The sequence below is a fragment of the Zootoca vivipara genome, chromosome 5, assembly GCF_965207765.1.
Source record: "Zootoca vivipara chromosome 5, rZooViv2.hap1.1, whole genome shotgun sequence".
NCBI classification, from domain to species: domain Eukaryota; kingdom Metazoa; phylum Chordata; class Lepidosauria; order Squamata; family Lacertidae; genus Zootoca; species Zootoca vivipara.
In genome coordinates this window covers 35276081-35348169 of record NC_142588.1, presented here as the reverse complement: position 1 = coordinate 35348169, position 72089 = coordinate 35276081, and positions in this window count along the sequence as shown.

The following is a 72089-nucleotide window of genomic DNA, read 5'->3' as shown; positions in this document are numbered from 1 at the left end:
TCCAGGCACTTATGTAGAGAAGGGGTGGGGAGGGGTGGGGATGGGGAGGGGGGATCACTCAGAAGGGTGGTGGAAATGGGTGATTGACTGACTGATAGCTGTTGATGACCGCAAACGACTGCAAATGGTTTTGCATGAAAAAGCAAGGGTTGAGATGGCTGAAGATCGCTTATCATGTATAATGAGATAAGAACCCGATATCTCTGTTCAAACCAGGTCCCTCCATGGTTTTGAGCTTGGTGATAAGTTGCAATTCAGCAACTTCTCTTTCCAGTCTATTTCTGAAATTCTTTTGTAGTAAGACAGCTACTTTGAGATCTTGTATAGAATGTCCTGGGAGATTGAAGTGTTCTCCTACTGGTTTTTCTGTCTTCTGGTTCCTGATGTCAGATTTATGTCCATTTATCCTTTGGCGTAGGGTTTGGCCTGTTTGTCCAATATAGAGAGCTGAAGGGCACTGTTGGCATTTGATGGCATACACAATGTTAGAGGATGAGCAATTAAATAGTCCTGAGATGGTATGTTGGATGTTGTTGGGGCCAGTAATGGTGTTGTCTGGGTGTATGTGGCAGCAAAGTTGGCATCTGGGTTTATTGCAGGCTCTGGTACCAGTGTCCATGTTAAGTCTGGTGGTTGTATTATTGTGGGTGAGGAGTTGTTTAAGATTGGGTGGCTGTCTGTAGGCAATGAAAGGTCTTCCTCCCAGAGCTTGAGAAAGGGAGCGGTCATTGTCCAGGAGAGGCTGTAGATCTCTGATGATGCGTTGTACTGTTTTAGCTTGGGAGCTGTATGTGATGACTAGTGGTGTTCTGTTATTTTCTTTTTTGGGTCTGTCTTGCAGCAGGTTCTCTCTAGGTATCTGTCTGGCCCTGTTGATCTGTTGTTTAACTTCATCAGGTGGATATTTTAGTTCTAAAAAGGTTTGCTGTAGATCTCTTAGGTGAGATTCTCTGTCTGTAGGGTTGGAACAGATACGGTTGTAACGTAGGGCCTGGCTGTATACGATGGATTGTTTGGTATGTTTGGGATGGTAGCTAGAAGCATGTAGATATGTTTGTCGGTCAGTTGGTTTTCTGTATAAGGTGGTGTCTATACGTCCATCCTGTATTTTTATAGTAGTGTCCAAAAAATGTATTTCTTGCATAGATTGGTTCATTGTTAGGTTGATGGTGGGGTGAAAGTCATTGAATGTCTGGTGGAAGGTTTCCAGGGTCTGTTGTCCATGTGTCCAGATAATAAAAATATCGTCAATGTATCGCAGGTACAGGAGAGGTTTGAGTGGGTAGGAGTTAAGGAAACGTTGTTCTAAATCTGCCATGAAGATGTTGGCATACTGTGGGGCCATGCGGGTGCCCATGGCTGTGCCGCTGATCTGGAGGAACAGGTCATCACCAAATTTGAAGTGGTTGTGGGTAAGGACAAAGTGGCAGAGTTTGGTAGCAAAGTCCGCTGTGGTTTTATCTGAAATGGTGTTCCTTATGGCTTGTAAACCATCATTGTGTGGGATGTTGGTATATAGAGATTCCACATCCATAGTGGCTAGTATAGTATTGTTAGGAAGATTGTTCAAATATTGTATTTTCCTCAGAAAATCTGTGGTGTCACGTACGTAGCTGGGAGCACTGATAGCATATGGTTTCAGAACAGAGTCCATATAGCCGGAAACACCCACTGTAATGGTGCCAATACCTGAGATGATGGGGCGTCCTGGGTTTCCTGGTTTGTGTATTTTGGGTAGAAGATAGAAAGTTCCTGGCCGAGGTTCCGCTGGTGTGTTTGTGAGGATCTGTTCTTGGATGTGTAGGGGTAGCTCCTTAATAATCTTGTTCAGTTCTTTTTTGTATGCTTGTGTGGGGTCTGAGTCCAATTTCATGTAAAAGGCAGTATTGGAAAGTTGTCTGTGGGCCTCTTGGATGTAATCAGTTTTGTTCATGATGACGACAGCTCCACCCTTGTCTGCCTCTTTAATTATAATGTCTGGGTTGTTCCTGAGATTTTCTATGGCTCTCCTTTCAGCATGGTTTAGATTTTGTTGTAAGCGATGGTGTTTTCTGGTCACATCCGTTTGGATTCTGTGGCGGAAGCATTCGATGTACAGGTCTAGTGTGGTATTGCGTCCATCAGGAGGGGTCCATGTGGAGTCCCTTTTTGTGTAACTTCTTTTCGGTGGTAGTTGGTGGTCAATGTTCTGTTCATTGATGCGTTTGGAGGGTGATGGTTGTTCCCCAGTAAGTTGAGAGGTGTTGTGTTGTGGGGATGTAGTTTGTTCTACTTTGTCTTGTTCTTGTGTGTGATGAAAATACTCCTTCAGGCGTAAACGGCGGAAAAATGCTTCCAGGTCCCCGCAGAACTGAATCATGTGTTGGGATTTGGCAGGGCAGAATGATAGTCCCCGTGAAAGGACGGATTCCTCAGCTGGGCTGAGTGTTTGCTGTGAAAGATTGACAATGTTGTTGATCTTGTTTTGATTGGTGGCCTGTAGGTTGGAAAGGTTGCAGAGTTTTTTATTTTTCTGGTTCTTCAGTAACTCCAGTTGAGAGTGGTAAATGGTTTGTTTTTCCTTGTGGAACTTCTGCCAGGCCGGGTGATTCCTGATGGAGTTCTCCAGTGCAGAGAGTTCCTCCTTTATTAACTTCTGTTTGGAATACAGAACGCCGATAAGATGTTTCAGCAGTTTCTTAGATAAAGTGTGGCATAGTTTTCTGGCATATCTAAGTTTATCTAAGAAACTGCTGAAACATCTTATCGGCGTTCTGTATTCCAAACAGAAGTTAATAAAGGAGGAACTCTCTGCACTGGAGAACTCCATCAGGAATCACCCGGCCTGGCAGAAGTTCCACAAGGAAAAACAAACCATTTACCACTCTCAACTGGAGTTACTGAAGAACCAGAAAAATAAAAAACTCTGCAACCTTTCCAACCTACAGGCCACCAATCAAAACAAGATCAACAACATTGTCAATCTTTCACAGCAAACACTCAGCCCAGCTGAGGAATCCGTCCTTTCACGGGGACTATCATTCTGCCCTGCCAAATCCCAACACATGATTCAGTTCTGCGGGGACCTGGAAGCATTTTTCCGCCGTTTACGCCTGAAGGAGTATTTTCATCACACACAAGAACAAGACAAAGTAGAACAAACTACATCCCCACAACACAACACCTCTCAACTTACTGGGGAACAACCATCACCCTCCAAACGCATCAATGAACAGAACATTGACCACCAACTACCACCGAAAAGAAGTTACACAAAAAGGGACTCCACATGGACCCCTCCTGATGGACGCAATACCACACTAGACCTGTACATCGAATGCTTCCGCCACAGAATCCAAACGGATGTGACCAGAAAACACCATCGCTTACAACAAAATCTAAACCATGCTGAAAGGAGAGCCATAGAAAATCTCAGGAACAACCCAGACATTATAATTAAAGAGGCAGACAAGGGTGGAGCTGTCGTCATCATGAACAAAACTGATTACATCCAAGAGGCCCACAGACAACTTTCCAATACTGCCTTTTACATGAAATTGGACTCAGACCCCACACAAGCATACAAAAAAGAACTGAACAAGATTATTAAGGAGCTACCCCTACACATCCAAGAACAGATCCTCACAAACACACCAGCGGAACCTCGGCCAGGAACTTTCTATCTTCTACCCAAAATACACAAACCAGGAAACCCAGGACGCCCCATCATCTCAGGTATTGGCACCATTACAGTGGGTGTTTCCGGCTATATGGACTCTGTTCTGAAACCATATGCTATCAGTGCTCCCAGCTACGTACGTGACACCACAGATTTTCTGAGGAAAATACAATATTTGAACAATCTTCCTAACAATACTATACTAGCCACTATGGATGTGGAATCTCTATATACCAACATCCCACACAATGATGGTTTACAAGCCATAAGGAACACCATTTCAGATAAAACCACAGCGGACTTTGCTACCAAACTCTGCCACTTTGTCCTTACCCACAACCACTTCAAATTTGGTGATGACCTGTTCCTCCAGATCAGCGGCACAGCCATGGGCACCCGCATGGCCCCACAGTATGCCAACATCTTCATGGCAGATTTAGAACAACGTTTCCTTAACTCCTACCCACTCAAACCTCTCCTGTACCTGCGATACATTGACGATATTTTTATTATCTGGACACATGGACAACAGACCCTGGAAACCTTCCACCAGACATTCAATGACTTTCACCCCACCATCAACCTAACAATGAACCAATCTATGCAAGAAATACATTTTTTGGACACTACTATAAAAATACAGGATGGACGTATAGACACCACCTTATACAGAAAACCAACTGACCGACAAACATATCTACATGCTTCTAGCTACCATCCCAAACATACCAAACAATCCATCGTATACAGCCAGGCCCTACGTTACAACCGTATCTGTTCCAACCCTACAGACAGAGAATCTCACCTAAGAGATCTACAGCAAACCTTTTTAGAACTAAAATATCCACCTGATGAAGTTAAACAACAGATCAACAGAGCCAGACAGATACCTAGAGAGAACCTGCTGCAAGACAGACCCAAAAAAGAAAATAACAGAACACCACTAGTCATCACATACAGCTCCCAAGCTAAAACAGTACAACGCATCATCAGAGATCTACAGCCTCTCCTGGACAATGACCGCTCCCTTTCTCAAGCTCTGGGAGGAAGACCTTTCATTGCCTACAGACAGCCACCCAATCTTAAACAACTCCTCACCCACAATAATACAACCACCAGACTTAACATGGACACTGGTACCAGAGCCTGCAATAAACCCAGATGCCAACTTTGCTGCCACATACACCCAGACAACACCATTACTGGCCCCAACAACATCCAACATACCATCTCAGGACTATTTAATTGCTCATCCTCTAACATTGTGTATGCCATCAAATGCCAACAGTGCCCTTCAGCTCTCTATATTGGACAAACAGGCCAAACCCTACGCCAAAGGATAAATGGACATAAATCTGACATCAGGAACCAGAAGACAGAAAAACCAGTAGGAGAACACTTCAATCTCCCAGGACATTCTATACAAGATCTCAAAGTAGCTGTCTTACTACAAAAGAATTTCAGAAATAGACTGGAAAGAGAAGTTGCTGAATTGCAACTTATCACCAAGCTCAAAACCATGGAGGGACCTGGTTTGAACAGAGATATCGGGTTCTTATCTCATTATACATGATAAGCGATCTTCAGCCATCTCAACCCTTGCTTTTTCATGCAAAACCATTTGCAGTCGTTTGCGGTCATCAACAGCTATCAGTCAGTCAATCACCCATTTCCACCACCCTTCTGAGTGATCCCCCCTCCCCATCCCCACCCCTCCCCACCCCTTCTCTACATAAGTGCCTGGAAACTTCCATTTCACTGTATCTGAAGAAGTGTGCATGCACACGAAAGCTCATACCAAAATAAAAACTTAGTTGGTCTTTAAGGTGCTACTGAAGGAATTTTTTTATTTTACTTCGATCCAGACCAACACGGCTACCTACCTGTAACCAAATATTTAAGAGTTATTGAGAGATGTAGAGAAGATGCAACACACAAACACTCCCCCCAACCACTAGGTAATACTATAGAAATGTACCTATAGCTGCAGTTTAACCTAGGTCACTTCTCAAATGTATCCCTGCTGATGAGAATTGTCTGTTTCACGTTATCGCCACTCTCTGGCTTGTAAGAGTTCTGTTGATCTAACGTGCAGGGAATATAAAAATGCTTTGCCTTCTAGCTTCTCTGCATTCCCTTGATACTTTGCCTCTGGGAAGATATAATCTGATCCCTCTAGCAATGCCACTGTTTGTAATCTAATTAGTGCTGACCCCCATTCACACCTGCCATGTAAAGTTTTTATTTTATTTTGACATTGAACATTTCCTATCTTACATCACACATAGAGTGTGTTGTGTAGCCTGAAAGGTCACATTTCTAGCCCCCCCCCCAAACATTTGCTGACCCAATAAAAAGACATTGCTTAACTTGTTCTGCAGTAACAGCAGCAGCAACATCCTAAGTGTGGCTACTCAGAAGTAAGTCCCATTGACTCCCAGGGGAGCTTAATCTCTGGTATGAGAAGCACAGCCATGCAGCCCAGTTTTAGTTCTCAGTATAATGGGACTTAATCACCTGTGATTATGACTGTAGCCTCAGGCTGCAATATAAAGTGTTGTCTACTAGGACTTAGAGAAACCAATGGACTTCTTAAGACATAGGCTTGGACAGGAGGGGGGGGAATCAAAGGCTTGAAATCCAAACCGGAGAAGAATTGCTCGCTTAGGCCTTGTGGAATTTCTGCCCCCACCCTTGCCCCATGCAAGCTAAATGGACTTGGTCCATTAATTTGCATAGTGGTGGGTCAGTGAACCATGCAAGGGTGATTTTTGAATTTGCAAAAGGAATCCGACCTCATTAGAGGACCCATCAGATTTCACCCTTGCTGGGTCCCCTTCCCCCGATACAAAACAATAAAGTGATTTCACTCAATTGCTTTTTTATTGATATACAGTACTAAATTATATTCCATCTTTCCATGAGAATGTGCACGAGGCCGCTAACAATAAAATGAATGCAAAATAAACTATCACGATTAAAAAGTCACCATATAAAAATGAGATCAGATAAAAACAAATCAATGAAACAGTGGCCAATTAAAACCACACACAAGGACACACACACACATGCAACACATAAGTTAGCTAGTAAGAGCAAAGGATGGTCTAATTAAGAAGGGTTGTCAGAGGAAAGTGATAAATGAGCATCCTTTGGGAGAGGATTTTCAGAGCCTAGCAATAGCCATCGAAAAGGCCGCCTCCCTAGTTTCTTGGGAGATTAGAATGTGCACTTGGTATATTGGCAGGAAAGAAGTCATTTCTCCCAAAGATCTTAAAAACCATGCAGGTGTGCATGGGTTGGTCTTTTAGGTATCCTTGTCCCTAGTCATTTAGGGCTTTAATAGAGATGGAACCAGCTCTTTGGATTGTGTCTGTTATAATAGCAGGTGTCGTGCTCACTAAAACTGTCTCCAGTCAGCCATTGGCAGTTTCTGAACACTTTTCAGATTCAGCTCCGCAGGGAGCTTACCTTTTGGGGGGGGGGCTAGGAGTTTGGACAGGTGAGATGAGAGGGAATTTTTATGAGTTCTTGGATCATCTTGGTGAGGGATGAGGAATTGTTCAGCAACAACCTCAGCAGTATGGAGGCTAGGGAGGATTTCATCAGTACCCTGGACAGCTCAGTGCAGGCTGGAGGCTGTGAAAGGACAACTAGTCTCTAACACCCAGACAGTAGTTCCCACTGTTCTTTCAGCAAAAGCGGGATGAAAACCTTCAGTTTTACAAAAGATGGGGCTTGGCTTTAGGTTACCTCAGGGCACTTTATCTAAAGCCACCTCCTTACCACCAGTGAGATTTCCCTCTCATGGATCCCTACTGCTCTGGTTAGCCTTTCCCTCGGGCAACTTCGTGGCTTTCTTGGCTTCACTTACCAGCCCTTAGTATGTCAGAAGTACTTTGAACTAGCTTCCTTTCCTGACCCCAGGGAAACTTGGTTCTCTGCTTAGTCACACAACTGGAGGAACTGACACACTGCTGGAATCAATTAGCGTTTTGGCACATTTTTAACTTTATTTATTAACTTGAGAACATGGATTTCACTGGTAACTTATAGCGCATTCCTCTCATTATAGGACACAGACTTAATATAGCATTTCACCCCTCCAAACCTAACCTCCCCACTCCCCACACTCCCTATCCACCTTCCCCAACTGACTCCCCCCCTAACAGTTATCCCCCCCTTTGTTTTTAAACACAGTCTACTTCCACCTCTTGGAGAACTGTCTATGATTAGAGGGATAGTTTAAGCCCCAATGCACCAGAGTCCTCAGCAAGCACTAATCCGCCACAGAGGCTACATAAGAGCAGAGCACAAATGTTAACTGAACAAAGCCTTTGTGTGAACACGCTATGCACACTTGGACTCTCAACAGAACTTAATTTGAATGTGCAGGTTGTGTTTCTTCACCCTCCCCTACAGCTCCTCCCCCCTTGCCCGTACTCAAAATCTGCTCCTGGGGCTTGGTGGTAGGGATGTCAGAGAATTCTCATGGAAACAGAAACGGGAGCTGAAATTGCTGATGTTCACATATTCATTCAATGTCTGGAATGGAAATCAATCTACTGAAACCATTGGTATTCGCCATTGTTGTTGCTGCTCTCAGTCCACAAACAATGCATAGTTGATTACATCCCTCACTTTGCATTACATTCCTTTGCACTGAAATAAATTGGGCGGAATAACATAATGATAATGAAATGTAAATTATGTAAGTTTTGCCATTTTGCCATGGTGGACCATGAGACGAATAACTGTTTTTGGCAGAAGATGAACTGCTACTGAATGGAAACAGCGCTGCACTGCAGAAGGGAAATGGACGTCTCCTTCCATTCGTAGCCCAGGGCACAATCTCAGCCTCCCTCCACACATTCATCATATAATATATTTCACATGAATAGGGTTCTAAATACAACTCTATGTGTTTTTCTTGGCAGAGATTATTCTTTCTCCCAACACAGCGATGCAGGCTCATAATTAACTTTTGTGCTCTCAGATTGACCCAATAACATTAGAGCATTCATCTTAAATTTAGTAGTCACATCCAATTTCACAGAAAATGCCAATAAATCTTTTATTTCGGATACTTTTAAACCATTATTTATTTAGCTGCTTACCCTCGACAGCTTAGTGTACATTTGCAAGCAGTAAGAGATGTCATATAAAGGCACTGAATACCTACATATTAATGCACTCCGTCTGCTAACCAATACCAGAATGATCAGAGCATTAACCATGAAAACACAAAGGTTTGGCCTTCTGAAATATGCAGTTCAGGGACTTAGCAATGCCCTTTTACATCTAGACCTTGATTTAAGAGGCACCGTGGCTAAAAGCTTAGGAGATTGTGTGCCTGCTGCTGCTGCACTTTAGAAGGTTGAATTGAAATGAGTTCAGGGTGAAATGCTTTTCTTCATTTTAGTGCAGAATGGGTTAGGAACACTAGTTAAATCTACATCTCAGGGTTTCGCTCTCTAAAGAACAAATTAGAATTTAGATCACAGCCACTATTTCATTTTCATGCACAAGAGGGATTCTCTTGGCAGAATCTCTGTGCCTTGAACAGCTGCCTGGCTGGAAGAATTTGAAAGAGAGTACTTTTCCCATCATGGAGCTGTCATTCTGGGAGCTGTGCTTTTCAAAAAGGGAGCCCTCCACCGACCCTCAACATGGGAGTAGCCAGGGGCACCAACTGCTGGGGGCCGATTCAAAAAAGCAGGTGTAGAGGAGACCAAGGTGGCAAAGCTTCAGTGGCCAAGTCCTGCTGCTCCTCCTGCCGTGGAGGGGAAGGAGGGTTGAAGCAGGTGGCAGCAGCAGGAAGAGGAAGAGGAGGAGCCCCCAGCTGTTGACGCCATGCTGTCGCCATGTTCAGCTCCACATGCTGGTTCTTTCCGATGTCTTCATGTTGCGTGTGCGACGTTGGGACATCACACACATGCAATGTCATGTGCATCACCCTCTCAAGTTGGCACTTCTGGGAGTAGCTATTTCAATTGCAGCTTTCAATCATTGCCAAAGTTATTCAAGATGGAGCTGCCTATAGAAACTGTTTGTCTGTCTGTCTGTCTGTCTGTCTGTCTGTCTGTCTGTCTGTCTGTCTGTCACTCTTTCACCAAGCACTCAGGGCAACTTACTAACAAGAAGACTAAAATCCCAAGAGGTGGGAAGGAAATCTACCCAACTCAATTTAGAACACAATAAAACAGAATAGTAGCAGTAAGAAAATCACAATTAACTGGGACAAATTTAAAAGGACAAAAACAAAGCCTAGGCTGGAAAAGTGGTAATAAAGGTTTGTTTTTGTTTTTGTTGTGCAACATATTCATGCAGTAATAGTGCATTCGTGATGGATTTATACTGGACCATCCACACAGCATTCAACTTTATTGGGTGCACTGTGATACATCTCTAATATTGTGCCATCTAGAGGTGCATGTTTGTGCTATAGCACAATAAAAAAGGAACACCCCCCCCCAAAAAAAAACCTATGAAAAATTGCAGGATTTCAGCAAGAAGCTGCATAACAATCACAGCAACTTACAATACATATGTTATATGTTCTAAGTGACTTACGAAACATAAATAGCTGACGTGGAAGGGAAGGAAAACAGTGAATTCAAATTATCAGACTAATGGAGGTTCTGATAATGCACATTAAATATTTGCATGCAATTTGACCTACTGTACACATTTGTTTGCAATGGAATTTCCCTTAAAAATGCATTTTAGGTTATTTTCACTAATACATGCCTTCTTACGGACACACCCAGTATATACATCTTTGTACAGATTATTTGGTCAAATAACTGCATTGGAAAACAAATGGGAAAGTATGGATTTCAAAAAAAATAGCTGTGTTTTTGTTTCTGGCATTGTTCTGAAAACTGTGGATCAGGTGGGCTCACCTTTAAATGCAAACTAATTTCCCCCACAGTCCTCAGCAAGCTCTTTCAGCTTTTGGCCTTTCTCCCTAGCCATTGGCGCACTCCAAGGATATATCCACTTTACTATTTATTGTGGCTCCAATGAACTCCCACATTAGCCATTAGCCATCTGCATCCTGTAGCTTTCAGAGAAATACTCCTCTTTCATGTGCTTTTTTTTTTTCTCGAACAGGCTTCCATGTGATTCAAAAGCAGAAGTTGTGGTTCCATTGTGGGGCAAACAGGTAAACATGCAGATGATGGTGTGTGTGTCTAGATGAAAGTTTCTCTGAAATCATTGGGTGAAGACATACACACCCCTGTTCTAGAGTGAACAGCTGGGGGGGGGAGGGACTACTTGGAAATGCCGTGGTGGGAAATGGCCTTGTTGTATTTCAAGCCACTAATGTGAACATAGCCCAGAAGATGATCTGCATTCAACCAGAGAGGAATCTTGAGCACCACCCTTCTTCCTCTCAATCAGCCTTCTGAAGCTGTATACCTCAATGGGAAATCACTTCTTGATATTCATCCCATACTGCATCTATTCTAGGGGATCTCTCTGTCCTTCAACTCAACAATTGTGAGGTTGGTTGAATTTCTTGGTGGGATTATCGTGTTTTAGCTACAGTGCATATGCAAGGTTGTGATTTGGGGCCTGACATTGCGATAAAAGAAGATAAATGGAAGATATGAACTCCCTAGGCAAAGTGGCAATTAATATGGCAGATTGATGCTAATATAGTGGAATCAGGGACATGTAGAGGAGAAAGGCAAGAAGCTGAGAGAGAGAGAGAGAGAGAGAGAGAGAGTCCAGCAAACCTTGAAACAAAAGCATTAATATTGTAGAATCTGCATGATCAGGATCTCCATTAGTCAAAACCTCTGACGATTTCCTTCCGCTCCACAGCAGCTACATATTTTATATAATCCTACAATGATCGTTTGTTTGTTGTTGCTTTAAAAGCTTCCTGTTTATGTTTTGGAAGAACATTTCATTCTTCACATTAGAACTAATGAGGTTGTTCAGTTTTATGAGCAATAACATAATTTCTATTACAGCTCTTTCCTATTATTCACATTATTCCAGCTTGTGTTTCATTGTAGAATTAGGCACACTGGACTCTAGACTATGTTGTTGTAAGGTCAAGCCAGAATCCCACTGAAGTAAATAGGCCTTTCCCGGAATTGGAATTTGTGGATCATTGCGGATGGATCACCACAGACAGCCCTGCCTGGTCTGCATATGGTCCTGCATAAAACAACAACAGTTATGAAAGGCTTTGGGATGATCCTGCCATTGATTTCAACAAGAAGAGGCTGAGGTCCTTTGAGAGGCCTGTGTTTGGGATCGATGTTGCTCTAAACCGTTCTATAATTCACGAACTCATGAGTTGAATTTCAAGATGTAACACTCAAAGTTAACACGGGAATCATCTGTACTGGGAAATATGACCCTTTATATAATTAACTGTTCAATAATACTTAGAATTCTGACAGTATGTTTCATCTTCAAACAGTTTGGCAAGCTTCATCTAATTAATCCCCACAACTACCCAAAGAAACAGGTAATCTTGCATTTATTATCCTCCTTCGCAGGGGATAATAAATCCGCACTAATGTAACCATAAGAGACTGTATAATAACTTGCTTTAGACGTGCAATATACTACGAGCAAGGAAATATTATTATTATTATTATTATTAGTATTATACTTTTATCTATTAATTCCTACTAGGACAAATGTAGTGCCCCCCCTTACCCACACACTTTAATTCCCACAACAGTGCCATTTAAGAATAGCAAGTAGCCCAAGATCACCCCTTTGGCACCCCATATAAAGACACAAATTACATGTGGCCTTACATTTAATTGGTCTGTGTCTCAGAGTGAAAGGGAATAGTGTCCTTTCCTGCTTTATCCATTTTAGCTGGGATTGCTGAGTGCTCTGAAAGATCGGCTCTTTCCTCCATTCTTGGGCTTTTCCTTAAATGTCTGTCAAACAGAGAAATAAGCACAGCCAAAGAGAGCAGCTTCCATTTTGACAATTATGGTCTAATACGTATTAATTGCCTCATCCTGTTCTGAAGATATGCCATGAAAATGAAATCCTGTACTAATGATACTCCTGGCTAAGGGGAGATGCAGGATTCTGTGTGTGCAGGGTGGGAGGATTCTGTCTATGGTGCAACATAGTGCTACGGCATAGCACTAATTTAAGCCAATTCTGCTTCAAGTTGTGTCCAAAACATCCGTTCTCATTTCTTCTTCTTCCTTCTTGCTCAACATGTTCTGTTCTACTTGTTGCTGTGTTTATGTAAGTGCTGTGTTGTCTCTTTTTAGACTACCCATCCTCTTAAAATATTTGTTGCAATGGATTTGTTTTAAGGGCTCACCGGTGTAGGGAGGTTTCCAGGCCTTTGGTCTGGGCCCAGTCTGACCCCCTTTTTTCTATGGGATCCTGTATGTAAGTGGCCTCCTTGGCTCTTTCTATCGGCCCATATGAGACCAACACGAGTGGCCAGGCCTGGTGAACTTTAAATTCCTTACCCCTACAGTTATGATTTGTGCGTTCCCACTTAATTTTATTTTGATTTTAAATGTGATTCAAGTTGTATTTTAAACTACAGTGGTACCTCATCTTGCGAACGGGATCCGTTTTGGCAGCCCGTTCGCAACATGAAAAGGCTGCAACATAAAGCGTCGCATCTGCGCACGCGCATGACGCAATGTGGCACATCTGCGCACGTGCTTGACACAATGAGGCGCTTCTGCGCATGCGCAAAGTGCAATTTAGTGCTTCAGCACATGCGTGCAGGTTACAGACGCACCGAACCCAGAAGTAACCCGTTCCGGGACTTCCGGGTTCGGCATGTCCGTAACCTGAAAAGACGCAACATGAAGCGGACGTATGACTGTAATCGCTTGATTTTGTGTTTTTAATGTATTATATATTTGGTGTTAGCCACCCTGAGACCAGTCTCGGCTGGGGAGGGTGGGGTATAAATAAATTATTATTATTATTATTATTATTATTATTATTATTATTATTATTATAAAAAATAGGTGCCAGTACACACCATGTCCCCACCACTACCCCTGCCACTGGTTGCCTGCCCCGTCTGCTTGATCATTCCTCCCCCCACCTTTGCTGCTTCTTCCTCTTCCATTGCTGTTGCTTCCCATGGAAGCCATTGCTGTTGCTTCCCATGGAAGCCACAGCCATCCAGAGGCACTTTGGTGCGACCCTTACGATTGCCAAAACACCTTCCGGAAAGGTGACTGACAAACAATCATCAAGAATCTTCCTGGAAGGCGCCTTGGCAACCTTGGCAGCTGCGGGAAGCAGTTGCGATGGAGGAGGAAGCGGCAAAGGTGCGGGGGGGGGGGGAGGGAGAAAGTGAGCAAGCAGGGGACAGACAATAGACAGCGGCATGATGGTGGCAGGGGGGAAAGAGGTGGCGGTACGCTCTACCATTGTGTACCGACCAAAAAAAAAAGCACTGGGGTTCACCCACACTTCCTCTTTCCTTGCCACTTTCCCCCAGAGAAAAGTACTCTTTAGCACTCAATTGGAGCAAACAGCAATTTGGGTCTTCTCCGGATTGACATTTGCTCTGATTTAGCACCAAAGAGCGAGTTTTTCCTGGGAAAGGAGTGGGGCAAGGGGGAAGCCACTCAGAACCCATTACTTTCTAGACACAGGACAAGCAGAAGTGTGGATCAGTGCCCGGTATCTAAGCATGTTAAAATTTGTGAAGGTAAAACAGGTACACAAATCTAGCAGAAGCTTCCTATATGGCAAGAGAGCTGATTTCCCATAGGACAGGGTTACAAAATCCTTCCGGAATGTGTCTTTCCAGAAGTGAAGTTTAATAATAATAATAATAATAATAATAATAATAATAATGGATTCCTTCTCTCTCAACAAGTAACTAGGAAGGCATTTGTTAACCAACCTCATAATTATGAGAGGAAGATGGTTTATTACCAAGGAAAGGTGTTTCTATTAATTCAGCACATGGGGATTTAGGAATTTCTGGAAGACAAAAACCTAAGAAAAAGTGTGCGCGTCACAAGAAAGATCACCACGGGTGGAGGGGTGGAGTGAGGTGGTGGTGGAATAGTGAACCTCGGAGAAAATATAATGAGTCAGTCTGGGATTAAGCTACCAGATAGTGCTAAAAATAAGGAAGGCAGTGGTGAAGTTGTGCAGACCTCCAGGGTAAAAAGGAACATGAGAATAAATATTGTACTCAAAGAGTATATGGCAGAGGGAGGGGTCTGTGTGTGTGTGTGTGTGTGTGTGTGTGTGTGTGTGTGAGAGAGAGAGAGAGAGAGAGATTGGGTAATTCCAGCTCCTCTCTAATTGCTAAGAACTTATGAGACACAGAGATGGTGAAAGATACAGAAATGAAGATGCAGCTAATGATTCACCAGAATTAATTAGGAATTCAAAGACTTGTCACTAACAATAGATGCTCTGTTGGTGCTGCATTAGGCAATAACAAAGATCTAAGCGCTTTTAAAATGTTGAAACAATGCTGCAGAAATATATATCTAATTATCCAGCTTTGATGGGACCGGGAGTCACAGGGTTTAAGTGGATTTTAAAAGAGCTGAAAGCAAACCAATGCACAGCAGGACGAGCCAGTGCAAATTGGTACACCAGTAGTTTCTTCACTGCACAGTAGCTGCATCATCGCAACTCATATGCTATGAAAAAATGGACACTTCTCGCTTCCTTCGTCTTAAAACGCAGGGGCAGAGGTGCGTTCCACATTCAAAGAGGTCCAAGAGCCTAGCTATGAGTATGTTCCTTAGTCTCTATGCATGTTGAATAAGCGGCAGTATTTTCCAAGCATGTTCAGCTTGCCAGTCTGTGATAAAGACAGCTCAGCCGCTACTTTGCAGAGACACACCACCGCCAGATGAAGTGGGCAGAAGTGGGGAAAGAAAACCACAGAGGGATTCTTCTGTTGTTACTTATGCACCCAAAAATCATGCAAGGGACACAAGGTGTTTGGTTTTTTATGATCGGGGGGAACTATTTGTATGAATTAACCACATAAGAATGACAGGTATTTTTTTCCAGCTTGTGATAAAAAGCTGTGATAAAAGCCCTGCCGCAGTCTCTCTCTTATAAAAACAAAAAACATTGAATGTGTAAACTGCTCTTTAGTTTGGAGTACTAATTACTTGCCAGTGACTTTTTGAGTCAGTCATTCCTACCTCCATGTAGATGCATCTTTGTGGTTGACCCCTGGGTCATATTCAATTTACTCAGAGGAAACCCATTGAAATTAAAGAATATGACTAAGTTAATAATTCTTAGGCAATCAATTACATTGATTGTCAGTTTCATTGACTGGTTAAAGTTGCATAAAGCTGCATATAAATAAGACATTGAATTGTATCCAGCTAAATTTAACTCAGAGGAGATGCATTGAAATTAATAAGCATGACTAAGTTACGTTAATAAAAATCATTGTGTCTACTCTGAGTAAATCTTAAGGCATGGCAGGTGTTTGAGAATCAGAGAGGGCCTAGCAAAAATATGTTCTGGGTGACATGGATGTGGAAATCTGCTGTCATATGACTTTCTATCTTAGATGTTACCAGGAGGACTCAAGGAACGGAACAAAGGATTGTGGTAGCCACCCCTTCCGGCATATCTAATCTGGGTCAGCAATCTGTGGTGTTTGTCCCCTATGACTAATCCTCCCTCATGTTTCCACCAATATTAATGTAACAGCTAAGTCCATAAGCAGGTTCCCATATTGATGCAGCACTTGGTATAAAATATTACAGGCCATCAACACTGGCTCAAATTGGTATTGCGTAAATGGAACCTGTACAGCAGGCTAGTTTCTGGGTTCCCCATTTATTTCTTTTGATGGCCTTCCATAACTCACTTGTAGTTCTGCTTTGCTCCATCACTCCTGAGTTATGAGGTCATCCATAACTCTGAGAAATAAATGATGTGCCACAAGTTATTGCTCCGTACAATATTACATTAATGTGTGTTACTCGTATCATTTAGATTTTCTATTGAAACTCACATAAATTTGTTTACAATATACCAGTCTATTTACATCTAGTAGAGGAGGTTTTGTAAATGCAGCCAGACAGCTGAATGCTCTCTTAGCCTAAAACCAGATGCAGCTATAAAGATACATTGGCACCCTAAACCTAAATGCATTGGGTACAATCCAAGGTAGCTCTGACTACTGTATGCAGTTCCTATTGGCAAGTAAGTCTGTGGAACTTACTTCTATGTAAACATTCACAGGCTAGGAATGCATGATCCACTCCATAGGTTGCAGTAGGCTTTTGTCACAACTAATTTATATTGGATTGCATTAAATGAGAGTTTACTCTTCGATGAATTGTAGTAACTGCTTGAAAACATCAAGATGCAAATTAAAAACCCACACCTCTCAGACAAACAGGATTAGATTTCATGTAAATATATTTAAAGTAAGGCACCATTCATGGGCCTATCATAAGGTACTCATTGCAGGGGAGGAGACTCTTGAGAGTCTCATGGACTGCAAGAAGATCAAACCTATCCATTCTGAAGGAAATCAGCCCTGAGTGCTCACTGGAAGGACAGATCCTGAGGTTGATGCTCCAATACTTTGGCCACCTCATGAGAAGAGAAGACTCCCTGGAAAAGACCCTGATGTTGGGAAAGATTGAGGGCACAAGGAGAAGGGGATGAGACGGTTGGACAGTGTTCTCGAAGCTACTAACATGAGTTTGACCAAACTGCGGGAGGCAGTGGAAGACAGGAGATGCAGGAATGGGGAACATGTGGCTTTCAAGGTGTTGTTGGACTACAATCCCCATCAGCCAGTAGTCAGGGATGATGGGAGCTGTAGTCCAACAACATTGGGAAAACTACTTATGATAATAAACACCAGGCATCCCCAAACCTCGGCCCTCCAGATGTTTTGGACTACAATTTCCATCTTCCCTGACCACTGGTCCTGTTAGCTAGGGATCATGGGAGTTGTAGGCCAAAACATCTGGAGGGCCGCAGTTTGGGGATGCCTGATAAACACAGTTAATTGATAGGCTTAGGAAACTGCATGGAATCAGACTGAGGACTTTAGTATATTTATGACTTCAGTATTACAAACTACACAATTGCCTGAGATGGATTCTAAATTTATTTCCTGGGGCTAGAGGTCTTTATAACAAAAGAAGCAAAATAAAAAAATTCCTTCAGTAGCACCTTAAAGACCAACTAAGTTTATATTTTGGTATGAGCTTTTGTGTGCATGCACACTTCTTCAGATACACTAGAAACAGAAGTGTCAGACCCTATATATATACAGAGGGTGGTGGGGGTGGGTGGGAATGGGTGGTGGGCTGATGGGAGTGGTAAACCTGGAGATGGCTGTTAATGGCTGCTGATGGCTGCAATTAGTCCTGGGCTGAGGTGCTAAAGAGAGCTTGATCATGCATAATGAGATAAGAATCCGATGTCTCTATTCATCCCAGGTGCTTCCATGGTTTTAAGCTTGGTAATGATTTCCAATTCAGCAACTTCTCTTTCCAGTCTGTTCCTGAAATTTCTCTGTAATAAAACAGCTGCTTTGAGATCTTGTATAGAATGTCCTGGGAGATTGAAGTGTTCTCCTACTGGTTTTTCAGTCTTATGGTTCCTGATGTCAGATTTATGTCCATTTATCCTTTGGCGTAGGGTTTGGCCTGTTTGTCCAATATAGAGAGCTGAAGGGCAGCCCACCATCAGCCCACCACCCATTCCCACCCACCCCCACCACCCTCTGTATATATATAGGGTCTGACACTTCTGTTTCTAGTGTATCTGAAGAAGTGTGCATGCACACGAAAGCTCATACCAAAATATAAACTTAGTTGGTCTTTAAGGTGCTACTGAAGGAATTTTTTTATTTTGCTTCGACTCAGACCAACACGGCTACCTACCTGTAACTATAACAAAAGAAGTTACCTTTCATGTCACATATGGATTAGTTCCTGATTAGTAAAGTAGCTGCATCAAAATATTTTTACAATATTCATAGGGTAAATGAATATTGTATAAATACTTTTGATGCAGTTACTTTGCTACTTCTTGAGCACCAAGGATTCCAGGGTATGTGGAGTGCAATGTTTGATAGAGAGATACTTTGACACATTCTATATAGAATTCAAAACATGTCTTGCACGATGCCATTAGATAAGGCCATATGGAAAGTAAATGGCCTCTTTTCCCAACCTACTCCTAGAAGAAATAGATCATGATTTTAACATTAAGGTAAGCAATTTCAGAAAACGATAGCTTGAAGAAGCCCTCAGATTGAAACTATTTTTAAATACCATTCATAAATTGTATTTAAGTTGCTCATAAATGATCTGGAGTCAGGGGCAAGCAGCAAAATAGCCAAATTTGTGAATGGCACCCCATTATAGTGGATACCCAGGCACACTGTGAAAAGCTTGAAAAGGATCTCAGCAATGTGTGTGAATGGAGAACATGGCAGGTGAGGTGTATTGCAGTTGTTTGTTAAAATCTAACCTATTTTCACCAGGAGGAAGGATGGTGAGATATGTAAAGAACCCTCCTGACTTTGTGTGGCCTTCTATACAAAGTAAGAGTAACAAAAGTAAGAGTAACATCCATTGCATCTGGCTTCACTCGCTGCAGGCATGTGGTCCCAAACAGTTGCCCATGAAGGAATGTGGCCCTCTGGCTGAAAAAGGTTGCCCACCCATTGTCTGTGTTGACTAGCTCTAGTGTTCTGGGCAGAGATTTTTTATACCTTGAGCTGCCAAAGATTGGACTTGGGGCCTGTTGCCGGAAAAGCATCCATTCTACCACTGAGCTACAGAACTTCTGTTTTGGGGATAATTGAGAAAGTGATTGGCTGGGGAAAATGGCCTATATTTTAATGGCATTTTGTAAAGCAATGGTGAGGATGCAATTGGAATACTATGCTAGACTGAAGTGTGGTTGGTCAAGGCAGTAGCAGCCAATTCCACTGTGCCCACACCATACCAAGCTCCATGCAGCCTTGACTTTCCCCCTCTGCCTCTTGGTAACAGCAGTAATGCTCAGCATTGTGAAGCCAGGTCAGTGATGTGGCCCTGCTGGCCTGTACTGGGCAGAGGACTAGTCCTTCTCCTTGTGGACCAGACTTTGGGACATCCTAAGGCAGAAGGCCCATGTTACTGCCTCTGATTTCAGATTTCGGATTTCAGATGCCAGGTAAAAGCAATTATATTTTACTGATGCTTTCTCATTTAGTTGAATCACTCCTTTTCCCCTACATATTTCTCTTGCAGTGCTATTTTCTTCTGCTCTTGCTATCTTATGTTAGCTTTTTCTTTTTCATTTTACTGTTTTTAAATTAATTTTTAAATGTATTATATTTTAATGTGCTTTTGTAATCTCATTGTGAGTTGTCTTGAGGGTGGAAAGGTAGGATGAATATTTGCTTAATAAATGATAATACAGTTCTGATCAAGCCATCTCAAAAAAGAACATATAGAGCAGGAAAAGAGGTATAAAATGGAAACAATAATCATCCAATGACTTTGGCACCTTTGCCAAGAGGAAAGGCTTAAGGGTTTGGAGCTTTTAATTTGGAAAGATAATGACTAAGGGGGGAAATGACAGAGATTTCTCCCCTTTGTCTCATAATTAGTTATGCCACCAAAATGTGGGATTGTTGGGGAGAGGGATTTAGGAAATGAAGTTCCACAGCTTAAAATAAAGCTTGACAGTATCCTGAGCAAAGCAAACAAAGAAGCACAGTTCTTCAGCTTGGAACATAATCTGAGCTGGAGAAGAACTCCTTGCTCAGTTGGTGAAGCATGAGACTGTTAATCCCAGAGTTGTGGGTTTGAGCCCCATGTTGGGCACAAGATTCCTGAATTGCAGGGGGTTGGACTAGATGACCCTCATGGTCCCTTCCAACTCTACAATTCTATGATTCTACCAAGAGTGCACTAGTTAAGCTGGCTTGACAGAAGACAAGTCAACATTTGGGAGCAAGTATGGGTGGGTCACACACACAACCTCTCCCATATAAGATGAAAACTTCAAGTTCTATTAGGCCTGTGTAAGTGACTATCCCTCTGCACATCAGCCCACATATACACTCTACCAGAGACACAAAGGAGTTGATGAGTTGAATAAGTAGGAACATATAAAACTTGTCACAAATCATGATCTAGATATGGTGCAAGTGGCAGATTTGTAAGCATATTTCCATGCTCTTTGGGAGGAAAAACATGCCTGGGATTTTCCTGAGTGAGTGTAGCCACGATTTCTGGAGATGGAGCACAGATGCCCTAAAGTGGGGGGTGACTGAGCTCAAGCCGAAGGCCAAATGCAACCGCCCCCCTCCCAGTCCTCTAGCCTTCCAGACTGTCCCCAGAACACACACCCTAGTGGGCTGGGCTCCAAATTCACCTTGAATGTTTATGTCTGGGTGGAATGTGTTCATGATCTGTGGTAGTGCTTTTTGCTTGCCTAGTTGGGGTATGTGTGTAATGATGAGTGAAAGAGTTGCATCTGTTGCTCTAAGAGGCATCTGTTGCCACTGGCCATGCCCACACCTGGGATGCAGTCATTGGGCTAAGAAAGGGCCCACTCCTGCTCAGGACAAAAGTAGCAGCAAGGAATGGATTGCATGTAAGTATAGGAATGCATCTATGCACAAAATAAGAAACTGTATGCCCATCATGCTAAAGGGGAGGGGGAGGAATGGCATCTATAGCATCACAGAGAAAACTTGCCATTCTGCTACTAAAAGAAAAAGGATATATTTAGGCCAGATGTCACCTACACATTTCTAGGTAATTAGCAAAGAGAAACAGCATCAGATAGATACTTTTTAAAAAACAAGGAAGACTCTGGAGAATAGCAATAATTTAATAAGAAGTACTGTAACTGGCATGACAAGGAATTTCAAGCTTTCTGCCATTCTTTCTTTCCAGATACTTTAGAGGAGGCATCAAAGTTCTTAATGGCAGATGGCATTACTTATTCATATTTTTAGAAATCTTTTGGAGAAGTTTCCAATGACAAACTTTTCTAAAACCTTAATGATCGGAATCTAAACTCAGACAAGCAAATGAATGAAGAACAAAAAGTGAAAGGAGACTATTGGTAAAGCTGGGTTTTTGTAGAGTGGGTCAATACATGCATGACTCAGTGGTAGACTCCCCAAGTGAGGACTGAAGTCTTTGTCTGATAATTGTGAGCCAACAAAAAATTGCTGCAGAACTAAAAACACCACTTCCATTGTCCCCACCCCCCACCCCAAATATTATCATTTACTTAGTAGGAGAACATTTCACATGTGGGTGCTTTGAAACAAATGTGAAACATGAAGCATTAGCTGGTAGATTCCTTGTATGAAGACTCTACCATTATGTATATATGCATTAGCCTTCAGAATAACAGATAGGTTAGGGATGCGCATTCATTTTTTAAATGAATGGAAAAAATGAACAAATGAGCCCCATGCATTCATTGATGGTTATAGGCACCGAGAAATGGGAATCTGAATGAATGACAATGAAACAAATGAAAATTCATGCATTCATTCCATGCTTTGCATTGAATATAGTGGTCATTATTCTGTGTACAGTTCACAGAAAGGTCATTGGGTGGGTGGAAGAAAGTAGTAAAACTGACTTATAGGGGTGGAAACTACCTAGTAAAGATAGCAGTTATGATGCATCTGTATTCCTTTTGAAATCGCCTCTACAGCAGGAATCCTTTGTCTAGAATTTGGCCAGCAGGTGTGGGGGTGAGAGATGCAAGGATAATGCCAGTTAATTTCAAACAATTTGCATAAAAAATGCTGACATTACAGTTGACAGTAGACTTGTTTCAGTTACAGGGCATCTGCTTTGCATTAAGAAAGTCCCAGTTGCAGTCCCCGGTATCTCCAAGAGAACAGCCCCCGAAATCCTGGACAGCTGCTACTGCTCAGTGTAGACAGTATTAACTAGAGAGGCCAAAGGTCTGACATATCCATATTCCATAGAGTGCAGAATCGCTGTGGAACTCAATACTGGAGAACCCACAGCAGGCATCGGCAACCTCTGGCCCATGGGCCGGATGTGGCCCACGGAGGCCGTTTATCCGGCCCACGAGCTACCCGGTCACCGAGCCGCCCGCTCGGCAAGTCCTGTGTTGCGCCGTGCTAAACTGGCGGAGTGTGGCGCGGTGACTCGCCAAGTGGTGCTGAAAATGGCATCTGGGCATGCCCAAACGCCAGAAATCGCTTCTGCGCATGTCCAGGCATGCACAGAAGCGATTTCTGGTGCCGTGCTGCCCATGCCCAGAAGCTGGAAATCGCTTTTGCGCATGTCTGAGCATGCACAGAAGCAATTTCCAGTGCCCTGGAAATGGGCAGCGCAGCACCGGAAATGGCTTCTGTGCAAGTCTGGAGCATGTCCGGCCCACGGACCAGCGTCAGTGGCGATGGTCCGACCCATGGCCGGAAAACGTTGCCGACGCCTGACCCACAGGCTTTTGCAATACCCCACCCCCAGCAACACCTTCTAAAGCTGGCAATCCAAGTAAGAGTGGAACCACTGCAATATTGTGGGAATGTTAAGGATAGTAGGGAAGAATATATTGAATAAGTATTATCCTTCCTTCACTCATACTAGTAATTGATGTAGCAGAGCAGATTCCCCTCAATATAGCTGGAAGCTAGTTTGCAAATTTGTTTGAATCTCTTCGTTAAGATTACTTCCTGGTGTCCCATTTAATCCCTCTTAAAAGAATAAAGACACAAGAGTCTTTCTGAATAAAGTAACAAAAAGTTTGCTCACATTTCAGTTCACGATTTGATCCCTGAAAGGCAGGCTTTACTGGGTAGTTACATAAAGAAACTGTGAGTTCCTCTCAGAGAGAGATTGAACTCATGTGCTGCTGGCTCTCAAAAAAATATTAAGACAACAAAATGGCTGCAGGAGAGCAGCATGGCAGCAAAAGAGCAACAAGACGATAGAAAGACAAAACTGCAAATGAGAAAATGGCTGCATGACTTGGCTCTTTTATAGAGTCAGCCAGAGCCACGCCCATCTCCCAGGACACATGCAGGGGGAGGAAGCTCCAGACCAGTGGAACAGGAAGTTACACTGACTGGATGTCCCCCTATATGTACCCACTCTAGGGAAATAAGGAATCTTGCGCTTTGACTGTACCAATGGATAACATCCCACAAATACAACCCCACCAGTCCCCCCCAATAAGAATACAATGGTTGATAGTATTGAAAAGAGATGGTAGACAACAAACGAGAGTCACACTCTCCCTGTTGTCTCTCTCCTGACACCATCCACCATACAGCATGACCAGGATACTTTCTCTACCAAAACTGGGTCTGAATCTTGAGTGAAAAGCATCTAGAAAATCAGCCTTCTCCATAGCATCGTGGATTTGATTTTCCATCATGCATATAGGACTATCACAGCAATGAGTATATCTATCAACTAGTCTCAAGGTTCCCTCATTCTCTGATGAGCGAAGTACGGTGTGATGATTTCCCAGCATGTTCAATAAGTACACATGCTTCATACATTATAGAATAAAAGAGCTCAATAAGAACATCATAAAAAAGAAGTTATTCTGAACTGGCACCCTGACATGAGTAGAAATTGACAATGATGCATTCAGTGGTCCTTATTAAAGACATTCTCTCATTGGCTATTCCAACATATCCTGCACTAATCTGAGGGCTAGTGTAACTATATGTGCATTTATATTAATATAAGCAGTTTGTTTCTGTTCTCTGGGAAAGGGAGCAACCTTGACTTGAACAGACCTTGGACAATGGTTAGGCTTCTGCAATCTGGAGCAGGCAAAAGAGACCTATTAATGTTTTGAGAATAAAAATAGGATAGCAAGCCTTATTCTACCCTCCCTGTTCCTGAGAGCAATTTACATCTGAAAGTACAATGGCAGGATAGGTGGAAGCTATTTTCATAAAGGGTTCTTTGGGTGGGGGAGGAGTCTGCCATACAGCCACAGTTTCAAATGGTACCATTCTGCCTGTACTTGGCTTTGTAACACTTTGCTTTAGAAAACTCAAAGGATTCAGCATTTTCACTCAAACAGAAGTGCTTTCCTAATCACATCACATTGGAAAAGGTTAGAAGTGTTTTAGGGTATTATCTATTGAGCTTTCAGTTTAGAGAGTGTTTCAGTTTTGTGAAGTGTACTGTTATTCCCCCATATTACAAAGAGTGAAATGAAGTGGTAGAGTTCTGGGGCAATAAAATGAACTGTACCATTTAGGGTGCTCTTTTTTATTTATTGTTACCCTATGTGAAAAACTCCCAGGAAGCAGAAAACCAGCAGAGCAAACAACGAGATGGACTAGAACCTTCATTTTGATGTACTATATTTTTTTAAAAAAAAATCACAGGAGCTCATTCTTTATTTTTCTAAATTCAGGGAATTTAGAAAAATGGTATTGCCAAGATGCAGTATTACAGTCATCGTACAATAATTTAAAACATACCGTATTTTTCATGTATAACACGCCCCCATGTATAAGATGACCCCTATTTTTGGAGACTCCAAATTAAGAAAATGGGGGGAGATTGCCCAGAATCGTTAAGCTTTTTTTGGGGGGGTTGCCCAGAGTTGTTGAGCTTTGGGGCAGAGAATTGCCGAAAATCGCTCACCCAACTGACCAATCACCCGCCCAATTCCCACAGCAGCAGCCAATCAACAGCAGACCTTGCTGCAGCCGCCAATCACCAACCCAATTGCCAATGACAATCTCCTGCTTGAGGCTACAACCAATTGCCTGTCACACCTCTGCACTATTTGTGTATAAGACGACCCCCAATTTTAAACATTATTTTAGAATTTTTTAAAAAATCATCTTATACATGGCCAAACTGTGTGACCATTGCTAACACTTTTCTCTTAGAGCTCATATGCCATCATAAACAGACAACAAATGTCTTTGAAATCAGAGCATTTGTTTCAGACAGTTCACTTTTTGTCATCTTGCTCATATTTGAACTGAAACATGAAACTCATGCATTCCCACAGTGTTTCAGCTGTTGTGGTGCTGCAAGATCCTTAAGAGTTGCTGCTGAAATCATGTGATGTGGAAAATGCTATGGTCATCACAGCTTTCAAAGAAAGTGACCCACCAAATCCCAGAGGAAAAATACAATTGCATATGGAGTCCATTCAGGATCTCTCTCTCTCTCTCTCTCTCTCTCTCTCTCTCTCTCTCTCTCTCTCTCTCTCTCTCTCTCTCTCTCTCTCTCTCTCTCTCTCTGTGTGTGTGTGTGTATATATATATATATATATATATATATATATATATATATATATATATATTCCCACTCAACACCCTTCCTCTGTAACCGCTGAACCAAATTGCATCATATTAGGACAAAGCATACCTTGCCCATCAGGGAGGGATGTGGCATAATTTTTTTCCCCAAAAAAGCACACCTTTCATACCTAAAATAATGATTAAACACAAAAAGTGGCGCCCAAATTAGACATCACCAGCAGAAGCTCTGTAGACTCCAGCAGCATCCAATAGAAAGGCAGATTGCGCGTTGTCACCAGCAAAAGCTCTGAAGGGTGGCGCCAAATAATGACATCATCAACCAAGCAACTGAAACCACCAAGGTGGCCATTACCAGACAACCCACAGGCCAAGGAATGGAGATACAGGGCGGAGGCCTTGGCTCGCATTTAAATACACCAAGGCGGCCATTACCAGACAACCCACAGGCCAAGGAATGGAGATACAGGGCGTAGGCCTTGGCTCGCATTTAAATACACCAAGGCGGCCATTACCAGACAACCCACAGAGTCAGGCTGGGGCCAAGGAATGGACATACAGGGCGGAGGCCTTGGCTCACATTTAAATACTAGCCCAAGCCAAGGCCAACAGACCTCTACTTTAAAGCCTACAAACTAGGCCTTGGCTCTACTTTACAGACTAGGCCTCGGCTCTACTTTACAGCCTACAGACTAGGCCTCGACTCTACTTCACAGACTAGGCCTCCGCTCTACTTTACAGACTAGGCCTCAGCTCTACAGCCTACAAACTAGGCCTCTACTCTACTTTAAATACTATCCTGAGTGGAGCCCTGGGTGGGGGGGTGGGGGAGGAGGGGCCTGCATAGGTCATGGGCTGACGTAGGGTGGGGGAGCCACAGGGTGGGGGGAGGGGGTACGGGATACTTCATGGGTCGCTACAGGATGGGAGTAATCACAGGGATGAGACACAACGACCGGGGGGGGGCACATAGTCCAGGGGGGAATGGACACATTCTCCCCCTTTCCTGGGAAACAAGGACCCTGAGTCAGGCACAGCAAATGATAATAAGAAAACAAAAATAATTAAAACAACAAATCCAAGGATGAAGTTCATACATCCGGAAAAGCATATTACATTAAAACACTAACCAAAAACAAGTTATGCAACCATTACCATTCAAAACACAAAAGACATCAATACTCCCCCCCAAAAAAGTCAGCTAGAGTGTGTGTGTGTGTATTTATTATATTATATTATATTATATTATATTATATTATATTATATTATATTATATTATATTATATTATATACACACACACAAAATAAGCAGCAGAGCAGCACTGTTGACAAGCTGCCCAGAAAAAAGTACATTCTTTCAATTATTTCTAGTCACTGATGAATTGGAAGTATAATCTCTTTGGAGTTTGGCAAAAGGGCAGCTGTAGCTTTCCTGATTATTGCTGCCAATATTTCTTAGAATTCAACACAGTGGATTGGAGGGAGGGGGCAGGAGTGGGATGGAAACCTTCCAGAGGGTAAGATTGTCAACACCAGGCTTAGTATGCATGGCTTGGCCATCAAACTAAGACAATGGGCTCTGTTCTACAGAATTATAGAAACAAAGCCTTAAAACACAGTTCAGTTGTTCTTTTTCTCAGTTTGGATTGAAGCTGCCTTGGGGGAAAATGCATCACAACACAGTATTTTCATAAAAACAGCAGGATATATATGGATTGTAGCTAACATCATATGTGCACCACTTCCCAGCTCAGCAGTAGGAGTGCTTTGGATACAGAGTAAACAGAGATATGTACTCAGCCAAAGAGACGACACATGTTCTACCTTGGTAAATGACCTGATTTCTGTATCACAAGGGTCAAAACAATATAAGATGGGATGGTCATGGTATAAGTCCACTCCCAGTATAACTTATCTCTTTACCCAGGCCTTTGGCTCTTAATTTGAAGGTTGGCATTTTGGCCTCCTTTAGTGAGATGGGACCTGTAAGTCCTGCCTTTTATCTGTATAGCTGCGTTTTTTAGGTTTTTATTGAATGTTCTTAAATGGATTTTAATGTATGTTACTTGGGGTCACTCTGTGATCAAAGTGACTAACGAACTCCACTAACTAATTAACAATCTCAAATTGAGCTCAGGTAATTTGTACCAAAGTGTGGGTACCAGAGGGCTGGAGGCAGGTCTGAACGCCAGCAAGAATATAATTCCACAGAGTCATACTCAGCTTAAAAGTAGCTTAGAGATGGCAGAGTAAAGCCTGGGAAGAGATGGAGGAGGAAGAGAGAGGGTGGAGGTGGACAAAAAAACCCAAAGGCCAGGTGCTTGGGGAGCAGAGAGATGCCACACAAGCAGAATCTGTGGAGATGGTGGAGAAGGGGAGCATGGAGGAAGGAATACAAAAGAATAGAGGTTACCAGGGGAGCATTTACCACCTGTAGAAACATCTGAGGAGGAGTTTGTTGTCCTAAGGAAGGCATGGATGTTGAACTGCTCGGACTCTGCAGCAGGCTACCTGAATAAGGATACTGAGATTCAGTGCTTTTCTTCTAGGGGGGGGGAGGTGCCAGTACTGCTTACCCCTTGAGTACCCCCATTAAAAAGCACTGCTGAGATAGGAACTCACTGGCCCCACTTCTCTCATGTGAGCTGTGGTCAGTCACAGGCCACATTGAAGATGCCCCATGGGTGAATGGCAGAGATTCAGTGGCTAAACGTAAAGGGAACTCTCAGAGGAAATGCACACACACCAGCTGTAATCCTGCACACAGTGACACTGCTTAAATGCCATTAGATTTGGTAAAGTAAGCCATGATAGTGAAATGTGGTCATTCCTCCAAATACAATGGGAACCAAGGAAGGATGTGCACCTCACAGATGTATTAGGCTGACTGTTAGTAACACAACAGGGAATCAGATGGACCCTTGGACTCTTTTGCACTTTTAATGGTGTTTGAACGGCCAAATTGTGCACAGGATTGCAGTGTATGTCATTCTGAATCACCAAAACAATTATTGTATAATGCCATAAGACAGGCATCCCCAAACTTCGGCCCTCCAGATGTTTTGGACTACAATCCCCATCATCCCTGACCACTGGTTCTGTTAGCTAGGGATCATGGGAGTTGTAGGCCAAAACATCTGGCGGGCCGCAGTTTGGGGATGCCTGCCATAAGACATGAGGTTCTGCCTTCGTAGCAGATCTTGGGCCTGAGCCTATTATTATTATTATTATTATTATTATTATTATTATTAGCCATTGTGGTAGTATGTAAGGATAGGTCATCTCCACGCAGCTTGTTGGAATGACAGATGGGAGTGGAGTTTATAGCTCATTATATCCTGCAAACTGGTAACATTTTGTGGTTTATTAGCAGGTTACAAATATAAACTGCCCCCTTACTTTAAATATATTAAATTGCCCTGGGCATTTTTAATTGAGATGTTTAATCTAGACATGTCTTAAATAACATAAGTAAACACTGTTAAGACAAAATCAGGGAAATAACATCTAAGAAATATTCAAGGTGTATGCAGTTCCTGTAATACATCTTGTAGTAGTGGGATAGATGCACAAGGAATGTAAGCACCTCATACATTTTTCCCAGTTTAGAAAAATAGGCTCTAGGGTGCTTTCTCCCATTAAAGATATATTTGTGCCAGTCTTTGACATCTTTTTTGACAACTATTAAAGACGTATCAGTTCTAAAGGGCCTTTGGGGACTGAAGAAATGGCTGGCCTGTTCTGTATTGTTGCTGTTTTGCCATTGGGTGATTTTATGTCATATTTTACTGTGAGTAGTAAGCAACAAGGCTTTACCCAGAGTAGACTCACTGAAATTTATGAACATGACTAAGTTTGGTCCATTAATTTCAATGGGTCTCTTCTGAATAAAATCCAGGGACCTTTGGCTGACAGGTGGTCTAATAACAGTAAAGAGGAGGAGGAGTTTCGTTCCTGATTTCTGTTATGGGTGTTTGGTGCCCACCTCTAAATTCTTCCTTGGGTGAATCAGTGGTCTTCTGTGACAGTCTCGCCTGTTCCTGTTGAGACCTTGTAAACTATTACAAGACAGTTGTTCATTCTACCACTATTGGTAAATTGTTGAACTGCCACATATTCCTCTGAGATACCACTTTATCATATCAAACATACTATAATATAAAAAGCATTCTAAAAATAGGTTCCACATCCAGAAAAGCAGGCTTTTTTTACAGCCTGTAAGTCAACATAGTATTTACCTTTCCCCCCCTCGATACCAAAAATGCAAAATAAATGTTACATATTTCTGGCTTCAACAACAATTTTGGACTTGGCAATTTGTCATTTTTCTGTGACGGGATTGTCTGGCTCTCTCGTGGCCAGTACAGAACAACTGCATTTTACATCATTTCCTTTTCCTTTTGCTGAAACACATTGTTGTATCTAGACTGAATCAGTTTGCATAAAGTTTTAAACAGCAGGCTAAAACCAATTCACCGAGAAATTGAGTCTTTACATTATTTTTTATTGAAGTGACGGAGTCCTGGATACCATATAACCTTATCCTTTGTTTGGGGTAATTTGATTTTGAATACGTAATCTGGTTTTGCTTATCTTTTCTGGTTTGTTTGGTCTGACAAAATGGTATATCAGTGTGTATTCATCTGTTGGGGGGGGTAGTTCTTTCTATCTATATTATTTTTTAAAAAAAAACTATTTAAGATTAGGTTTTGAGTGCTCAGTTTACAACCGTGTGCACCCAGATCCAGACCTTGTTCCCTGAAGCGAATGGAGGAAGAATGATGAAGAGTATGGGAATGTTAGGGATGTGGATTAGGATATATTATTAGATAGATCCTATCCAAGCTTGTGTTAGCAAGCTTCCAATATCAGCAGAGTGACATTCCCCTTTTGTGCGCAGCAAAGCATGTGCGTTAGATTCGCTAGAATCTCTATAACAATATTACACTTTATAGTTCAATATTACACTTCCTGGCAAAGGTCCCCTTTGTCCCTCTTAAAAGAAATACACAACACAGTGTTTATAAAATAAGATAGAGTTTACTTACAGTTTCATCCTGAGTTACAGCATAATCTCAGAAAGGCAGGCTTGCTTAGAAAAGTTACAAGTATATATATATCTAGAGACTACTTAGTAAAGTAAGACTCCATTTGGTCTCACTCTTGGCTGCAGGCCTAGAGTGAGAACCATGCTAACTAGAGATTCTCTGGAGATGTGTCCTCATCGAAGGAGGAAGTAGCTAAGAGAGCGAGTGATTGCAGGCTAGGGCTTTTGTCCCACCTAATCTCTTCAGCATATCTGGAGGAACAGGAACTGACCTGTAGTTAGGTGTCCCTCCAGGTGAGTTCCTGTTAGTGGACACTCTAGGAACTGTTGTGACTTGTCTGCCCCAGTGTTCCATCCCACAAAGAGAACAAATAAAAGGTCCTTCATTCCCACTGGAGATCACTGCCAGTAGTGGACAGCATGGTGGCTGCATCACTGCTGCTAGCAGGAGGTAGAGGGAAGGGACCATGTCAGCACAGTGCAAGTGCACTATCGGAGCCAGTCCGATGCTCCAGCTAATGCATTTGCACAGCACCAGCCTTGTTCTCCCCCTCTCAAGCATCAGGAATGTGTCCAACCAGAGGTCAAGTAAGTGCCGCTGCCTAATAATAATAATAATAATAATAATAATAATAATAATTTATTATTTATACCCCGCCCATCTGGCTGGGTTTCCCCAGCCACTCTGGGTGGCTTCCAACAGAAAAATAAAATAAAATAATCTATTAAACATTAAAAACCTCCCTAAACAGGGCTGCCTTCAGATGTCTTCTAAAAATCTGGTAGCTGTTTTCCCCCTTGACATCTGATGGGAGGGCGTTCCACAGGGGGGGGGGGCGCCACTACCGAGAAGGCCCTCTGCCTGGTTCCCTGCAACTTGGCTTCTCGCAACGAGGGAACTGCCAAAAGGCCCTCGGTACTAGACCTCAGTGTCCAGGCAGAACGATGGGAGTGGAGACGCTCCCTCAGGTATACTGGACCGAGGCCATTTAGGGCTTTAAAGGTCAGCACCAACACTTTGAATTGTGCTCGGAAATGTACTGGGAGCCAATGTAGATCTTTCAAGACCGGTGTTATGTGGTCTCGGCGGCCACTCCCAGTCACCAGTCTAGCTGCTGCATTCCGGATTAGTTGTAGTTTCCGGGTCACCTTCAAAGGTAGCCCCACGTAGAGCTCATTGCAGTAATCCAAGCAGGAGATAACTAGAGCATGCACCACCCTGGCAAGAGTCTGCAGGCAGTTAGGGTCTCAGCCTGTGTACCAGATGGTACGCCCTACCATGCCATCAGCAACCAATCACTGTCTTAGAGTGATGGCAAAAATTTCCCCATTGGAGTTTCTGTTCTGGTACTTTACCGTGCAAATTCACGTTGCTAATAATAGGTCTGAAATGCTCCTCACATCACCACTTCGCATAATCAGTTATGAAACACTACCTGGAGTACGCAGCTACAGAACACTCTTTCCTGAGTGACTATCTTTTAATTCTGCAACAGGAAAACTGAGATGCAGCCATCAAATACTATTTGCCGATGCTGTCCCTGCACATTTTATCCTGGTATAAAATGATCACATTTGCCACTTATTAAACTCTAAAGGCTGCAATCCTAACTCGGTTCACCTGGGAGTAAGCCCCGTTGAATTTAGTGGGGCTTACTTCTAAACAGACTCGGTTCGGATCACAGCGTGAGTTGTGCTAAACTGCAAGGGCTGCAGAACAAGCAGCTCCTGACAGGCAATATGAAAGCATTTCCCCATTTCAACCTGTCTTTTGAAAAGAGGCAAATCATGAAGGAAGGCTTCAGTGTAATTGTATCCGGTGAAAATTAAACAGAGCTGGCACTAGCAGAACTTAACTGAATCCCATTGTGTAATAATATGACAGTCCAAAGTTCCGAGGCCTGTCAAAGTGGGAATGAGTACAAAGGACTTCATAACGAAAGGAAAGGTGCTTCATAAGAAAAATCAATTGACTTAATCTATATGTATATGGCATTGAAGCAAAAAGAAGCTTTCAAAATTCTAGATAATCATATTAAACCAGCAGTTTTGAAGCAGAAGTCTATTGATTGCATTGGGGAGTTGTTAAAGGAATCACCTTACAGCCTGGAGTGAGAAATTATGGCGTGTAGAGTTCCACTTGCCTTTGTCATGTATCTATCAGCCACAGGCTAGGCGGCCAACCATAGATGTGACAACAAGCCCTTGTTGTGACATCCATATCTAGAACAAGTTTAGTAATAAGATATGCTTATTACTTTTACCAAGGGCGTACCCACCACGGGGCAAGTTAGGGCAGCTGCCCTACTCTAGAAGCAGGGCTGGTGGGCAGAGGCGGAGCACAGCCCGGCGTAGCGCGAGTTCGCCATTCCCGCCGCGCCGCGCCGCACCCTCCCTCCAGCTCCCCGGCGCACCCTCTGGCAAGGCCAAGCGCGGCGGGGAACCAGAGAGCGCGGCGCGGTCTTTTACGTTGCTCTGTATCTTTCCAAGACATTATTATGTTTTTACATTTGTCGGAAGCTGCCCAGAGTAGCTGGGGCAACCCAGTCAGATGCATGAGATACAGTTGTTGTTGTTGTTGTTGTTGTTGTTGTTGTTGTTGTTGTTATTGGTTAGTTTTTCTACCAGTTAGGATGTGGCTTGGATCAGGCAGATTTGCAGTTAGAAGTGGGCCAGCAAGTGTTTTGGTGGAGGTTTTCACAGCTAGCTGGCAAAATGGATACTTGCCCTGAAGTATTCCAGGGGCATGCTGTTATATTTGGGGGGGGGGGGGAATAATATTATTTCTTGTAAAGCACACTGGGAATACAATTGGAGGCCAAATTGTATAGCACAAACTTCCTGCCACTCAAAAAAGTGGTTGGCATTAACAACTATAACAATAGAACACATGAATTCTCAAAACTATCACATCTTCATCCTTGTGCCTTCAACAACTGTATCTCAGAAATTCAACAGCCACATGCAACCTGTGCTGAGGATGCAATGATGGAGAAAAGTTTGCCTGCTGAATTTCTGACTATCAAACAGCATCTTTGTGGTAAAGTAAGTAGAACACTATGATCCCCTCCCTCCATTGAAGTTGAAAAGTGTCCCTGGATTCCTTGAAAAAAAATCTGGTAAACTAGCTCTGAAGTCCAGCGCAGAGGGCCTTCTAGCAGTTCCCTCCCTGTGAGAAGTGAGGTTACAGGGAACCAGGCAGAGGGCCTTCTTGGTAGTGGTGCCTGCCTTGTGGAATGCCCTCCCATCAGATGTCATGGAAATAAACAACTATCTTACTTTTAAAAGACATCTGAAGGCAGCCCTGTTTAGGGAAGTTTTTAACGTTTAATGATGTATTGTGTTTTTAATATTCTGTTGGGAGCCGCCCAGAGTGACTGGGGAAACCCAGCCAGATGGACAGGGTATAAATAATATAATATATTATTATTATTATTATTATTATTATTATTATTGGCACATTCCCCAATACCTGTTGGAGATTAGGTACATTGACTGGGAAATATGTGCAATTCCCTTTTTTGTAGACAGATTAAGTGCAGCTTGCCCATGAAGTCTGGTGAATGTGCAGAAAAACCAGTTGTTTTGCAGATTACCTGCTCAATTGACATCACCCCTAAAATATATACCGTTGTTACCATTTTCCTGATGAAGACACTGAGGCTTCAATAGCTATATGACAGCCAGAAATAATGTCACAGGAATGTCACAGCCACTCTAATGTCACAGGAATGGGGGTGGGATTGAGACTAAGGATGAATGAAAGGTACAGCAAATGAGAAACACAATATTATTGCTATGGCGTTGGAAATTCTTAAATTTAAGTAAAAGCAGCCTTTTTTAAAAAAAAATCAAAAGAAGAGGAAGTGTCATTCTTTAAAGAGGCATGGATATATATGTGAGTGCTATGAAAAGATTTTGAGTATTTCACACTCACTAGTTACTTCCTTCAGAACATCATGGCTGTTATTTTGCTAGATTGCTCTGGCTCCCTGCAGTTTATTAAGCACCAGCACAGTTTCTCCTGCAGTTCTTTGCTCCATCTACCGCGTGGATTAGACATCTTTGGGAAAATAAAGTGGAGCGGGCTACAGAGAGAATGACAGCCGTCGATGCCAAAGTTTTGAAATCAATCCATCCGTCTTGATTTCTAAAGGAAAGAGAACAGGACATCAAAAATATGAGACAAAAGACAAATGGCTTCCTTAGTTGATCAGAGCAGCACAAACCTCTTTTAGACGTATATTTAGACAGATCTGTGCCCGTCAAAGAAAAGGCAGGCGGCGGAGAGAGCAAAGTGGAAGAAAATGAATTACATTAAAGAGCAGAGCACATTCATAAAGAACAGTAGATGATGACCCCCAGCGCCTAAGTCATTGATCTCTTCCCCACTTTTTCTTGACATTATACCATGAGCCAAATTAGCTTGCCGTATTTGCTGTTTAACAGAGCACCAAAATACGGTAGTGGCAGTGGTAAGCATAGTAGATTTATATTTAATTGTGCTCTTCTCCATTTTCTGTAATCAATATTTATTATTGTGACTCAGCTGCGGTGTAGTACTTGCTGCTGCACTCATCACACACACACACACTTTCATTGTAGGGGCTAAAACTAACTCCATCGCTCTGTGTTTCTATTTGTCCACTCCACCACAGCCACCCACTGAGCTGATCAGCAAGAGACGGTACCTTTGCTGATCCTCCTGTCCTCATTAAGGAAGATAAAACTGTGGCACAGCTGAAGCAGTCACCATTAAATCCATTTGAAAATGCCTCCTGGCAAGGATATCCTGTGCTCAGAATGTTCTCTTGTCCCAAATGTTGAGCTGAACTGTGATTGCCTCCAGACTGCCAGTATTTTGCGGGAAAGATTGAAGCACACACTGGATACTTAGGTTTGCACAATTAAAACAGATTAAAGTGCTCCCTCACCCTGGTGCAACAAATAACTTTTCATATATTTATTTAAATTTCTCCGGAGACACCTCAAAATATATTATGAAAACCTGTTTTCCGGTACATATAACACAACTTATAACAATATACATCTGTAAAAATGTTCTTATTCATGGTAGAAGTGTATAAAATGGTGTGTGGTGTAGAGAAAGTGGACAAGGACACTTCTTCCTTTCTCATAATAGTTGAACTTGGGGCCATCCAAAAGGGTGAGCAAATATTCAAATTTGTCTTGCTTGTTTCGCATACTCTGTGTATTAGGATAGAGCCAATGAAATGTTGAGTCATTGCCTACAGCTGTTTCTTTCTTGTAGTTTCCTGCCATTTAGCAGGTTTCAGTAATACCACTTCAGTTTCATGTGCCATGAAACTATTATTCCCTGTACCTGGTGTTCCCCTCTTGTCCGTAATATTATCTTAATATTAAAACCTCCCTCTCAGGGTTTAGTTTAAAGCTCTCCTGAACAGGTTTGTGAGACTCTTAGCAAACATATTCTTGTCAACTGCTGTGAGGTTCAATCCATTTCTTGCCAGAAGTCCTTCCTCAAGAAAGCAGAGAAAATAGTCCAATAAGCCAAACCTGGTTTACTTCCAGTATTTTTCCTTTCTCTTCCTGGGCCATGGCCTTCAATAGGAAGGACTAATGAAACCCACAATGGATTGAGCTCCCATTGCTCTGTCCCAGCTCCTGTCAACCTAGCAGTTCGAAAGCACACAAGTGCAAGTAGACAAATAGGTACCACCACAGCAGGAAGGTTAATGGTGTTTCTGTGCGCTGTTGTTTCCATCACGGTATTCTGTTGCACCAGAAGCAGTTTAGTCATGCTGGCCACATGACCTGGAAAGCTGTCTGTGGACAAACGGTGGCTCCCTTGGCCTGAAAGTGAGATGAGCACCACAACCCCATAGTCACCTTTGATTGGACTTAACCATCCAGGGGTCCTTTACCTTTTACCTTTACTTCAGCTGCCCTGATCCTAAACACATTTTTAACTTGGGAATATGCATCATTTTATTGTAGAAAAGGGAAGTGTATTTTCAAAGCAAAAATATTAACATAGTCATGCACACAACTGGCCAGCTGCCTCCTGACTTTGTGTCGAGGAGGAGGAGAGGGGAGGAGGAGGAAGGAAGGAAGGAAGGAAGGAAGGAAGGAAGGAAGGAAGGAGAGATATGGTAGTGACGAGCATATGTCCCAATGGGTTCTGGCATGCTCATACTGTCCCTGGTGCTGAAATGGGACCTGATCCCACCATATGTTGTTCTCTGGGTGTCAAGACTTCAGGGAATCCAATCCCTCCCATGGTGGTAGTCAAGAAGTAGAAAAACAAGAAGAGTTCTTACCAGTTTTTATTCAATATTCACACAGAGAGAGACATAGAAATGTCATCTCTCTTTGATAATGGTGTTGCTCCAAGTAAAGTCCCACCCACTCTGTCTCTCCTTTTTTATGTCACCCCTTTGTTGGCTAATCTGGGCTTTCTGCCTCTGAGCTTTCTGTTCTACTACTTGCAATGCACGCCATGTCCTGGGAGAGGGGGGATCAGGAATGCTGTCTAAAGACACTGAGTCTGTTGGCTGTTTCTCCCCTGGTGCTTCCTCTTCCTCCTCCTGCTCACCCCCAATATTTCCCAGCTTCTTCCCTCTGCAGCCTCTGAACTATGATCTTCTGCAAACCACTATACTGTGCGGGGTGGGTGGGGTGGGGTGGACTCCACCATTCCTCCTCCAATGTCCAGTCCCTGACATCAGGTGGTAATTTGGGTGTCCCCTGGATCAGAGATTCCGGACTTTGGGTCTGAGATCCAGGCCTATCTGCACCACTGAATGAGAGTAGTTTCTTATATACCCTTTGGCTTGAACACAACAGACAATCACAGCTGCAACCTTAAACGAAAGCTCTAAAATATAAGCCCTATCATTTCTTACTCAGGGGAAGCCATTTTGCCATTACCCACATTTCTAGAGAGCAAAACCTAGTTTTCCTTCTATTGATGTCAGAGAAAAAGCAAATTATTCCCTGTCGTCCTGGATTTGGAATCAGCCATCATGATTTGCCATACATGATAAGTTCACATATTCACAACCCTCAGGCGTGATTATTTCAATTATCTGGACTGAAATTGCTGACATGTGCAATGCTACAATTGTTTTGGGACCAGAGTGCATATCATACCAGCACTCGCTCTGCTGACTCTCTGAGGAATATCGCATCAAATTCAAGGCCTCATTCCTCATCCTTAACCTGTTTCATCAGATCGGCCCTGATTATCCGAGGGACTAACTCACCTGTGCCATGACAATATCTCATGACAGCTCAAGCCAGACTCAGATATGAATTCTGTAGCCCTGGAGTCATCAGACTTCTTGCTTAGTGCATGGCCTGCAAAATCTGTAACTCTGCCCCTGAGGAGGAAAGTGTGGGCACATACTTCAGATGTAGCAAGGAAGCAATTGAAGGACCTCTGGCCCTTCAGGTGTTGCTGATTCCGATTGCTACCATCCCTGGCCAGCATGGCCTTTGGGCATGATGGGAACTGTAGTCCAGTAACAACAGGGGGGCACAAGGTCCCCATGCCTGCTGTAATGAAGAACTTTGATTTCACAGATAACAATTGTTCCACTACTGCACCAGGAAAGGGCTATTTTATGACCCTTGGTACTATTTAAATAAAGACACATTGGAACTTGCGTCGCAATTACCCCATGAAATTAAAGCACATTTAAAGCACATGGCTTCCACCAAAGAATTGTGGGAACTATAGTTTAGCGCACACGTTTCTCCAATTCCCAGCAACCTTAACAAAATACAGTTCCCAGGATTCTTTGTAGGGAAGCAATGACTATTAAAGTGGTATGAGAGGGTGGATGTGACCTAAGAACAAATGCCTGGGTTGGCTTTTTTCTGCCTCCCTCCCAATCCCTTTTGTGCTGTGACTTTTAGATTGCAAGCCTGAGGGCAGGGACTGCTTTGTTATTGATCTTTGCAAGCTGCTAGGGGAGGGTTTTTTTGGCTGAAGAGCAGGGTTAAAAGTGCTTCAAATAAATAAACAATTGATGCAATTTTCTTTTATCAGGCTCAAGTTATAATATAAATATCCACATCATTATTTTAAAAAGTCATAGCCCAATATAAAGGAATGAGCAATTTAAAAGTTTCTGAAAGTTTATTTCTGAGCAGGGCATGCTACCTAAGACCAAACAGACACCTAAATGCATATACAGGGGGTTGTTCTTTAATAATGACTTCTTACTACTAAAAAAGAGTTATGAATAGCTCATGGGCACCGGTGATAGAGCATGAATATAGCAAATACAATATTTATAGCACAGCATATGAAATCACATCTAAAACTAGTTTGACTAAATTTGTGATTGCAATTTTGGGGACCAAAATAATATGTTGTGGATTAATGTGAAATAACCTGGTGGTATATATTCCTTGTGATATATTGGGATGTGTGGGAATACAATACCACCCGATATAACCAAGTACCAGACTGAGTGGCATTTTAATGACACTTGGAAATGGCAGTGCTCTTACTGACTTGCTGTCAAGATGGGCTGCTGTTGGGCTCATAATTGGTGTCTTATTGGGGGGGGGATGAAAAGCCCCAAAGAAAAAACCAGGGCACAAGATCTCCAGATTTAGGCATGGGCAACTGGTGGCTCCTGGGCCAAACCTGCCCCCTTCATTGCCACTCTAGAGGCAAGAAGGCACATTTGCAGTGCGCAAATGTGTGGTGGGATTCTGTTCTGCCGTCTGTCTTTCACTCCTCCAAGTAGTCCTCCTCTAAAGTTTGTTGTCAACCAGCATTCTAAGCCAGATGCGTGGAAATTTTGGCCCCCAGATCTTGACAAGAGTCAGTGTGGTGTAGTGGTTAGAGCAGGCATCCCCAAACCTGGTCCTCCAGATGTTTTGGGACTACAACTCCCACCATCCCTAGCTAGAGAGCTAGTGTGGTATAGTAGTTAAGACTCGTAATCTGGGGAACCGGGTTCGCGTCTCCACTCCTACACATGCAGCTGCTGGGTGACCTTGGGGTAGTCACACTTCTTTGAAGTCTCTCAGCCTCACTCACCTCACAGAGTGTTTGTTGTGGGGGAGGAAGGGAAAGGAGAATGTTAGCCGCTTTGAGACTCCTTTGGGTAGTGATAAAGTGGGATATCAAATCCAAACTCTTCTTCTTCTTCTAACAGGACCAGTGGTCAGGGATGATGGGAATAGTAGTCCCAAAACATCTGGAAGGCCGAATTTGGGGATGCCTGGGTTACAGTTGTCAGACAAGGCCCAGCTATGAAGCTCACTGGGGTGACCTTGGGCCAGTCACTGCTTCTCAGCCTAACCTACCTCACAGTGTTGTTGTGGGGATTCAATGAGGAGGAGAAGAACCACATACCCCTTGTGGTCCTTAGAGAAAAAGGTGCCTGCCCGAGGTTTGTGGTACATCTACATAAATGTTGGCTTACTTCTCCAAAACATGCACAAGAGTAATCCAATCTTTTTTTCCAGTCTGCCATGCATTCAGAGGAGGAAATAACTGATAAGTACCTGTATATATACCTTTCAAGTCGTTTTGAGTTATGCAGATGTCAGTATCTGGCCGCCCCCCCAAAAAGGACCCCATCTCATAAGAAATGGCTTTTAAAGAGCTTCTTCCGCTCAACCTAATGTCCAGAGATTGGAGGGGTGGCTGGGTGTTGCAATTGCTGCCATGTCAACTTGCAAGGGACTAAGTGAATTTTCACAAGCAATTAGCTTCTGGAGGTACCTGTGAAAGCAAGTAGGCCTTCCGTGAGCTGCAGTAATTGAGAATGGCAGGTGCCGAGGTGAAGGTCAGGTATCATGCTGCTAAAATGCAAGCAACCTGTACATACCTACCAGTGATGAGTGGAAACAAAATCACATTCTGGATATAACGGCAGTTTGTTTTAAGCTCAACAGTGAAACAAACAGCTATGGAAAGCCAAGCTGCCTGCAGTACTTGGCAGAGAGCCAGATTAAACGATGGCAGACTGCCTTTCGTGACTAGGAAATGATGACTAGGAAAGCCCCGTAATCCAAAAGGTGAGCTTTTTTTAAGAAGCAGTGTTTGGAAAAGCTTATGTGTGAATATAGGAAATGTGCACCTATTGTATTCAGGCATTTGAACATTAAGCACATTACTTTTTTCACTGTGGGAGGGGGGGTGGCTTGGGGAAACCGGCTTGGGGAAAACAACAAAGAGATGTATAGATACAAAGCGAAAGGAATTTACATTATGCGAGATCCAAAACTTTCTGAAACAGACAGGTTTGGGGGCTCAACAGTTGAGAAGGATTAACCTCAAGTAGGGGTGAATAAATCTGCCAGTTTTGGTTCTCTAGGTATCTCTTTTCCCCCCAAGTTTAATCTAGAACTTTCTCCCTGATGCACAATTTCCACTATTCATTTTATGTGCAGACTGTTCAAATTTGTGAGTTTTTGCTGCTGGTGGTGCCACCCCTTATGAGTTTCCGGTACTAGTCAAAGGCCTACTAATTTTCTTAGGCTTTTTGATGAACTGTTAAACCCCTGAGTTTCTCTTGAAATGTTAATGTTTTACAGATCTTTCTTGGTTTCCGATGTGTATGGTTTTAATTCAGGCATCCCCAACTGCGGCCCTCCAGATGTTTTAGCCTACAACTCCCATGATCCCTAGCTAACAGGACCAGTGGTCAGGGATGATGGGAATTGTAGTCCAAAACATCTGGAGGGCCGAAGTTTGGGCGTGCCTGTTTTAATTCATTGCGACTGGAACCTGTTTTGGGGTTCCTTTGTAATGAAAAGCACACAATAAAAAAAATCCAGATAGATAAACAAACAAATATACCGGTATCCTGACTCTTAAAATCACAGAGATCAGAATAACGTTTTCACACGTAAATATACTCACAGTAGTGCAACTCACAACTGGGGGGGGGGGGAATATGGAGGAAGATTGCACTGCGGAAATAAGAAGGGGAAGGAAGAACCCAGCCTTTCATATCTCTGACTGCATGATGGAAAGAGCAATAGAATATTAAACATACAATGCATGCTACTTGCACTATTTCTGAACCCTTTCAATTAGCATTTCTTGTACGTATAATTCAAAGAGGATACACTGCAAAGTACATTTGCAGTTCAGGAATGGTCGACGTTCTCTTGCTACTCATGTCTAAGTACTCAGAAAATACAGTTCTGGCTGTGTGTTGAATATAGGAAAACATTGATTTTTCCAGTTTCGACCTCTGTCACTGAGACACTCTGAAATAATTCCACAGAGAAATTCTAGCAATGTGTATATTCATCACAGCCTGACACATGCTGGTAATATTTGTCAAATCATTTATGACAAATGTTGCAATACGTTTTTCAATACAATTTCTAGACAAATTACCTTTCTGATCTGACAGGGCTAAATACAACCAAGTAACTAGTTAGAGAATTTGTTCAAATTTCACAAAAGAACACTGTACCAAGCACAGCCTATAAATCCAAAAACATGGAGGGAGGCACTTTTGGAACCGACGGAAGCTTCCATCCAGGAGTTTGAAAGCAGCTGCAAGTGTGTCAGGGCTGAGCTGTGAGCAGCAGTTGGTGGTCATCGCAGAACCAGGAGCTGTGGGAAAAGTCCAAAGACAGGACCAAAGAGCAAATCTGAACTGAAAGATAGACCAGGAGGCAGGATGGAGCCAGACCCAAAGGACAAACCAGGAAGCAGGAGCAAGGAGCAAGCCAGAAGGCATAATAAACACTAGAGTTCAGGAAGGCCTTGTTACGCTCTTCCTGTCCTTCCTATCTAGATGGAGCCAGTGACCGTTATGGATAGATGGGTTCAACCCAACACCCAAAGATACCTAACTTAAGGTTACCAGATTTTTTTTCAATGAATCCGGGGACACTTTTCAACTTCAATGGATTTTCTATAGGGACTGATTTGTAAATCTGGGGACTCTCCCCAGGAAACAGGGATGTCTGGTAACCTTTACCAAACTGCCTATTCAGGTGGTTCAGCAGGCAATGGCTGGCTCACTGCATCGGGCAGGTGTGTACACAAATGGAAAAGCTCCCAGTACCAAGGGGGGGGAATTTTGTTGTGAATTCAGTGGTGGAGGAAACACATGAGAACTTCATCCCATGTGCCACAGATCCATTCCTGATTCTCTGCTCTCTCTGCCCCCGCTTCCCTGCACTGCTTCCTATTTAGAGTTGGAAAAAGCACCATGGAACTTGATGTGATGCTTATGAAAGTCACATGTACTGATTGTTCATTTGTTCACCTTGTTTTGGTTCTGGGAGCAATCTCTCCATCACCTGCTCCAGGAATGGGTAGGAGAGCCTAAATACATGGTATGAGCACCCTGCAGGTGTCATTGGAGAGATCTCAAGACAGGGAAATGAGGACAAGGTTGTTTAACCTAGTGCATCATCCTAAGGCTACAGTCCTCTAGCTTCATCCCAGGCATATGCTATAGAGGTTCTTAGTATCAAATAGCTAGCTGCATGGTCTGACTCAGTAAAATGTGGGAAAGGCTGTGGTCTAAACCACTGAGCCTAGGGCTTGCCACTTGGAAGGTTGGCGGTTCAAATCCCCGCGACGGGGTAAGCTCCCGTTGCTCAGTCCCTGCTCCTGCCAACCTAGCAGTTTGAAAGCACGTCAAAGTGCAAGTAGATAAATAGTTACCGCTCCGACGGGAAGGTAAACGCGTTTCCGTGCACTGCTCTGGTTTTTCCAGAAGCGGCTTAGTCATGCTGGCTACATGACCTGGAAAAACTGCAGACAAACGTCGGCTCCCTCGGCCAGTAAAGCGAGATGAGCACCGCAACCCCAGAGTCGTTTGCGACTGGACTTGACTGTCAGGGGTCCTTTAGCTTTACCTTTATGTGGCATCAAAAGAAATTCTGGATACAGTGTTTGGGAACAAACCAGGTTTTCTCTAGGTTTACATGTTGTAATGATGACCTCTGTTTTTGAGTAATTTCCATCAGGAAATTGATTCAGGTTTTGGGGTTTGTTTGTTTTTTAAAGGAAGATTTAATTCTTTCTAGGTCACTAAAACATCAGCACAATCTATCAACGTCCATCATAACCTATTTCATATTGCATAAATATTCCGCCATGACAACTGCTCTTTTCCGAATGAAAATTTTGCCGCTGTTTTGTTTGTATAGTGAAGATTATTGGGGGGAAATAGGGTATCTCTGATTTATTCTTGTGTTTATACAAACAAACAGCATCAGCAATAGAATGCAAGGAATAACTTTGCTGACCGTGTAGAAAAAAATCTAATGGGAAGTCAAAGGAAGGTAGATTAAGGATATGGGATTGCTAGTGTTGCAAAGCTGACCCTTACAGGGAAAACTCTGTAGGAAAGCAAATTAATTGTAGCTATTTTACCACTTCAAAAATATGGCAGGTTTTATTATTTAAGACATTTTAGTTGATCAAGTTTCTTTTACTCCTATAATGCTGCAGTTTGTTGACATATCACCATGGAAAAAATACTTAAACATATTTACAAATAAGTTTACAGAGAGGTAAGTCTGAGAATTTTGAGAATATTTGTTGTGTGTTTCATATTTCACAAATGCAACTTTGGGCATATTTATGATTGTGCATAGACTTTGTAGCGACAATGGGAACAGAGTTAAGTAGACCTTGGGTATCTGAAAAGGTCCCATGGATGATAAACTCAAGTGCTTGTTGGCCATTTTCCAGTTTACAAATTCCCAGCAAATGTTACCTCCGGGTTCCATTCTACACTGCACCCAGGGCAGTCTGGGTGGCGCGGGATGCTAGGGCGCCTGCCCGGTAGGGGGCACGTCGCGTGGAAATGGTGCTGCACGCTGCACCAGCCGCGGCAAGAAACAGAGCGGGGGGACGGGACACCGGAGCGATCTCCGCACCACGGCGCCAGGGCGCCCGACGTGCTTGAGACGGCCCTGACTGCACCATTTCAGACAAGTTGTTCTACTGGGTTGTCACCACATTGGAGATGTACAGACATCTCTTCCAAGTATCGACTGAACTGGAGTGCGGGACCACACCTGCTGGGCACCTTCCAGCAGCGTGGTGTAGAGAGCTAGTGTGGTGGACTCGTTAAGAGCAGTGGACTCGTAATCTGGTGAACCAGGTTCACTTCCCCACTCCTCCATCTGCAGCTGCTGGGTGACCTTGGGCTAGTCACACTTTTCTGAAGTCTCTCAGCATCACTCACCTGACAGAGTGTTTGTTGTGGGGGAGGAAGGGAAAGGAGATTGTTAGCCGCTTTGAGACTCCTTAGGGTAGTGATAAAGCGGGATATCAAGTCCAAACTCCTCCTCCTCCTCCTCCATGTGTTGCATGCACTGGCCATACTCCTCAGCAGGGACGCATTCAGTGTTGATGAGAAAGGGCTCTTTCCTAAGGTAGGGCGAGAGAGAGGGTGCTGGCTGGCCGCACCGCAGTTTAATTGCCCACGGCCACACCCACCCTGAAAGCTGATTGGCCAGGGCTGCCCCACAGGGAGAAGAACCCCAGCAATGATGATGTGGCCAGCATGATGCAGGGAGAGGCGGCATCCTCCGCCCCTTAAGCCAGTAAGCTGTTGTGACCTGGCTGCCTGGCCGCAACGCCACCCAGTGGGAAAAGGTGAGTGGACTTCTTGCTGCATGATGAATAGTAACAACCTAGGTCAATATATAATACATTGTATTTATTGTACAATATACGAAATAAGTGGGTTGATTGCATTAAACAGCCCAGCATTTTAAACAGGAACCTATAGGATATGGGATAGGTTTGTGGCATATTTGGAGGCAGTAGTAAAAGCTATATTGGGTCAGTACAAAATATTTGCAGCTCTTAAAAATGCTAAGAGAAGTGAGGCAGCTTCTGTCCCATGAGATTAAGAATGATGTTAATCTCATTCAGTGCATTGCATTGAAATATGGACAGTGAGATTTATCATATTTCATTGACAAGGATTTCTCTCATTGGTGAAAATTGTATTTTCAAAGGCATTTGCTTTTATCATTATTTCTAATATTGTAATACGAATATCTCATCTGATAAAGTCAGGGTGTTTACTCCAGAACTATAAAAAGGTAGTATGAGTTAATTCAAGTGACAGTTATTCTAGTGAATTACCATACATCTGACAGGAAAAAAAGAAACTGGTAACTGTTAGTGATAGCCAAATCTCTCAGTTTCAATTTCTCTGTTTCTTATTTTTCCATTGTTCAGTTTGTCATATTTCTGCATCAGTTTGTAATTAAAAAAAAAAGTTATCATGAAAGCCAGCATTTTAATGCATATTTGTACTAATACACTCATTTTCACAAGCTATATGCCCCAATATACATCAATTTTGCTCGTTAGTTTTTCCATTGTAAACATTTTAATGCACTCTTTCCTCTAATATTATATATATATATATATATATATATATATATATATATATATATATATTCACAAGATTTGATTGGAGAACTGCATTGCAAAATGCCAAGTATTTCAGTAGCTGTATTTCAGCTCGTGGATTATTTCTGTGCAAATGAGTTAGGTTCACAATAATATACAAACTAACCAAATTTCTCCCACATCCTCAAAACGGAAATTATCAAACGGTGGTCTGCAGATCACAGGTGAGTTGCAAGCACCATTCTGGTGCGCTGCAGAAAAGTTGCAGAACAGCTGAGAATATCTGTATTTGGCCCTGTCTTTTCTGATAACAGAAATCAAGGCTATTTGGACCATCCAGCAAGCTATGAAGGTAGGACCTGTGATTTCATAATATGGAAATGGAACAGTCTAATCTCTGGTCCATTGGGGGTGGAGTTTGACAAACGTTGGCATGGAGTCTTCCTTTTAGAGGGAGAGGATATTTTTAATGGCTTTCCCATTTGTATCTCTCCCTCCCCTCCTCTATTAAGGCTGTTTCTTAACTTCCCCACATAGCACTGCTCTGTAAATTGCCTTTGGGTTTAAACCTTCTGCATTCCCCTTTGCTTAATTTATTGTTGTACTCTACTAGAAAATTATATTTGATTTTGAAAGCACACAGATACTGGCTAAATCAAACATTATTTTGGATGGTAGCAAGTGGCAACTACCCTTTTTATTTTTATTTTTAAAAAAGATCTAAGAAGTAAACCACTTGTGGGAACAAGGGTTGCCCCACTTTGGCCCAGAGCCTCTTGCCATTTTTCATTACCTATCCTAGCTTAGAGACTTTTATCTCACCTCTGGCAACTTCTCCCCCATCCCTTCTGACTGTGTTCTCCAGGAAAAGGTTAGTCCATCTCAGATACAGTTGAAAAAGTTAGGTAGGTCATTGATCAGCAGACTTAAGTCCCCACCCCACCCCCACCCCCCGCTCACAGCCTCTGTTTTTCTCTGCTATTTTTGTCTATACAATTGCCTTGCTTTTCCCGTAAACTTTTTCCATATGAAATATGATACTGTCAAGTTGAAAATAAAGGCAAAAATAGAAATATGACAATGAGCTTTAAAAAAAATCAAATCAAAAATAAACTCAAATGGATAATTTATAAAGTTGAGATGCAGCCTTTGAATAAATAACCTTTTTTGAGTAAGGACATTTCAAAGCAAAAGTGCATTATCCAATTTTGCTTTACTGCTGAAGTGTAGATGTGTGTGTTGATAAGAGCCTTCCATAAAGAATCTTTTATACCAATGGCAGACCGTCTTGCTTGGAAGAGCAAGTCTCCGCAATGAGTAATATACTGCATTTTATTCAGGTCTCACTTCATTACATGGATCAGATTGCTAGCTTCTGATCCCATCAAACACACTGTCGCCTACCATCCAAATCACAGGCCTTTTGGTAATGTGAAAATGCAAGTCAGTTTTAAATTCTCTTTGGAATCAACAGAAAGACTAATGATGCTCAGAAGAATAATTTGTGGTGGTAATTCTGATCTCTGTACTCTTCTCCCGTGGATTTTTTAATAGACAAAACACAGATTGTGCAATCCCTGAAATTGCCTTCCTTTTTAATCATTTCGAGCTTTAAGTGTTTGAATCATTAAAGTTTTGTTCACTTTCAAAGTCAGAGAGAGATCTTAAAATTGCCTCTATGCACAGAGGCAACTGTTGGGAAGAAACTGTTGGATTGAACAAATATTGCAATGAGTTTATTTCACAACTGCTTCTAATAAATCAGGTTTTCTATTAATCCCAGTTAATTTTTTTGGCCTGGGATCACACATTGGTTCTGAGAACATGGGATTTTTCCAGAATTTCCATTAGCATATTTAAAGTTGGTCTGCATAAGGCAAGTAAAATGAAATCACCATTAACATCCCACCCCAGTTGAAAATGTCTTTGGCACTATAGATATGGTCTGCCTAGTGTCTAAATCCTGCTAGTTATAACTCTAAATGTCTAACAGATCAGTCAATATTCACTCTCTTTTTAAGTATACATTGTTGAATCACCTATTATCCATGCTCCCATATCTCTTATCCTGTATACCTACAGATGCAAAGGGGAAATTTAAACTTTGAGGTTAACACAAACAGTGAGTGTCAAGGCATTTATGGGATCTAGGTGTTTAGTTGGGGTGTGCACAGGTTCCAAGATTTGCATTGTATCTGTGCATTTCATGAAATTCTGATGCATTTCTGAATCACTCTGTGCTCTCTCCAGTTAGATCTGTGTTTCAGATTCTGAGTTATTCTGGATAAAATGAAGCTCCATGTTCCTCATTCACTATAACGGGGAATCTAAATACAGCAATAACTTTTTTCTCATTGGACAAAGTGGGTAAAATTTACAGGCAAAGAGTGGACTAAGTCTCCAAATTGCAAACAAAAAAGTCCTGGGGCATTTTGAGGAGGACATAAAAGAGATTAAATTTCCTCTGTAATTCCTTATAAGGTGGGAGTGGGGAGTCACCTCTCACTTTCTTATCTTAAAATAATTCAGAGACAGCTGCTTGGTGTGCATTCTTGTTTATGCATCTTTTAAAACTTTGTAGCTTCACACCTTCCTTTCTGGTGCTTGTCTGTGCCCTTCAATAGGCCTTGAGACATAGGTCTTGCCAGAGGAGTTCTGAAAAGCTCTGTTGTTTTTGTTAAAGCAGAGCAAGGGTTTTTTTTGGGGGGGGGAGACTTAAATGAAGTTTTTAAACCTTTTTTATATATATAAAAAAATCATCCGCTGCTTTGCTTTAACAAACAACAACAGCCCAGAACTTGTTAGTACTCTGCAGGCAACATTTTGGACAGCTTCACTGCTTGCAAAGCCCATTGACCAAGAGGCACAGAGAGTTATAGGAAAGCATAATGGTATAAGGCAGGGTTGTGCACTCTCCCTCCATCCGCTCCATGGCCCCAATCTGTGGCCTCTGGATCTGGCCATCTGCACTGTGCTGACCATGCCCCACCCACCTCACCTTGGATCCACCCCTGAAGCAATTTAGGGGGAGGGCTAAGGGTTTTTTAAATGCTATTTTCAACATATGGTCAGGAGGTGGAAAGGGTACATATTGTATCTCTGCCCATTTCCCAGAGCAGGCAAGTTCAGTCCTGCAGAGTGCTGCTCCCTGCATACTTATTTATTTGCAAGTAAAGATTACAGATATTATCCTTGAGGTCTTTTATCTCATTTCAACTTAAAAATCATCGCATTAAGTAATGGGTGAATCTAACTTTGGTCATCTGCAGCTGGACTTCACCTTCCTTTTCTCTCCTCTGGAGCAAATTCTGAGGCCTTGCTCAGAGTGAAAGCCACTCTCCTCATGCACAGAAAGAGCACTGGATACAGCCCCATTTTTTGAGGGGGGGGAGAGCGGGGAAAAGAAATGAGAAGCTGAAAGAACCCTATTTCAAATTTGTTTAAATATTTCCATTTGGCACCTCATCTATTTTGCTGCTGAGATCATCAAGAGGGGAAGAAAGATGCTATGAAAATTCTTTTGTCCCTCAGTAAAACTCACCGACTGCTCTCCAGTAATGAACTGAAAGGCCCAAAGTTGAGATTTTCAGGGTCCCTCAAATTGCTTTTACTATCAGGAACTAAAATTAGACCACTGAAAGTTCCATGCTACCAATATACTTCAGCACAAAAGTGATCTTCCCTCCAAGTTAATTATAATGTGCCCTGAATGTTAATGGATAATGTGGGAGGCCATTTGCCACTTAACAGAAATGCTGAGAGACGATGCTTTTCGGAATGCCAGCTTTCTAAGACTTACTTGTGTGTGTGTGGCGGGCGGGCGGGGGTTCCATTATTATTCACTTCTCTGTGGCTGTAGTTCTATTTGAACTACAGGGACTGCTTTTTTTTTTTAAGAAAAGGAAAACAGAAAAAAACAGGCAACGTGCTAATTGATTTAAGATTCTTCAATGCTTTGGGGGAAATGCTGAGAAGTGCTCAGGGCAAAATATGTGCTGTTGTTGTTTTGAAAAAAGCCTAGTATAAGCAAGTGTTTAGTTTTATAGTGAAAACTTTAGAGTGGAAAATATTAGAGTGAAGTCTTCTATAAGAAGAGCCTTGCTAGGTCAAACCAAAGACCCATCTAGTCCGGCATTCTGTTCTCTCAGTGGTCAGCCAAGTGCCTGTGGGAAGCCCTAAGAAAGAATCGTTGTGATCAGTACTCCCTTGAGTTATCTGGCATGTGTGAAGGTCTTAGAAGCATAGCACCTGATACTCTCAGTATATGGTGAAGGAATAATACTCATGCTGCTGTTCTCGACAACTCAGGGAAGTTTGTTCTGCACTCTAGAGTAAGGATAGCAGGAGTGCCAACTTGGCCCCACGACCTGTTAGTATTTTAGCTATTCTTAGCTGCTACAGCAAGGACTACCGTAGTGTGGTTAGTTTAAATCACATGAGTGTCTGAGAGAGTGTGAGAACGGAAGTCTGTCTTATCTCTTCCGCATAAGTGTTGTTATTGTAATGTTAGTTTCACTTCTGGTGTGTCACAGTTCTGTACTGTTGGTTGGAGAACACAGACATGAGTTATGGAGTCTATGTATATAGACTGTAAATAAAACGTACCGTAGTTTAGAATTACAGATGAGTCTTTCTTCTTGCTGCAAGATGCTAGAAGACCTGCATACTCTTTTCATGAGGAAAGGATCACATATTACTGACACTCTGGACTGAAGGGGCAGGCCAGCCAGAGAGGGCCACGGAAAGATACTCCGGCGTATTGGGGAGTATGTCATCGCCCCCAGAGTGTTTTTCCAACACGACCATGGGTGCCCAGGGCCATGGGTGCAATGCAGCATGCATGACCCTGGCACCAAAATTTGTGGGTGCCTGACACCTTCATGTGGAATTTTGTAGGCACCCGGGGCCTCAGGGTGTTGGCACCTATGAGGGGTAATCACCAAAGGTGGACAGACCCATGGATGATTAGGTTATCCATGGCTACTAACCATGGTGGTTTTGCTCTGCTTCCATGGTTGGAGGCAGTAATGCTTCTGAATACCAGTTGCTGGAAAGCACAGGAGATGAAAAGACTGTTGCATTCATGTCCGGTTTGTTGGCTTCCCATAGAGAAGCTGGCCTCTTTGAGAACAGGATGCTGGACTAGATGGGCCATTGGTCTGATCCAGCAGGCTGTTCTTATGTATGCTCTTAGGTAGATGGGGATTTTCTACGGGCAACTGGCTTGGTGGAAGCCTGGTAATGTGGACTTCCCTTTTCAAATAGTTATTTTTCTGAGGTGTGGTTTTAGAGTTGCAGAAGGACATTTGCATCAGCCTGAGCTAAGCAGCAACCACACAGTAGCAAATGGGATTCCATTTAAGATATGCTATTAATAGAGAAAGCCAATTCTCCCCATAATTAATATTGCCCATTAAAATTTGATGGTAATTTAATGGTAATTTGATGGCTACCCTAGTGCCAGTTATTTATTATCCTTAACATTTCTTAGATGCAGCTATTTGGGCTTGCCGTATTTCAAAACCCACAAAGTTGGTGTGATTTTAAGCTTTTTGAGCTGTTTCTGCTGCTTTTCTCATCGCATTTCCACACATCTGGGTTTTCCCTGAAGTTTTGCCAGTTTGGCAAAAACCCACACACCCACACACCATTTTTACACCCCAAAAACCAGGACATGTCTGGAATATTTCTGATGTATGGCAAGCCTAAGCTATTAGAATCATTGGCAAAAGCCTAGAGGGTTAGGGTTGATGAGATGCATTTTTGCACAGACACTGAATATATGTGTGTTAGTGTAAGTGCCTTAGGTTGCACATAAACAAGGGGAAAGAGGGGGACTAAGCTGGTAAGAAGATGCTGAGCTAATAGGCTTTTGGGTCTCCCATTTCCATATACGGTATTTGCAAATAAGCTAGTTCCCCACACTATAGGAAATACCTTGTTGATAATGCTTAGTGCCATTTTCAATGAAATTCATGATGTCCCAAGCCCTTAGGATGAATTGGGCTATGAATCTAAATATCTTGCGTACAGAGCAGCAGAACTGCTTGTCAATGCAGCTTCTATTGTGGCTAAAATCCAGGATGCTATAAACGCAAAAGAAAATGGCAGTGTGACCAAGATCCAAGTTTAATTTCAGAGCAGATTTAATTAAGCTATAATTGGATCCAGCACCGTGATCAATAAGGAAGAGGCAGCTAGGCAAAGGTCAGGGAGTTTTAAAGTAATATTTCCCCATATCTCTGATGGTGTAATATGTGTGGAAAGAAAAATGATCCCGTGAACAGGGTATGAGACAGGATGACAGGAAACCTTTTATCCTTGCTTTGTCTCAAAAGTTGTGGGTGACCTTTTAGATCCTCACCTCCTCAATTTTTCATCTGTCTGTCTTTGTTAAGTTTAGAGAAGGCAAAAAAGGGGGGTGCCATATTAAATCAATGCTATGGCTTCAATGAAATTTATTTTGAATTGCAGCGGAGGAAGTTTGAAAGACACATGATGTTCACTGGGTGAAGAAGGAAGGAAGTATTTCAGGACTCAAGAGACAACACAGTCTGCAAGCACACCCCGAGAAATATTACTAGTCTTAGGGAAACATTTTGCACCTTTCAATATTCCTTGGGTATTTTGGCCAACCAGGATGCCGCCAATTGACATGGGACTTTGTTTTATACAAAACTAAGTTGCGACTTATTCAAGTGAGCATCCCACCTGAGAAACTGCACTGTTCTTTTCATCTCTCTTCTTTGCTTTTCATACGTCTTCTTATCTTGGGAAATGAAGAGTTCTGTATCACCTTAAATAACATGCCAAGGGTAACATCCACTTCAGTAGATGGCAGGTGAAAATGGCATCTACTGCTTTATGCACGTGTCCCGTAGAAGAAGAAAATGTTTTATATTGTGAGATTAACACTGCAATCCTATACACACTTACCTGGGAGTGTGGCCTATTGAATTCAATGAGACTTACACCTGTAAATACATGGATAGGATCATGCAGTCAAATATATATCTTTAAAGGAAGGATAGCATACATGGGTCAATGAATCGAAACAAACAATATTCAGTCAACAAGATAATGTCTGCTTCGTCTTTTAATCACCTTGTAGAGTAGATCTCATTCCACCCTTCTCTGCCTACAACATCCCTGTCCACTTCATACATCTAATGGAAGGACATAGACTCTTGCATAACAATGCTGATTCCACCATCAAGGTAAAGGTAAAGGGACCCCTGACCATTAGGTCCAGTCGTGAACGACTCTGGGGTTGCAGCGCTCATCTCGCTTTATTGGCCGAGGGAGCCGGCGTACACCTTCCAGGTCATGTGGCCAGAATGACTAAGCTGCTTTTGGTGAACCAGAGCAGTGCATGGAAACACTGTTTACCTTCCCGCAGGAGCGGTACCCATTTATCTGCTTGCACTTTGACATGCTTTCGAACTGCTAGGTTGGCAGAAGCTGGGACCAAGCAATGGGAGCTCACCCCGTCGCAGGGATTCGAACCGGCAACCTTCTGATCAGCAAGCCCTAGGCTTGTGGTTTAACCCACAGCATCACCCGCATCCCTTGATTCCACCATAGGTTAGTCTTTAAGGTGCCATAGGAATCTTGGTTGCACTCAATAAATTATTTGGTGAATAAGGGTCATGTCCAAAGGTGCCTTAGTATCTGGATGGGGAAGCTGCAGCCCCCGCAAATGTTGTTGGACTCAAACTCCCATCGTTCCTGCCCATTGGCTATGCTTGCTTGGACTGATGTGAGTTGGAGTCCCACAACATCTGGAAGACTGCAGATTCCACTTCTCTTCCTTAGAAGAAAAGCATTTCTGTTTATGCATGTTGGAGCATCTCATTTTCACTGAACCCCCCCTAATTTACTCAATCCTCCTATCTTCCCTAAAATGCTGCTTCTCAGGGTTGGGGATCCCTCTGGGACAAAGTGAGATATGGCGAAGAGTGCTGCAAGTAGGGACATAACCTTAGCAAAAAATCAGGTGCATGAGAAGACGTGCTTTCCACTAAGGCAAAACTCTCCATTTTATACAACCACCATTGTGATGCATCTCTTGTGATTTGTCATGCGTGATCACAACTTGGTGGTCAATTTTATATTCCCACACCCACACACAATGTAGATATTTAAGGAAAGTTGGGGAGGATTTGTGAGATTTTTTACACCCATAGTAGATTGAACTGAAATGAACTATAACATTTCACAACAGTTTATTAAAGGAGAAGTGTGGATTCAGCTTCAGAATACTGAGCAAGCAGTTAAGAAGATGCATCAGTAGCCTCTGTAGCACAGCAGAAACAAAATTTAAGCAGCATCACACAGTACTATGTATCACCTAAGGGCTCATCACTGGGATTTATATTGCGAGTTAAACTATTTTAGTGTGAACATTATGAAAACACACAGCTTTCCACTTGCTGTTCAATGAAGATAGCTAGTATATGCTTACCCTGCCTACTATGACAACAACAACAGCCCCTAACTGGTAGAAATAGAGCCCTGCTCAAACTTGGTGATAATTGAATCAGTGCAAGCTTGAACAAGGATGGTGTCGCTAAGGATTAAAGCATTGCTAGTGTATCTCAGGAGAGCTGCGATCGCATATGTTTGAAATGAGAAGTGATAATGAGTTTCAAGATCTCTTGCTTTCCTCTTCTGGCGTAAGCAACAGTCCATCACACTGTTTTGAATGATATGTTTTTAGCATTCGCCTACAATCAAAGACTTGAACAGGAGGGATGTTCTAATCGGAACTGATTCCACAGCTCTGGCAAAGTTAACAAAATATCAACTTGATTTGGTTTTTTTTGCAGTGAGGTTTTCCTTCTGGTGTTAGCTCCGTGATCATAAACACTGTCTAAGCAAACCAAGTCTGACTGTCCCAAATTGTTATGCTAAAACATTCCTTAATGAAGCCAGCTATTAAGAAAAAGCTATTCTGATTCTGCATCAAATACAGGGCCGGCTCTAGGTAGAGTCCCGGTGGTGCGAGGTGCCGGGCCGGTAGGCAGGGCACTGCGCGGCAAAGCCGCACGGAAGCCATGCTGCGCCCTGCGAGGGCGAGGGCGCCAGAGCAATCTCCGCCCCTCAGCGCCAGGGCGCGCGACCTGCTCGAGACAGCCCTGATCAAATAGGTTTCCTTTAAAATGCATATACCTCTCACAAATGCCAACTTTGCTGCCACATACACCCGGACAACATCATTACTGGCCCCAACAACATCCAACATACCATCTCAGGACTATTCATTTGCTCATCTTCTAACATTGTGTATGCAATCAAATGCCAACAGTGCCCTTCATATTGGACAAACAGGCCAAACCCTACGCCAAAGGATAAATGGACATAAATCTGACATCAGGAACCATAAGACAGAGAAACTAGTAGGAGAACACTTCAATCTCCCAGGACATTCTATACAAGATCTCAATGCAGCTGTTTTATTACAGAGAAATTTCAGGAACAGACTGGAAAGAGAAGTTGCTGAATTGGAACTCATTACCAAGCTTAAAACTATGGAGCCACCTGGGATGAATAGAGACATCGGATTCTTATCTCATTATGCATGATCAAGCTTTCTTTAGCACCTCAGCCCTTGCTTCCCCCCCCCCCCGGACTAATTGCAGTCATCAGCAGCCGTTAACAGCCATCCACAGGTTTACCACTCCCATCAGCCCATCACCCATTCCCACCCACCCCCACCACCCTCTGTATATAAGGGTCTGACACTTCTGTTTCCAGTGTATCTGAAGAAGTGTGCATGCACACGAAAGCTCATACCAAAATAAAAACTTAGTTGGTCTTTAAGGTGCTACTGAAGGAATTTTTTATTTTGCTTCGACTCAGACCAACACGGCTACCTACCTGTAACTATACCTCTCACAAACAATGATTCAGGGGTGGGTAACATTTTTGCTCCTACAGAACACAGGACTCTGGGGTTGGGTGGATTGGGGAGCTTAGGTGCTTGGAGAGCTGCATACCAATGGACCTCACCCACAGAGGGCATGGCTGGCACTGGTGGTGAGAAGGCCATTCATGCACATTCACATATGCACTCATTCTCTGACCCAGTGGTAGAACATCTGCCTTGTATGCAGAAATTGCAATGTTCATTTGTCCCCATAATAATAGCAATGCTCTATTCTGCCTTGGTCAGACCACACATGGAATACTGTGCCCAGTTCTGGGCATCACAATTTGAAAAGCACATTGAGAACCTGGAACGTGTGCAAAGGAGGGCAACCAAGATAATCAAGGGTCTGGAAGCCAAGCCTTGTGAGGAACAGTTGAGGGAGTTGGAGATGTTTATCCTGGGAAAGAGGAGACTGAGAGGAGATATGATAGCCATCTTCAGATATCTCAAGGGTTGTCACATGGGAGATGGAGCAAGCTTGTTTTCTCCTGCTCTGGAAGGGAAGACTGATACCAATGGAGTCAAGTTACAAGAAAGGAGCTTCTGACTAAATGTCAAGAAGAACTTTCTGACAGTAAGTGCTGTTTATAAGAAGAGCTCATATTTGTTTATTGATAACTACAGCAGCAATGGCTGACCTAAGTGTACACATGGAATGCCATAGAAGTAGGGAGTGCCTCACTCTTTGTAGATGGGGGAAGCCTCTCCACACACAGCAGAATCCTCATGTAGCATGAAGAGCTAGAAGCCCCTCAACTTTTGAGGATCTGCACTATGTCCGAAGACCCTCTGGGAAATGTTTCCACTTCCCTGTTCCTTAAGTTGTGTGGATCTTAATACATTTTTCAAACAATTGAAATCTTCCATCCATTTAATAATGTTTCCTCCCTTTAATCTAACATCTAAGCTCTGATTAATTTCCTATATATGTGTGTGTGTGTGTGTGTTTTAAACAACACCTTACAAAACATGTCATTCTAAAAGATGCTATTTCTAAGTGATGATTTATTGTTCTAATACTGTACACTATCTGAGAACAGTTGCTGTGATAATAGATGGTTGTAATATATCATCCAAATGGCATTATCAAGAACGTTGCAGAGACAAACTTCTTTTACATTTTAATTGAGCTTTAACTTGGCAGTTTAAAAATATGTCATTAAGAAAGACAATTATATTCACAGCTGCACTAATACAAATATTGAAGGGCTTGGAGCCTTTCCAAGCCATTTGTAGTACCCCCAAAAACCCAACATCTGTTTCTCATTTAATGGCTGCCACCCTCACATATTCCCTGAGGGTTGTGTTTCTATCACTGAGGTATTGCATTTTCCCAGCGCTCAATTCCATATTTTTTATCATAGAAAGAATGTAGTCCTCCCCTCCATTTCTTTAAGGAAGGGGGAGCCTCAGACCTGGGGCAATCCAAGCTGCTCTATCTGGGCTTTAATACTTCCAAGCATGTAATGCAGGCTTCCTCAACCTCGGTCCTCCAGATGTTTATGGCCTACAATTCCCATGATCCCTCGCTAGCCAGACCAGTGGTCAGGGATGATGGGAATTGTAGGCTCAAAACATTTGGAGGGCCGAGGTCGAGCAAGCCTGATGTAAAGCATGCAGAGAGGAACACTGTTACTACGTCACATGAGAGCTCTTCCAGTCACTTTTACTGACTCTTAAAGGGGCCATGGGCCAAACTGCAGATAAGCTAAACCTGCAAGCTAGCTGCAATTTTGCCCATGGCACCTTTAAGAACAGCTTAAAGTAGCTTGTAATGGGGAATTCGGGACTCTGCATGACAAAGTGAGGAGCCGCGATAGCTTAAGGATTTTCAGGAACAACCTGGCATTTTCGTGGCAATTGAAGACTATGCCAGAAATCTGCTGGTGGAGATAAGTATGATGGAAGGGGAGGAGGAGGGATGTTTGAAAGATCAGACTAAATCTGCAAGACTCAGCTCAGACCCTTACAAGGGTACAAACAGATGTTGTGCAAAAGTTGGTGTATTCAATCTGCTGCAATATTGCAAACAGTTCTGAGTACTCAGTTGACCAAAGTTTTTAAGGCTTTGAGCAGGTGTACAGTCCTTCTATTCAACTGGCTCGTGATAGGGCAGGATATCACTGTTTCTCATTATATTTTGGTTCACACCAAGAATTTGGGGTGGATTTAGAGAGAGGGGCAACTCTATTTTATCTGATATGGTGTGCAGCAGAAAGTTATGATTAAATAGGCCACAGTGAGCAGGTAGTCCTGAGGAGCAGGAGGGAAATGATGAGAGTAATAGTGGGCACCCGGAAGCATTGGAAGGATAAAGAGAAGCTTGCCTGACCCTGGCTTGGGGGTAAGGAGATTTGGAGCCAACATCAGGGGCAACCAACTTGTTGTGCCCTAAGTTTATTACTCTTACTTGGAGGTAAGGACAGAGGAGAAATTCAGTTAGGTTCACATTAAAGGCAGCCTTATAAATTTGCACTTTCAGGGAGGGAATACACAAACTGAATCACTGTCAAAAACCAAGTGTGTCAAAATTCACGTTTCTCCGAATTTTGCACTGCAGTTCTCCGACAAAGTCATGTGCAATGCTCATAGTAGGCTAAAATGTGCATCAAAATGTATGTATCACTAAAAACGACATTTAAAAATGCATTATACTGGGGGAAATTGCTTTGCAAAAATGTGTATCTTGGGATAAATTCACATAAAAATGCTTGTGAATTTTCATGAGGGCATTTTAAAAAGAATAACAAACTAATGTGAAAATATGAAAAACTGAACTGGGGATTGGAAAAATAAGAAACTGAACCTGACCGATTCACCCATTGCTACTGGGTACTGACTGACCGTGTATAATGTGATTTATTCCCATTCCAGTGTAAAGAGGACTGTAGCCTTAATACGTTTCATTTCTAACATGATTTTTCCCGTAGAAACATTACAGCTTTTCTAGATGATGAACAAGGCTTCACTAGGACAGGCAAAATGTTTCACCATAGTACAATCAATTTTGTCTAAGTATATGTCCCTGTGAGGAATCCCCCAAAGGGAGAAAAGTAAAAATGAATCTAATAAAACTAAGTCATGTTGTTGAAATTTAGGAGAAGCCTACAAGAAAGTTGCAGTATATGTGTGTGTGTGTATTATTGCTATAATGAATGGATGGCAAAGCAATATAAGAAACCCATTTCAGTCTACCTCTCACAAGAAAAGCTATTCTTATTAATTTAGAGGACTCCTAATTTAACTCAACAGCCTTTGATACGGTAATCAAAAATACCATAAAAATTTAAAATGAATCTTTCCAGAGGCATTTTTCAAGCAATATGTTAAAATAGGACATATTTTATAAAAGTCATCCAAGTAATTCTGATTACATCTTAGAAATAAGAATGAAAACTATATACATACTGGGCAGTCATTCCCCAGGAGCTCCAAAGGCATTTTATTTCAAGCTATTATGAAAACCGACCCACTAATGCAAAACATTGTATAATATGCATAACAATGGTACTAAGGATTGGCAGCAGTTAGTGAATACCTGGCCTCAGCAAGCAGGCAGGAGGAGAACTCGCCATAATACACACTGAACTCTAGGCCATCTTTTTAAATTTGTACATGATCCAGCATTTAAAAGCAAGTTAACATTTGATATTATGCATAGGGATCAGATCTCAGAGCAAAAACCTCAGAAGTGCTACAAAGGAAGGAACACAAGACATTACATTTTGTATGCAGGGCAATTCCTAAATATAAAATATTAGACCCATTAATGGGATGGGTCTGGGTCAGTTCTGGCCACTGCTCATAATGCTAAGCCAACCACAGTGGGTGGCACTCTACACAGTTGCACAAAACAGACACATTGTTGCCCACATTTTGTGGGCTGGTAAAAGCTGGATAAGGCAGATCGCACACCTTCTTGACCATCACTGAGGATAGTAGAATTTATAATCTAAAAGAAATACAATTGCACCTTGATTTCCGAACAGCTTAGTTATCAAATGTTTTGGCTCCCGAACACCGCAAACCTGGAAGTGACCGTTCCAGTTTGCAAACTACTTTTGGAAGCCATACATCCAACAGGGCTTCCAAGGCTTCCTATTGGCTGCAGGAGCTTCCTGCAGCCAATCAGAAGCCGTGCTTTGGTTTCTGAATGTTTTGGAAGTCAAATGGACTTCTGGAATGGATTCCGTTCGACTTCCAAGGTACAACTGTAATTGGAAAGCCAACAGAGGGTGAAGAAAGAGACACAAATCTAAGGAGACAACATGAACCATAGCCAATATCGAGCCCTAAATAAGTAATCAGAATGTTTAACTGGACTAGGGTTTTTCTTTCAGAGTTCTAAACGAAGTGGATTCCATGAAAATAATTCCATCACAGGGATATATACAGTTAGTGGTAATCAGCGATGGCACTGATGCCTAGATCATGTTCCCTACACAAAGCTTGGAGTATGTTTATAGCTAAACTTTCACTCTAGACACAATGGATAAAATAAGAGACATGGTATGCCTACTCCCTACCTTACAAGTCTACCCTTGGATGTCCTGAAACCTTTCTTTGGAGTGGCAGGTGGGGGGGGGGAACATCAGAAGCTGCTAGGAGAAAATCAAAACCAGGAAACGCATCAAATACAAATAGGAGAGATAATTACAATGTTAAGGTATTACAAGACAATTAATTATGGTGAATCATTTTTGCACGATCTAATCAATAAGCTGTTTAATAGAGCCACCTGTGTCCATGTTTTATTAGTTTTTGCAAGTTATTTTTAAAATCCAGATAACATTCTTATTTGTTTACAATGGTTATGAATTTCCCCCATTCTTTTTTAAGAATGAGTCTCCCAGTCGGTTTTGCCATTTCAGGATAGTCCAGCAGTTTGGCTTGCCATTCTTCCCTAGTCGGGACTGTGGGTTCCTTCCATCTTTGGGCTAGTAGCATCCTTGCAGCTGTTGTCGCATACATAAACAGTCTTTTCTGGTCTTTTGGGATGTCAGAACCTGTAATTCCTAGTAGAAAAGCTTTTAGGTTTTTTTTGACAAATGTTATTTTAAACATTAAAAAAAAATCATTATATATCAATTTCCAAAAAGACTTTGTTATCTTACATGACCACCACATACGATCAAAGGTACCCTCCTTCTCTTTACACTCCCAACAAATATTGGAGCTTGTTCTATACATTTTAAATAACTCAGTAGGAGTTAAAGCAAAATAGAAAAATTCCTTCAGTAGCACCTTAAAGACCAACTAAGTTTTTATTTTGGTATGAGCTTTCGTGTGCATGCATACTTCTTCAGATACCAAAGCTCATACCAAAATAAAAACTTAGTTGGTCTTTAAGGTGCTACTGAAGGAATTTTTCTATTTTGCTTCGACTCAGACCAACACGGCTACCTACCTGTTAGTAGGAGTTAGATACCGCCGGTATATCATTTTCATATAATTTTCTTTCAGTGTACAACATGCTGTAAATTTCAGATCTGTTCTCCATAACCTCTCCCAATCTGCCATTTGGATGTTATGTCCTAAGTCCTTTGCCCAGTTTATCATAACCAATTTAACCTGTTCATCCTTTGTAGGCCACGTGTGTTTTTCTTTCAACCCTGGGCACTCAGAAAAGTCTTCCGTAGCAACTGAAAGTAGGCATGGATGATACAGCTAATTTCATATTGGTATTATGAAATCACTTGCCTGCGGGATGCTTCCAGATGTAACTGGCTTTTGGGGGGGGGAGAATGGAAGGGCCTGTTTTGTTTCATCTAATTCTCCCTGAGTAGTGCACCATGAGTTACTGTTTTTCGTTTTAGAGTGTGCACTTTATTTGATGTAATATTATATGCTATAATTAGATAAACAATGTGTCATGTTGGCTGGGATACTGAATTTGTACCTTCATGTGGCTCATTGGAGCTGCTTAACCTAACAGTTTCGCACATGGCAAAGACGTTATATATGTGGCTATAAAGTAAAGCACAAAAGTCCAACAGCCAAGGTAAGCTTCATTATTACTTTACTGCTTCCACAACTGAAAGTGAGCAATCCATTCAGGGCTCTTGGCAGATAAAAGTTGCCAAACAGAAATGGTCTAGATAAGCTCCAAGGTGAACACAGAACACAGAAGTAGGCATGATGTATTTCAGGAATATAGCTCATGCATTTTGAGGAAATAATCCATAGTTTAAACTAGAGTCCTCCAGCCTAAGATTTGGCAGATTATTTCATATCCCTGTAAGAACCTCAAGTCAAGTAACATAGCAACCAAGGCCAGGCAAGAAAATTTTTCAAGCTTCTCTCCACTTCTCTGGCAGTAAAAATACAATAAATAACAATGCACTGTGGTTTTGTGACACCTAAAATCAGTGGCTTGAGGCAACTGCCTCACATAGACTAATGGTCTGGCCAGCCCTTTCAGTAGCGGACTTTCAAATTACCTTCATCCTGGTCCTCGTAAGTGGAGATGCCAGGGACAGAACCTGGGACCTTCTGTATGTACTGAACAATGGGAATTGGAGTCCAACAATACAAGGAGGGGTGCAGGTTTCCTATCTCTGCTTTGAAAGGATATCTAACTGGTATGTAAAATCAGTAATCCAGAAAGTCTAAAAATTCTGCTATCTCTTCATAAAAGTCAACAATTCAGTTGAACAATTCATTCAGGCACCTTTTATCTTCTTCTTTGATTGGTGTTTGTAAATTAGAAAGGGAGGAAACAGCTGAAGTGAGGACAAACACAAGTTTTACTTGCATGGATAATGCCGTTGTTTGGAAGGAAAGGAAAATAATTTTCTTTATCTTTTCCCTTTTGAGTAATGTGCATTGTAGCATATAATCTTTTATGGAAGTGAGAAATAATAGGTTGTTTAACTTTGATAAAAAAAAATTAACTCTGAGTCTGCAGAGGATTTGAAAGGTGAGAAATTGTTAGGCGCAGTTAATAAACGTAATCATCATTTTGTGAGAAACACAGGTTGTTAATTACTAAAATAGTATTTGAATGCTAACCTGCTTGTGGAACTGAACAGGTATCTTCCAAAACAAACAGAAGGGAAGTCCATAGGCATTTTGATAAGTCCTGGAACAATCACGCCTATCACTTGAGCATTGCAATTATCACATGGTTGCAGGAGCAGCTCACTGGATGGGACAGCAGGTAAGCTAGTTTCCCAGCAGGTGGGAATCCACTGTGAGTCACCTTGCAACTTATGTGTATTCAACCACCCTAAAATGGGGGCAGAAATGGGGTGGTCACCTTGGAAAGAAGACTTTGGCAACCCCATCCACCATTGAACCAGATGTGTTTTGACTATACACAGTTTTCGCTTTATGTGATATCCCCAGAACGTTGAGAATCACCTGTATTCCATTTTCATAGTCAGCAGAGGAATATGTAACCCCAAAGATGACATAAGCAGCCGAGCTCACATTGTATGTAACAGATTAGAACAGTAAAAGATGGTTGGGGGGGGGGCAGAGAGAGAGAGCACTATACAGCAAACATTTGGGATGGAAATGCTTGTCTGAAACTTCTTGATGAATGTTTTGGTAATCACATAATGAAATCAGGAAGAAAGAGCAAAAATGATCTGACTTAATTGGACAGGGTTTTTCCCACAACTAATTATCTAATCAGTTCAACTGCTCAGCCCACTGGGTAGACGGCACCTGGAAAGACAAGGGGGGAGGGGGACAGAATGAGCTGGAGAAGAGAAAGGATTTTGAATTTGGAAGATCAAATCTGCTCAAGTGCAAAAGTGTGAGAGAATAAATAAAGCAATAAATCATGTGTTGCATTTATATATATAAAAAGGCTAGGGAAAGTGATTTATATGAATATGCATTTGCTCCTAATTCAACATTTTTCATAACACAGCTTATTCATGGGTGTCACTTGTAGCATATGGGAATAAATGGCAAGCAGCCAGGAGAACTCAGTGGAGGATGAATGGGCCACTGACCCACCAACCTCAAACTACCCTGAACCACGACACAGAAGCATAGAAAGCCATGTCTAAATACCACATCTACAGGAAAAAATAACCCAGATCCATTAAATTAAATAGCCAAATGCTTACCTTGTAAATTGTATTACCACTTTCAAAGATCCTCCCCAAATGCTGTGGTGTGCAAAGAAAACAATACCGGTATCATTTATTTTCAAGTAGTCCAATGAATTCATTGGGATGGATATGACTAATTTAGTTTTGCCCTTTAAATCAATGTGACAAGTTAGTTTTGACCAGCTGAAGTCCCGTTGATCTCCATGGAATCTATGTGCAACCAATCCAGTAATCTGACTAAAGAATGAGTTGTTTCTATACTGAAGCCTAAATAGCAGTTCGGAGAAACTGGCCGCACCTTACAAAACTGATCAGACAGAACACAGGAACAGGGAATAAGCAGCAGTAAAAAAGGAAGAATGCAAAACAGGAGTAAGAAGCATTGACTGTTTGGTGACATCATGGTATTTGCGCAATATACAGCTGGGGAAAGAGCTTTTTGCTGAACCAATGAAAACTAAGATTATTTAGGAACAACTGATAGATACTTAATGTAAGGACAGGAATAGGATTTTCAGAAATACATTCTTCCTCTCTAGACACTGAAGAAAAGACTATTCTGCATAGTACACATCTAGCATCAGTGAACCATGCAAAAGCATTTGGGGTGCAAGGAGAGGGAATAAATAAATAAAAAGAAACATTTACAACAATGGACAAATCCTTCATGACAAACTCAGTAAAGCAAAAGAGAAATTTATCCCTAGTTATACAAAGTATTTGGACAAAATGTCATTCTCTTCCAAGGATGATGAATAGGTTTTTGCGGCAAAGGAAGAAAAGAAAAAAACACAGACCAACTGATGCAGGAGGAACTCAGAAACCTTCCCAGGAATTTTTATATAACCACAGCTGTGCCCTTTTCAGAAGTCTCTTCTAAGAGCACGTTATCAAGCTCCATGAACTCCACATGACCCACTCTGGGTAGTTCAGATACCCTTTGGGGAGCAGGAAGAATGTTCTTCACACTCAGGTGGCACATTGTTGATGTAAAGGTGAACAGCTTCAACATTAAGGGCGATTAATCCTATGGGTTCTATAGTACATGTAAAAGAAAAAAGGTAGGATAAAAATTGACCTTGACTCTTGGGCTGTGCCAACAATTTCTTTCACATTCCTCCTCCCCTGCCTTCAACCATCCTCCATCAATTAATGGAGAAAAGAAACTTGTGCTTGAAATTTTTGATGAAATTCTGGTGGGTGGGGTGCAAAGTAATTTGATGGCCTTACTTACTTTTGAGGGGGCCCAGGTCTGTTTGTGGGCATCCTTTCTTTCATTCTACAAAACATCTCATCAGTGGGCTGTCCTCTGCAGCCATTCCAGGTGGCCAGGAGGACATCATGAGGTAGCTCCTCCCATCAGGCTTCCCAGGTCAGGAAGTGTGGGCAACTGGGGAGTCTGCAGAGTGCTGGAGGAGCGTTTGATGGAAACAAAAATGCACAAACCACCCTTGGCCACCTCACAATGAGACTGTATGCTCAAAATCCTGTACCCACGCAAATCCTAAATTCAAAAGTGCTGTTGAAAAAAAGGACAGAAATCAGCACAGCACCACTTCAGTTACTTGTATTGGGCTCAGATGCCATGTAGGCATGTAGAACCCCTAACTTATAAACATAAGTATAGTTAAATCAATCTACAAGGCTGTTGTAGCATTTTAAGACGAACTACGAAATATTCTTAAAGATGAAGAAATGCCTTTTTAATAGTGCTTTAATGATATGGCACAATTAAGTATACAGTGGACCCTCCGGATACAAACTTAATTCATTCCGGGGGTCCGTCTAGAGGTGCCGCTTCTGTGCACACGCACAGCACAATAGAGCGCTTTTGCGCATGCATGCACGGAGAAACCCAGAAGTATACACTTCCAGGTTTGGCACGTTTCCAACCCGAAAGTTATGTTACCCAAAGGTAACATAACCTGAGGGTCCACTGTATTATTTTTGCTGTTTATCCTGTTTCACATCGTAAAACTGTCCCAAGAAATATGGGTTCAGGTCTCATTGCTGCCACCCATTGCTTGTGTACCTTTGGCAAATCCTTCTCCAAGCAACAGGACCTGCCTGTAAAATGAAGCCTGAGTGAAGTACTAATACCATGGATGAAAATATAATGAAGTTGATAAAGCGCTCTTTGCATCCAAGAGATTGTTAAAATCAGCAACAAATGCATTCTTATCTATGGAGTACAGAGATGAAAAGGTGACGAATGGCTGTGATCTCACAGGAAGCCTCTCTTCTCTGAGTCCAATTGTCTGTTCACTGGACAACACTGGCTTCTATTGCTCATTATATCTGTATTTGCTTTAAGGCACCATAATGAGTTAATTGAGGACAAATAAGAAAAGTAAGCACATGTGAGGAGGCTTGGTGAACAGGTTTGGTGTCAACACTAGCAAGATCGAAGAGGGAGAGGGTACTTTCTCCTGAATTATTGCATTGGAGAATCCAATGTCAGGTCTCCACTCCTGGCCATCACAATTTTCACAGCTCTGGCCCTACCAACATTGGTAAAGCTCCTCTACCTTCATTTCTATCAGGACAAAAACTAGAAAGTTCAACTGCCTTTAGCCTGCCTCCCGTAAAGCCTTAAGATTGCAGAGTTATTTGCCCCATTCCCATAAGGCTACTAACTGAAACATATGAGTTAATTGTATCAGATAGCCTGCTTTATTAAAATCAGTGGAGAATATTCAGAGCAAAACCTGTTAGACATGCTTCTTAACATCTCAGATAACCAAGTTCAAATTTTGTTCATCGACTGCTACTTTTAATTGTTCTCACTGGGAGTGCACTAGGATAAGATTCACTGGATGATTTAGCTGGAAAACATTTTAACCCCCTACTTTCTAGAATTTTCGTCTCCTTGTACCGAATATATGATTCGTCTTGTCCCCTTCATTACGAACAATGAGTTAGTAGAGATTTTTTTATATTTTAAAAAATCACTTCTGAAAGGTACAAAGTGCATTAGTCATAAATGGGCTACGTCACCTTCCGTTTCAGGCATTTTGACCTTTATCAGCTAACTTGCACTCGATTGAAGATTCATCAGTTTGATTTGGCCCTCCACAATGATGTAGAAGAGTCAGTCTCTTTTACCGTCTTCAACCAGTATTTGAAAATAAAAAGGCTATTTCTTCTTCTTCTTCCGTGATCAACTCCCACCCGAGAACCAGGCTTGGCAATCTACACACTTGGCAAATCCACACCGTGCTCAACTCCCACCTGGGAACCAACATCCCCACTGTGGAAGGAAGTGTGGCCTCCACAGTCACTTATGGACTCACTTTTAAAACCGTGTTTATGGAAGACAATCTTACTCGGCTATGAGTGATTGCCAAAGAAGAAGAGGGTGCTGCTGGGCTGGTTGAATGCCCACCGTATACAGTGGTGCCTCGGTTTAAGTAGACAATTGGTTCTGGAAGTCCGTACTTAACCTGAAGCGTACTTAACCTGAAGCGAACTTTCCCATTGAAAGTAATGGAAAGTGGATTAATCTGTTCCAGACGGGTCCGCGGAGTACTTAAACTGAAAGTACTCAAACCGAAGCGTACTTAAACCGAGGTATGACTGTACTATGCTCACTCAGCCTTGGAAGAGAGGGGAAGACACATGGCTCAATAAATATAAAAATAGCAGAAAAACAGCAGACACTAGCCCAGTATCCCTGGAGACACAGCCAGAGCCCACCAGTTAGGGACAGCACTGGCAATGATGTCCACATGCCACACCCACACATGCAGGGAGCCAATAGGTTCACAATGACTGGGACACACCCCCAGCATATGTCCCTGCATAGAAACAAGTATGGCAGGCATAATGATGCCAGAGTGTGCACACCTACCCACTGCATCAGCTCCAGTGGTTCAGCCAGCAACAAGCTTGCTATTGCCAGCCACAGTCATCTGTCTAGGAAAGTGTTCAAATCCTATTATATAGTTCCCAAAGCAATGCTTTGCAGTACAACACACACAAAGAAGGCTGGAGTGCCCACACAAAACAGGGTCCACAAAGCAGCCATCCTTAAAAAATTGCACGTTTCCAAATTATGTGATGCAGTTCTCCAACTAAAGACTGTGTACAAAGTTGCACATATTAGGGGGAAGTGTGCACTAAAATGCATCAATTAGTGAAGATAACATGTAATAAAATTGTTTGCAAAAATGCATATACAGTATTAGGCAAAATTGCATGCAAAATGTCTATATTATGAGAAATGGTCACTAAAATGTGGATACATTTTCATGGCTTAAAAAAGAAAATGAATTCAAAAACTGATGTGGAAATATGGAGAAATGTGAACTTAAGATTGGAAAAGGGAGAAACTGTGAAAAACTGAAATTGACAGTTTTGCCTATCCCTAATGGTGTCACACATTGTTATTGACCAGGCGTTACATGGGAGGAGAGCTGGGGCTGCCCTTCAGCAGCAGCTGCTTGTTCCTTGGACCATCTCATGCTGCCTTCAATATTTCAAGTACCAGACTGCAATTATAAAAGGAGAGTAAAGAAAAATGTAGTATAACAGATTTGTTAGGGGGGGGGGAATCTTACACTCAGTCATCCTCTGCCAGACACCCAAGAGCCTCAGTTCTTCCACACTCAGAGCAGAATGTGACAGGATCATGCCCCTACGGTCTTGGGACTAATCAATGTGTCATCCCTACAGGTCAGAATGGCCCTCAAGCTGCACGAGGCTTCATAAAAAAATCCCATCTGCAAAATTAGAAAAGGAAATTTACACACAATGGTTGACTTGGCATTAAAATCCATTGGGACTCCTAGCTCAGCTGTCAGAACACTTTAGACAGTAGCCAGAAGCCCAGGCTTTATCCCCTGGTAGGTTATGACTCACTTGATCTCTTCCAACAGTTGTACAATAGAAGGGGAATATAAGGGGAGAAAAGACTGCTGTGCAGTCTACATGGCTGCCGTGCTCAACCAAGAGCAGGACTGAACTAAATTCTGCTCTTTGTCCTGTCTGCACCGCACAGTGGTGCCAACAGGACAATCTGAGTGGCCGAACATTCAGGAAATCTACTCAGGACAATGCATACCAGTAGTAGGACCATCAAGTGCAGTGCAGCTGGGGGATGGGTATTTGGAATTAAATTGCATCTAACACTGTGCAAGCAGCATTCTGCTTACAAATGGGACTTTCCCTTCTTCCATTAAGTGCATCAGGAGTGCCTTGATACAATGATGGAAAAAGCTTTGCAGCTGAAGAGAAATATCTCGTATCCTTTGGGCTTATTGCCTGCATCATGTCCATTCTTCCAGACCAAATTGTGCAAAGCACCAGGCTTGCTGCAGGATCTGGAAGCAGAGGTGTTTGAATGAATGAAAGTTTCTCTTAGCAGAAGCTACAAAATGTTCCCTGGCTTGGAGGGGGATACTTCACTAGCAGTGGATGAAGGGGGGTGGATAGAGAGATTCCCTGAAGTATAGAACACAACAGACGAAAGCGGAGAATTACAGCTGACAGTATGCCAGTCTGGCAGATAGATGGTTACTGAAATGCGGCCAAGGTGTGGTTGAAGCACACAAGGAGGGTTTTAAACTCAGCACTGTCAGTTTTACAAGAACATTACGAGGGCCCCATTTCCAGCAGCAGGGCGCAAGCTCATTTGCCATTTCCCAGTCAACTAGTACGTGACAAACAATAAAGGCCATTTTCAAAAGCAAGTAAATAAGTGCTGCTGCGTTAGCAGTTCCCTGGAACTGAAAAGGTGATGCCAGTCTCTAATACACAGCGGCACACATGTTTTCTTACGGTACTGTATTAAGCCTCTTGAGTGATGCAATTTACTGAACCCCATGTCTAACAGCCTGACTTGTTTCCATAGGTGGTGGAGATGGGGAGACCCATTCAGTCTCCCTCTCTCTGCCCCATGGACTAGCTGCTCCTACTAAAAGAAACCACCGCTTCCCTTTCTTACCAAGAAAACTACACAATGGTTTGGTTCTCACATCATGCTAAGCCAAACCATGGCTAGCATGAATGCATGAGAATGGCAACATCCACACCACACATTTGAAGCAGCATCATACCACTTTAAACAGTTGCGGCTTCCCACAAAATATTATGGGAGCTGCAGTCTATTGAGGGTGCTGAGAGTTGTTAGGTAGCCCCTGTTGACCCTCACAGAGCCAAAATTCCCAGAGGTCCCTGTGAAGAGGGGGTGGGTTGGGGGCCACCAGGAGATGGTGGCCACCTGGTCTTACCTGGCCCTTTTGCTACTGCACCACAGAGAGCTAAGCCACAGTTTGGTTTCGTGTCCCATCCAGGTGTGGTTTAGCTTTCCTGGTACTGCAAACCACATGACAAACATCTGCCTAAAGGAGCTTTGTCAACATGGACTGCAGCTCCCATTGTTCAGGGGTAATGAGAGTCCAAAAACATGCAGAGAGCGCTACATTAGCTACCCCTGGTAAAGACAGTACTGAGCTTGGAAAAATTATGAGACACTGCATTACCTTTGTAAACCAAGAAAATCCTCAATATTTTTTTTTAAAAAGACAGTACTGAGCTAAGATGGACCAATGGACTGACCTCGCAATAAGACAGTTATGTCCCCCCCCCAAAAAATAATAATAATTCACTAATAGCCTTAAGTCTTCAGTGCTGCCTCCTGGAACTTCCAACCACTCAGGAAAGTGGAGGGTCCCACACAAAATCAATAATTGCTCACTAAACAGGAGACAAAGAGGAAGGATTTGATGCTTGCAATACTCAATGAATTTCTAATCATCATCATCACAATTTCAAACTTTGAGAAACAGAGGAAGCTAGATGGGAATAATGCATGCATAGTGTCTCAATTCTTAATGGTGTGCAAGTGTTTAAGTAGGAGTGCATTAGGCAATGAGACATCAATATAAATATCTGTATATATTGCAGGGGCAGTCATTTCAATGCACATGAGCTATTCAGTCACAATTAATGATGCCCCGCTGCGTGATTTCAGGAAAGTGTGTGTGTGTGTGTGTGTGTGTGTGTGTGTGTGTGTGTTAGGGGGAAGATTTAGATCTATCTTACATTTCAAATGGAACAGTGCACAATAGAAAAATAAAATTTAAAGTGCCAACAGAATCCAGGTTTTATGGTACCCACCACTGTACATGAAATCCTGATGTATTGTCTTTACCTCTGGGGCAAAATACAGTCACATGGTTCACACAGGAGATTCATTCTTCCCCTCAGAATCATTTTTGCTGAAAGCTTCTTGAGATGAAAAATGGTAAAAGACAGAAAAAAATAGTGGGAGGAAGACGACGACTTTGTCTTAAGGGATTTTTTGTCTCTTTGCTGACTGAGAAGGTGGAACAGGGTCAGAGAAAGCTTTAAGGGAATACCTATCTTAAGACTTGCTGGAAGGTCCCATGAAGCAGTTTTAAAATAAGAAACTTGGGAGGGAAATAGTATCAGCTTGCAGTGAAGCAAATTATCCAGTCAGAAACCAGCTCTGGGTCAAGAGATTTTGGGGTCAGAAGTTTAGAGCAAAATATTGTGGATTAGATTATTGTTCGATCTGAACTTTGAGGTTTAGATATAAATTGCAAATGCAGTGGTACCTCGGGTTAGGAACTTAATTCGTTCTGGAGGTCCATTCTTAACCTGAAACTGTTCTTAACATGAGGGAGCACTTTAGCTAATGGGGCCTCCCACTGCTACCGTGCAATTTCTGTTCTCATCCTGAGGTAAAGTTCTTAACTCAAGGTACTATTTCTGGGTTAGCGGAGTCTGTAACTTGAAGCGTCTGTAACCTGAAGTGTTT